This window comes from Adiantum capillus-veneris, chromosome 6 (assembly GCF_014529385.1).
Source record: "Adiantum capillus-veneris isolate H3 chromosome 6, ASM1452938v2, whole genome shotgun sequence".
NCBI lineage: Eukaryota > Viridiplantae > Streptophyta > Polypodiopsida > Polypodiales > Pteridaceae > Adiantum > Adiantum capillus-veneris.
Window position 1 is genome coordinate 116,999,504 of NC_140936.1, and position 72,089 is coordinate 117,071,592.

Genomic DNA, 72,089 nt, shown 5'->3' on the forward strand with positions numbered 1-72,089 from the left:
CCTACATCAAGACGTAGAGATCCATTAGAGATCCATTACAGTTCCAGGCGGCCACCTTTAATTTAGTCCCATAGGTCCCGCACTGTCATTTGGGGCGTCGCTCCATTATCACGACCCTCCCGTCTCTATAAAAAGCAGTCTTCTCTTTTTTCCCTTGCCACTCTAATCTCTGGCATTACCTCCTTCACATAAGCAATCTGCGAGAGTGTGAGATCGTCCCCAAGAAAAATACCCGTCTTCTTAAGAGTTGGTCTTTCCTTCAAAAAGTCCTTTGCTTCCATAGAGGGGAAGCGGAGGATAAGCGCTCTTTCCTTGGAAGTTCCCCCCTTGTTTTAACTTTTCTTGTTACCGACTCACCAAGCCTTTGTATGCGCTGGCGCAGTAACCTCCATCATAAACATGAGTTCATTGACCTCTTCTTCAACACTACCTTGGTCTTTGAGGCCGGTAATCTTCACATGTAAGAAAGGCACACGCCTCCTCTCCTAGTGTCAAGTTAATGATGGTAGGTGTGGGGGTGGGGGTTGATTCTTTGCCTTTGCCTTTTTTGATGACCTCAATCCATTTCTCGGCCTCATCCGCTTTCTTTTCAGTTCGTGTAATTACGTCCACCCAAAAAGTCGTCATTTCTTTATTTTGCTCCTCCCCTTCTTTGATGACCCGCACTTGCTCTTTTATAGTAGCTCTTCCATTACCGATGGTTAAAGTTCCCCTTCTTCGAGCGCACCTCGTCAAGGTCCTTCTTGAGTTGTGCAATCTCCTCATCCTGGGCCGTCAACCGTTCCTCAAGTGTGTGTATCGTGCCTAGGAGGTTGCCGTTGATTTTGTTGATGGTTGCTTGCATTTCCTCTTTGCACTTTTGGATGGTATCTTGGAGGGGTCATCCTTGTCATTTTGCTTCCTCATCGCAGCTTGTTCTATTTGTGCGGGCACTGGTGTTTGATACAGAGAGGGCGAGAGAGCACTCCTCGAACCCCTCAATCAGGCTCTCGGAGCCCTACAAATAACCAATCCAGTAGAGCGGCGATGCTCGTCTGAAAGACCAGGGCAGCCCTGAAATCCAATGGATAATCCGCAGCCTGCCACAGGCGCAACTACTCTCAACAAATGAAGACGAGGGGCTGTGGTTCAGGACATTACCATTGGGGGATTGTGCAAGGTTATTTCCGCACAGAGGTTTATGCGCAGCAGGTTATTTCGGTTTTTCGGCAAGCAGGCTGAGTGCACTTGGGCAGCGAGCGGCGTTACAGATCAGCACAAAAGAACAAGGGACCTTCGCCCTGCTGATCAAAACCTGTTCCTCGAAACTGTCTGCGGATGAAAGGTTCGCGGCCCCCTGTGTGGGGGTTTAAAGCAGCCCTCGACGGGGCGACCTGAATCCCAGGGCGCTAACCAGGGGCGTTGAGACCTGCACTCTCTGCGCACTACTCTCTGATTCCCTGCTAGTGCGAATCCTATAGTAGTAGCCTGGCTGCAAACCCTAGCCGCCTACACCAGCGCGCAGCTCTGTGCGTCACCTACAGCTGCAGAACTGCCTCCTGTCATCAATTTCTGCTCAGAGAGCGAGAGAGAGAGAGAGAGAGAGAGAGAAATAAAATGAAATGAAAATGTTATATTAACGTCTTCAAAAGGCCAAAGTGACCTATGAGACCTAAAAAAGTTACAATGTGGTGGATCTGATACAAAGTAACAAAAGTAACAAAATGAAATGAAAATGACAATATGACAAAATAACTAAATGACTACTATGGAATCCTAAACTCCAAGGTGTGAACTAATCAGCTAGCTGGGATAGCTAAAATCACAAGAGATCCAGCATCGGTCGCTGGCGGATCTCATCGATCTCCTCCATGGTCAGTAGTCTGACCGGGCGTCGTGCATGTCGGGCCAAAGTGATCAGAATCCTCTGATGCAGCCTCCGTCGGTGCTGTGTAGTCCTCCGTAGTCGCGGGCGTCTTGATCTCCCTAGCTCAATCGCCCGGTCGATCAGTGTGCCTTTGGCGTGAGGCGGCAAGCTCTGCTGTGGTAGTAACTCCTCCGGGTGTCCAATGTCTGTGATCTGTCTCTGAGACTGGGACTGGCTAGCCTCTCCTCTCATCAGGCTCTCTCTGTGTCTGTGCAGCTCGAGCAAAAACAAACCCAAGCATCTATGATCCTTGTACCGCATGACTCTGGAGAGTGGTCCAAAGCCCTCTCTGAACAAGCAGTGGAAGCGGCCTCGTATCTCGTAGTAGACGTGGCATGTGTAGTGCAACTCTGTCTCAGGCTCTGTCACATAGGGGGCATGTCCTGGCCTATGCTGGTAATCCGCTGTATCTCCCAGTCTCGATCCGCAGCTGGTGTGAAGATGTCTGTATCTGGCCAATAGCACATCGTACCCCATGAGACAAGTGGGTGTCCATGTACCCGGGCCTCGTCACAAAACCGTCCTCCGTAAGCTGGAGAAGATGCTCTCTGTAGAAAGCCATCTTCATGCCCAACTCATGTGTTAGCTGTATCCATGTCCACCTGGTGTCTAGCTGAGTCAGGTCCTGGCGGATGAGCCTGGTGATCTCGGACTGTGTAAGAGTCAGAGAGGGTGCATCCAGTGAGTACTGGAAAGGAGGCAATCTATCTATGCTGAACCCATGTGCCTGAAACCATGATGTCATCTCCCCATACCAGCATGTTGTATCTCCCTGCATGGCTAACTCTCAAGAGGACTCAAGTGCAAGGCGGGCATATCTGTCTCTAGGAAGTTCCAACATGCAGTGTATGAAGGAGACAGATCTGGTAAACGCCTCAACCACTAGTGGGGGGGGGGGGGGGCAGCTAGCTCTGCTCGGACAATGGCACGTGGTACTGAAGCCTTGGCTCTAATGAGCCGCGAGATCATAGAGACCAAAAGCTTCTCCATGTCCCCCCATCCATCAGTGCGGCCTGTCCTCCCGTGATGATCCAATGAAGGTCCCCAAATCTCAGCTCCATAAGGCAATGCACAAGCCACCAAAGTGTCAAAGAGCCAGAGCTTCGTCCGTGGCTCCTGAAACTGAACCTGTGAACACATCCTTTCCAATCTACCCATTGCTGCCTGGGCTCTGGTCAATCTAGTCTCTGCTGCCCTCCTCACTGAAAATGCTGGCCCACTAAAAACCACTCCAAGGTAAGTATAAGCATCTGTATACTCCACTGTCTCCTGCCGTATGTGAATGCGGGCGCTGACCTCCTGATCCACTGTGGGGTGGTATTAAATACCATGACCCTGGTTTTACCAAGGTTGACGGACAAACCACTGTCCTGGGCAAACCTATACAAAGCATCCAAGTGACGTTGCATCCCCTCCGGAGAGTCGGAGATCAACACAATATCATCAGCATATAACAATAGTGGAATCCATGTCCCTGCCAGTTCTGCACCTCTATCACCATCTCTCTCAATGTAGTCAGAAACCTCATCCACATACATACCAAATAGAGTAGGAGAGAGCGGGCAACCGTGCTTCACCCCAATAGTGGAGTGAACCGGTGTGGATAGACCCTCTGAGGTGCGTACATGCCCCACTACTGACCTGTATAATGCCATGACCCCCCAAATGAGCTCTGTGGGTACTCCCATCTGCTCTAATCTACGCATCAATCTAGCTCTGGGTACTGTGTCAAATGCTTTGCGGAAATCCACAAAGCTACAATAGATCCGTCTCCCACCCGATCTGCCCTCCTCAATGATGGCTCTAAGTGTTAAGATATGGTCAAGAGTAGAAAAACCCCTCTTGAACCCTGCCTGCCCGGCTACGCGTATCCCCTCCCTCTCTGCCCATCTACTCAACTGCTGCTCAAGAATAGACACGTACAACCGTGCCAATGTGTGTCCAATCATGATAGTGCGATAATTCCCAGGCTCCATAGGGTCTCCCGACTTGAAGATAGGTACAATAGTAGATAGGCTCCAAGTATCAGGCAAGCCCTCACACATGGCACAGTTAAACATAACTGCTAGAAGCTTTGCTAGTAGATCTCTGGCATGCGTGAAATGCTCAACCACTAAGCCATCATGATCATAAGCTCTCACAGTCCTCATCCTGTCAATGGCCTTCCTCACTATCTCCGCGGTGAAAAAAGCACATGTGTGTGGGCATGGATCGGGGGGGTCGGGAAGGGAGGGCTACTCAGGAACTGTGTATAGAGATGATGCGTATTGGCCCCAGGACTCTGTGGAAGTAATGGCAGAGGGGGGGAGAGTGCTCATGAAAGAGCCGCCATGCCTCACTCGAGTCCTGACTCAAGAATAGCTGGTATAGATCCTGCTCTAGGCGAGCCAAAAATGCCCTCTTCTTCCGCCGCACTAGGCGTCGGAAGTTAATCTGTGACTGTCTGTGAGTGATGTCCCCCAAAAGTACCTCCCTCTGAAGTCTGGCTCTAGTGTCCCGGCATTCCTCATCATACCACCTGTTCAGGAGCATGCTCCCCGAACGGCGTCTCTGCTCAGGCTAGGTATGTGGGTATGCCTCTGTTGCCGCACCATGTAGTGTCTGTGTCAATATAGTGGTAAGCTCCTCCAGAGGTCGCCCTGGCTCCCCTGTGCACAGGCGTCTGTCGATCCCATCTATGTATACAGAGTCTGTCTCCCGCGTGAAGGTGTAGCGAGTAGGGGCTACTGCTCGTGGCATGTGTGCTACACTAAACTGAAAAGAGATGGTAAACGACACAAGAGCATGATCTACTGCCACACCCACAGGTCTGGGTCCAACCGTGAGATCCTAGATATGAGAGATGAGTCTCGGCTATGCCATGATATAATCCACTGTGCAGGCTCCATGTTTGTGTGGAAAGCATGTAAAACCCCCCGCAGCGGGAAATCTCTGTAGGCCATTCAAGATGGCCAATCCGTGTGCAGTCCCCATGTCTATCAAGTGTCGTCCATACTCAGTGTGTTCCCCATCCTGTGATAGTCTGGATAGGCCCGTCTCTGCAACATCCAGCTCTCTCAACATCTCCTCTGAAGTATCATAAAATACTGTCTGATGATCGGCAGTCCTAGCATTGAAGTCCCCTAGAATGATGATGTCACCATCTCTAGAGAACTCCCAAATGTCATCATCCAAAATAAAGAAGGGGGACTGTCCTCTGGGTGGTGCATAGAGTGACGTGTTCGAGGGAAAGTAGCAAATAGCAATGTAAAGACATATGCCTGTCTCTTCTCTCAATCTCACCCACATGTGCCTAGCTTGCTCATCCCTGCGAGCTATATGTATCAATGGTTGCAACTCCTCCCTAAATAACACTGCCACTCCTCCTGAGCCCCGCCCTCTGTGCCTTGATCGTGTCTCCTGTCTACAGGCCCTACTCCCATCTATATCCACTAATGTGAGACATAGACTGCCCAAGGGCCCGATGTGTCTCAAAGTAGAAGACGATGTCTCTTCCCATAAAACTATCTTCAAAAGCACCCACATCAAGGCGCATAGATCCATTACAATTCCAAGTGGCAACTTTGAGTGTGGTCCCATAGGTCTCGCACCGTCATGTGGAGCGCCGCTCTACAATCACCACCCGACCATCTCTGTAGAAGGCCGTCTTTCCCTTCTCTCTCACCGCTTGAATCTCTGGCATTACCTCTCTCATATGCATAAGTTGTGTGAGAGTGAGGTCATCTCCAAGGAATATGCCCGTTTTCTTAAGTGTAGGACGCCTCTTCAAGAAGTCCTTTGCCTCCATGGATGGAAAACGCATGATTAAAGCTCTCTCCTTGGAAGTCTCCCCATTTCCTTGTGTCTTCTTCCCTACCCCCCATGCCTCTGTATGAGTAGCCTCACTCCCCATCATGCGGAGAAGTTCTTCGACTTCCCTCGCTACATCATCTCGGTCTTTTAGACCGGTTACTCGTATATGCAAAGCTCTAGTTTTCCTTCGCTGCTCTTCTTCTAGAGTCGTGTTGATGATTGTAGGAGTGGGGACAGATGTGGTTTCTTTCCCTTTCCCTTTCTTAGCGACTTCTATCGATTTCTCGGCCTCATCCGCCTTCTTTTGTGTCTTCGTGATCACATCCAACCACGAAGACGTCTTTGCCACATTCTGTTTCTCCTCCTCTTTGATCATCCGCACCTGCTCCCTGATGACCTTGATTTCCTCTATCACTGAGGGCTAGAATTCCCCTTCCTCTATTCCATTGCTTGCTCTATCAGCAAGCTCTCGCTTGAGGGCTGAGACCTCTTCTTTGAGTGCTTGTGAATCCGCCTTAAGTCCTTGTAGCTCTGCGTGCAAGTCCTCTTTCTCCTTCTTCTATTGTGCGCCTTCGTTGAGAAACATTTGTTGTAAGCACACAGGTTGCCTTCGTATGGGGCTTGCACACTGGCGAAGTGCTCATGACCTCCATCAAATCAAATCCAGTCTCCGCTTCTGCACACAAGTTTTCCCGCACTATGCATACATTTCCTCCCGCATCAGGCATACATGTCCATACATCTTGCTACATAATGCAGTATGCGATTTTTGAATAAATTCTGAAACTCTGAAAAACGGATTTGAATCTTGCAATTTCTGAAAATTTTTCTGATGTAACTCTGAGTCGTTTTTTGTTTTCTGCAGAAACTCAGAAAATCTGAAATTCTGAAGCAATTCTAAAATTCTAAAAAATAATTTACTTCCCTGCCGGAATTCAGAAAATCACAGAAACTGATTTGTTTTGCTTTTCTGCACTTGCAAGGGGGGACCTGCACCTGCTGGGGAGTGGGGGAGGGAGTGTGTTTTGCTGTGGGGCGGGCAGCAATCCCCAGGCAGGCAGTAGCGAGCGCAGCAACAGCTCAGCCACGCGCAGGGGGGGGGGGGGGGGGGGGGGGGGGGGGGGGGGGGGGTATTCAGCCACACGAGAGAGAGAGGCAGTCCACGCATTGCTGGACCTGTTCCACGCGAGAAATGAAATGAAATGAAATGTGTTATTAACGTCTTCAAAAGGCCAAAGTGACCTATGAGACCAGAAAGTTACAATGTGGTGGATCTGATACAAAGTCATAGTCAAAGTAACAAGATGACAACAATGACAAATGTCACAATAAAATTGGAATCCTAAACTACTAGGTGTGAACTAAGCAGCTAGCTGGGATAGCTAGATCACAAGAGATCCAGCATCGGTTGCTGGCGGATCTCATCAATCTCCTCCATGGTCAATAGTCTGATCGGGCGTCGTGCATGTCGAGCCAAAGTGATCCGAATCCTCTGATGCAGCCTCCGCCGATACTGTGTAGTCCTCCGCAGTCGTGGGCGTCTAGATCTTCCCAACTCAGTCGCTCGATCGCTCAGTGTGCCTCTGGTGTGAGACGATGAGCTGTTGTGGTAGTAACTCCTCCAGGTGTCCAGTGGCAGCTCTAAAGAAATCTGTGATCTGTCTTTGGGACTGGCTAGCCTCTCCTCTCATGAGGCTCTCTCTGTGTCTGCGTAGCTCGAGCCAAAACAAACCCAAGCATCTCTGATCCTCGTACTGCATGACTCTGGAGAATGGTCCAAAGCCCTCTCTGAACAAGCAATGGCAGCGGCCTCGTATCTCGTAGTAGACGGGGCAGTGGCATGTGTAGTGCAACTCTGTCTCAGGCTCGATGTCACACAGGGGGCATGTCTTGGCCTCTGCTGGTACTCCGTTGTATCTACTACTATCTCCCAGTCTCGATCCACAGCTGGTGTGAGGATGTACGTATCTGGCCGATAGCGCATCGTATCCCATGAGACAGGTGGGTGTCCATGTATCTGGACCTCGTCACAAAACCATCAACCGCAAGCTGGAGGAGATGCTCTCTGTAGAAAGCCATCTTCGTGCCCAGCTCCTGTGCTGGCTGTATCCATGTCCTCCTGGCGTCTAGCTGAGTCAAGTCCTGGCGGATGAGCCTGGTGATCTCGGACTGTGTAAGAGTCAGAGAGGATGCATCCAGTGAGTACTGGAAGGGAGGCAATCTGTCTATGCTGAACCCATGCGCTTGAAACCATGATGTCATCTCCCCATACCAGCATCCTGTATCTCCCTGCATGGCTAACTGTCGAGAGGACTCAAGTGCAAGGCGGGCATATCTGTCTCTGGGAAGTTCCCACATGAGTGTATGAAGGAGACCGATCTGGTGAGCGCCTCAACCACTAGTGGGGGGGCAGCTAGCTCTGCTCGAACAATAGCACCTGGTACGGAGGCCTTGGCTCTAATGAGCCGCGAGATCATAGAGACCAAAGGCTTCTCCATGTCCACCCATCCATCACTCAGCCTGTCCTCCCGTGATGATCTAATGAAGGTCCCCAAATCTCAGCTCCATAAAGCAATGCAGAAGCCACGAGAGTGTCAAAGAGCCAGAGCTTCGTCCGAGGCTCCTGAAACTGAACCTGTGAACACATCCTTTCCAATCTACCCAATGCTGCATGGGCTCTGGTCAATCTAGTCTCTGCTGCCCTCCTCAATGAAAATGTTGGCCCACTAAAAACCACTCTGAGGTAAGTGTACGCCTCTGTATATTCCACAATCTCCTGGCCGTATGTGAATGCTGGTGCTGACCTCCTGATCCACTGTGGGGTGGTATTAAATACCATGACCTTGGTTTTACCAAGGTTGACGGACAAACCACTTTCCTGAGCAAACCTATTCAAAGCATCCAAGTGACGTTGCATCCCCTCCGGAGAGTCGGAGATCAACACAATATCATCAACATATAACAGTAATGGAATCCATGTCCCTGCTAGCTGTGCACCTCTATCACCATCTCTCTCAATGTAGTCAGAAACCTCATCCACATACATACCAAATAGAGTAGGAGAGAGCGGGCAACCCTGCTTCACCCCAATAGTGGAGTGAATCGGTGTGGATAGACCCTCTGAGGTGCGTACCTGCCCCACTACTAACCTGTATAATGCCATGACCCCCCAAATGAGTTGTGTGGGTACTCCCATCTGCACATCAATCTAGCTCTAGGCACTGTGTCAAATGTTTTGCGGAAATCCACAAAGCTACAATAGATCCGTCTCCCACACGATCTACCCTCCTCAATGATGGCTTTGAGTGTCAAGATATGGTCAAGAGTAGAAAAACCCCTCCTGAACCCTGCCTGTTGGCTGCGCGTATCCCCTCCCTCTCTGCCCATCTACTCAGCTGCTGCTCAAGAATAGATGCGTACAACCGTGCCAATGTGTGTCCAATCATGATAGTGCGATAATTCCCAGGCTCCATAGGGTCTCCCGACTTGAAGATAGGTACAATAGTAGATAGGCTCCAAGTATCAGGCAAGCCCTCACACATGGCACAGTTAAACATCACTGCTAGAAGCTCTGCTAGTAGATCTCTGGCATGCATGAAATGCTCAGCCACTAAACCATCATGATCGTATGCTCTCCCAGTTCGCATCCTGTCAATGGCCTTCCTCACCATCTCCGCGGTGAAAAAAGCACGTGTGTGGGCATGGATCGGGAGGGGCAGGAAGGGGGGGCTGCTCAGGAACTGTGTACAGAGAGGATGCGTATTGGCCCCAATCCTCTGTAGAAGTGATGGCAGGGGGGGGAGAGTGCTCCTGAAAGAGCCGCCATGCCTCACGTGAGTCCTGACTCAAGAACAATTGATATAGATCCTGCTCTAGCCGAGCCAAAAATGCCCTCTTCTTCTGCCGCACTAGGCGTCGGAAGTCAATCTGTGATTGTCTGTGAGTGATGTCCCCCAAAAGCACCTCCCTTTGAAGTCTAGCTCTAGTGTCCCGGCATTCCTCATCATATCAACTGTTCTGGGGCATGCTCCCCGAACGGCGTCTCTGCTCAGGCTTGGTATGTGGGTATGCCTCTGCTGCTGCATCATGTAGTGTCTGTGTCAATATAGTAGTAAGCTCCTCCAGAGGTCGCCCTGGCTCCTCTGTGCATAGGCGTCTGTAGATCCCATCTATGTATACAGAATCTGTCTCCTGCATGAAGGTGTAGCGAGTAGGGGCTTAGCCTGTGTGCTACACTAAACTGAAAAGAGATGGTCATTGACACAAGAGCATGATCCACTGCCACACCAACAGGTCTGGGTCCAACCATGAGATCCTGGATACTAGAGATGAGGCTCGGCTGTGCCATGACATAATCTACTGTGCTGGCTCCATGTCTGTGTGGAAAGCATGTAAAACCCCCTGAAGTGGGAAATCTCTGTAGGCCATTCAAGATGGCCAATCCATGTGCAGTCCCCGTGTCTATCAAGTGTCGTCCATACTCAGTGTGTTCTCCATCTTGTGATAGTCTGGATAGGCCTGTCTCTGCAGCATCCAGCTCTCTCAGCATCTCCTCTGAAGTATCATAAAATATTGTCTGACGATGGGCAGTCCTAGCATTGAAATCCCCTAGGATGATGATGTCACCATCTCTAGAGAACTCCCATATGTCATCATCCAAAATAGAGAAAGGGGATTGCGGGGTGGTGCATACACTGACGTGCTCGGGGGAAAGTAGCAAATAGCGATGTAAAGATATTTGTCTGTCTCTGCTCTCAGTCTCACCCACATGTACCTAGCTTGCTCATCTTTGCGGGTTATATGTATCAATGACTGCAACTCCTCCCTGAATAACACTGCCACTCCTCTTGATCCTCGCCCTCTGCGCTCTGATCGTGTCTCCGGTCTATAGGCAGTCTGCCATCTATTTCCACTAATGTGAGGCATAGACTGCCCAGGGGCTTGATGTGTCTCAGAGTAGAAGACGATGTCTCTTCCCATAAAACAGTAAACTATCCTCAAAGGCGCCCACATCAAGGCGCATAGATCCATTACAATTCCACATGGCAACTTTGAGAGTGGTCCCATGGGTCTCGCACCATCATGTGGAGCGCCGCTCTACAATCACAACCCAGACATCTCTGTAGAAGGCCGTCTTTCCATTCTCCCTTGCCGCTTGAATCTCTAGCATTACCGCTCTCATATGCGCAAGTTGTGTGAGAGTGAGGTCATCTCCAAGGAATATGCCCGTTTTCTTTAGTGTAGGACGCTTCTTCAAGAAGTCCTTCTCTGCCTCCATGGATGGGAAACGGATGATTAGAGCTCTCCCTTTTGAAGTCTCCCCATTGCCTTGTGTCTTCTTCCCCATCCTCCATGCTTTTGTATGAGTAGCCTCACTACCCATCATACGGAGAAGTTCTTCAACTTCCCCTTCCACCTCATCTCGGTCTTTTAGACCGGTTACTCTTATATGAAAAGCTCTAGTTTTCCTTCGTTGTTCTTCTTCTAGAGTCATGTTGATGATTGTAGGAGTGGGGACAAATGTGGTTTCTTTCCCTTTGCCTTTCTTAGCGACTCCTATCCACTTCTCGGCCTCATCCGCCTTCTTTTGCGTCTTCGTGATCACATCCATCCACGAAGACGTCTTTACCATCTTTTGTTTCTCCTCCTCTTTGATCATCCGTACCTGCTCTTTGATGACCTTGATTTCCTCTACTACCGAAGGCTGGAATTCCCCCTCCTCTAGTCCACTACTCGCTCTATCAGCAAGTTCTCGCTTGAGAGCTAAGACCTCTTCTTTAAGTGCTTTGGAGTCCGCCTTAAGTGCTTGTAGCTCTGCGTGCAGGTCCTGTTTCTCTTTCTTCCACTGCGCGCCTTTGTTGAGAAACATTTGAAGAAGGTTGGCCTTTTCTTTCCACCATCCCTCCATATCTGCTTTCCAGTCTTTCATCTACCTCTCCATTTGTGTAATCCGCTTGTTTGTAAGCACAAAGGTTGCCTTCGGATGGGGCTTACATACCGGCAAAGCAGTCATGACCTCCATCAAAAAATACAATCTGCACTTCTGCCAAGTCAACCCACTATGTCCACATCACACATACATCCTTGTCCCGCATAATGCATACATGTGTGTTCCCCATATCAATCATACATTTTTTGAGATTTTCCTTTTCTGCAAATTTCTGTCAATGCTGAAATTCTGAAATTTCCCTGCAGGTCTGCAACTCGTGAAAAATGTAAATGTAAATTCTGTATTTTCTAAATCTGCAGGTCTGAATAAATTTTGCAGGTCCGGAAAATTTCAGGTGTGACTGTGCTCTTCTACACTGTAATGCACCTGCGGGCTTTGGGTGGGGGGGGGGGGGGGGGGGGGGCAGTCCAGCCACGAGTAGGGGGGCGGCGTACTGTCACAACAGGCGTACTGCGGGCTTGTTGGGGGGGGGGGGGGGGAGGCGCAGTCCAGCTGATTACGCGTTGCTGTGAGAGAGTAAACACGTTGCTGTCCAGCTGAGAGAGAGCGTGTGGGGCTGAGTGGGCTGCGTGGGCAGCGCGCAACAGAGCAGTAGGTGGCGTGAGGGCTGCAGTAGGTGAGGGGCGTGAGGGGCTGCAGCAGTAGGTGGCGAGAGAGAGAGAGAGAGAGAGAGAGAGAGAAATGAAATGAAATGAAATGTTATATTAACGTCTTCAAAAGGCCAAAATGACCTATGAGACCAATCAGGTACAAAATAGTGAATCTAATACCATGTCTGGGTACAAAAGAACTAGAAAAGAACTAGAAGTGGAACAAAATACTACTACTACTACTACAATCTAAAACTACGTGGGTGTAGCAGCTGATACAATAGGTACCCGGTAAACTGGATGTAACAGTGTGAGAAACAAAGATGGAAGAAATGGTGAGGATCCATCCTCATCTGCACTCTGGATGTCGAGAGAGTATGGCTCGAATCTTCTGTTGTAGTCTCCGTCGATGCTGTGTAGCTCCTCTCCTCAGTCGCGGTCGTCTGTATCTCTGTAGCTCCAATGCTCGGTCTGTGGCGAGAGAGAGAGAGAGAGAGAGAGAGAGAGAGAAGCAAAAAATTAAATAATTCACTTCATGCTCTCAATGCTAAAATCTGTTCTTGTAGAGAGAGGCTGAGACAGTCCACGCTCCTGGGCCTGTTCCACGAGAGAGAGAGAGAGAGAGAGAGAGATGAAATAAAATGGCCAAGATGACTTATGAGACCAATCTGTTACAAAATGGTGAATCTAATACCATGTCTGGGTACAAAAGAACTAGAACAAAGATACTACTACTAGAATCCATCCTCATCTGCAAACCCTAAAAGCGACACGAACCCTGATTTGGCTGAACCCTAATCTTCCTGCAAAAACAATGCGCGAACCAGTCAGCAAGCACCTGCGCGCAGCGCGAGTAGAAGGCAGGAGAAGTTCACGCCATCGTTTTCTGCTGAGAGAGAAAGAGAGAGTCCCTTCCCACCCCACTTGCTAATTGTTGTGAGAAACCTCAGAACTTCATGTTATTGACAAATGTATTTCACCGCAAGAGCAAGAACAATATCCAGGCCTTCATGTTAGCCTAGACTATTTTCCAGGTTCCTAAAACACAAGGTTCACATATTTGTGCATTCCATAATAGAAATTAGATCCCCTTCATTGCTTCAAAAAAGTTTCTGCTGGTCCAAAGCAATTTGCACCAGTCCTCAGGCTTGAATTTATTCTAGAGAGGGTCTAGATAGGCATCCTCACTAATTCATATTAGTATAGAGTTCCCTAGAGCATATTCCCTACAATAAAAGAATCAAAACAAGATTGAACGCTACCCAAGTTGATTGGGGTTGCCACACGATGGCCCCGTAATCAAGTGGCTACCACATGCCTTTTTCTTTAAGTGGGTTACACCATACCTCAAAACATGGGTAAGATCATAAACACTCAACAGACAATACAATACACAGGAGTCATTTAATTTGTGGAATAACCTGCCTAGTATCACTTCATCTTACCGGTCCTTGGGAGACCATCTCACCACTGTCAGAGTGTATAATTACAACAGTGCAACTTCAAATAAGACCAAAACAGCCCTTGCAACAATCCACCTGTCAGCTCATAGCTTCTGTTCAAGTTCACTATGATCATCCACTTGTCTGGGAGCTCCTCCCCCACCATGGTAGCTTGTCTGGGTTTGCCAATTATGTGCAGCTGCCAACTCCAGTGCGAGATCGTATGTGAGCTGCTATTGCCAATACTCAAATGGCACACGATCAATATGCTCAATCCATGAGCACAGACACAGCATGCACACCTTGGACACCACACCTCACATGTATGAAGATGTATATGGGCATACAAGCAAAGATACATACATGCCCATGCAATCATACACTCACACAGCGCTAATTACAAAGGAACTTAAAAGGATATGCTAAGTGGACAAACCTCCTTCTCAGTTTTGGCGTAGAAACCTGAGGCGAGCAACCATTGAGGCTTGTGCGCAAACCAAAGAAGGTGAGGATGTCAGAAGATCACAATGTCAAACGCTACCAGGCAGGGAGGAGGCTGTAGCATAAATCCACCCATTGTGCCGCATTGAGGAAGATCAAATTTCAGAGATAAATCCATTATGGTACCAGAAATTCCTACAAGTGGATAGGTATCTCCACTTTCTCAACTGATACAAGAACAACATCAAAGACAATGGAAAGCCAAACACACAAATATGACAATTAAAACATTTCCTTTCTTGATATTTGAACCTATTACAGACTCAGTTAAGCTTGCTGTGCAAGGGTCCGAATCTTGCTGCGGAGGCTAAAGATCATGGATCTATCGGAACGTGGGCCAATCAATTAAAATTTAGGCATCTGCAACATGCTAAAAGTTACTGCAATGCTCAAAAGCATGCTAGTGTTAGCATCAAATAAAATTGTGTGTCCAATTTATCCACCAAAAAATTCAGAAAGATTTACTATGTTTATCTGTCTCAAGCAGCATCTGCACTTTGGCTGCGGCTGCGACTGTAACTGCGGCTGCAGCTGTTATTGACAGCAGCTGGTGGACTGGGACTATGACCATGACTGCCGCTGCGCTCTGGTTTTGGGATGATTGGGCTTCGACTGCGGCTGTGGCTAGGGCTGGCCCGTTGTGTCTTGATGGTTGGGCTACGACTGCGGCTTCGGCTTTGCCCCTTGATTGTTGGACTCCTGTGATTGTGAATCAACTAAGTAAACAGTAGCAAGCCTTATGTTTGGAGGCCTTGAGGAAAACACAAGAATACATACCCATTGGCAGCTGGCGAGGCTTCTCTTGCACGCCTGGGTGGAGGAGATCGGCTGGGATCTCTCCTTCCAGGAGGGGTCAAGCTACGACGCCGACGAGGAGACAAACTTCTGTGAATGCCTTCCAATGTAAGTACAGATACAGTAGATACTTCATACTGTGCTTGAAACATAAAACTTTCATAACCATGCCATAAAGACACTGCAAATCTGTATGTTGCCTACCTTCGACGGTAGCCAGGGCTGTTGCGCTGCCGTGGACTACGGCTTCGACTGCGGGCACGCCTTCCAGAACCAATCCTCGAACGGCACTCCCGAGCAAAGTGACCTACTTCATTGCATTCATAGCACTTCTTCTCCTCTCCACCCCTACCACGCCCACCACCACCACCACCACCACCACCAGAACCACGTGACATTTCAACACGCCATCCACCTTTACCTGTCCAAGTGCGATAATAAATATGAGAGCAAAACAAGTTGAGCAAATAATGCTCCTGCTTTGACAATCATTCTTAGAAATATACAGGTAAATCCTAAAATCGCTATATTTTAGGCTTGCCCTCAGAAGCATCTACAAGTGCAATATGACATATCTAAGACGTCCATTTACTCTTTGGCAAGATCGAAGTTAAGCAAACAAACATCTAGAATTTCCAGCTCTACTAGCTTGCACATTCACTCAACATCAAAATTGCGTACCATTCAAAGATTTGATAGCATCCATGGCATCTCGTCTGTCATCAAAATCAATAAAAGCATATCCAGGAGGTCTACGAGCAACCCAAACACTGCCAAATTGATAAAAGCATAACATGAATTTCAGGCATTAATCTATACAAATTGATATGCTTGAAGTGCAGAATATGAAATAACATTACGTTGATTTAACATTCTTTTCTATTAACCAAGGAACTTTCAACTAACAGTGGAAAAGATCCAGAATTATTCAATAAAAATCACGCTCACCATCACCAATAAACATCCTCAGTACTACCTTCAGTTTTGGTACTCAAGCCTTGTGATGTGGCAATATGTTTACTTCTACAAAATAGCACTTAACACTAGTAAACTACCTGCTGGCTTCTGTATGTCCACAATATTGCTAATGTGTCCACCAAATGTGTTAAATATTACAGAGAATCAAGCCTAAAGTAAAAATGCACAATGTTTACTTCTACAAAATAGCACTTAACACTAGTAAACTACCTGCTGGCTTCTGTATGTCCACAATATTGCTAAATGTGTCCACCAAGTGTGTTAAATATTACAGAGAATCAAGCCCAAAGTAAAAATGCACGCTCATACAACATACAAGGACACAATCCTGTTGCAAATCTAATCAGATCAATAGCGTATAGCATCGCTGACAAGAGATCCACAAAATTAGCATGTTGAAGCGAACAGAGGGCTTTATGTCTTCTGCCAAGCACTTCCTCGCGGAAACCAGCTGGAAGACATGCTACTTGGACTTCAGAGCCAAGGATGTTGAGATTTTGTACTGTAGTTTGTGGTTGATGGCCAAACACATTATCGCCTGGCACAAGTCTGGATTGTATATTACTTAGACAAAAGAAAAAAATGAAGAAGTGTGAGACCTGCACGTTGAATTCTACTACAGAAAAAACTGTGTGTGTGTGTGTGTGTGTGTGTGTGTGTGTGCGCGCGCGCGTGCCCGCGCTGGTGTGTGCATGCACACGTCTGCCCGTGTGTGTAGCTTTGTTCTACGTCTTCTCCACACTTCTACACTCCACAAAGTTGTACTCAAAGACCAGTTAGTGAGCAACAATCAACAGAAGTCTCATGCACAGCTTTCAAAACCAGCAGAAAAATTGAAAATTTGCTCTATTATCCTCGTATAAAATGAGGATACAGCAGACAAGAGATTATTTGCATGTGTGCTTGTTTGTCTATTGCTACAAAATCATTTACAATGATAAACAACTTTTGGAGAGTACATAATAGTGTGTATATGCATGGACATGTGTACAAATAAATGTACATTCATGTATTTGGAAGCTTTGTCAATGTGATATTGGGTCATGATGGACCATGTACACATTGTAAATAGTCTTGTTTGCGTGTCGGCACTGATGCACATCTACATACCTGGATAGGGTGTCGGTGCCTTGGATATGATGCCAAGTGGATTTTCTTGGCTCTAGGGTATGTTTTTGAGCTTTCTAGAATGTAAATAATGCAAGTGGGAAGTATGGGTATGTTCATTTAGCCCTGGAAGTTTGACAAGTGTGGTAATTGTCTATTTGCAACACTCGATATGCACTGATGCATGAAGGGGTCAAAAATAGAATTTTGGTATGTGGCTTTCACCTTTACAAGGACCTCAATTACAACAATTACAAGAAATAAAAAAACCGTTACAGTTAATTGCTCTTAAACCATTCTAATAAACCTTGATTATACTAGAGATCAGGGTCTATCTGAGTTGTCTCCTTCTCAACGCAGCTTATGTCTAGCCTTGAACTCGTGGCTATGCTCCCACCTGTATCGCCCCTGCTGTTTCTTGTTGCTGTCAGACATTAACAATGACATGAATTGCTGCCTCTGAAGGGCTTGCTAGAAAAAGTACTCAGGACCAAGGTTCCCCTCTCTCTTAGACATGACGGATCACTACTAACGCTACAGTTAGATTGTTGATAATATTCTAAGAGTGGCTTTCTTCTCCTCCAGTTTCAATACAATTCACATGTGAGACCACAAGATTCTACATTCAAGCTATGGAAGACCAAGGGATGTGCTTCGATGCAAACACAATGCAAATGTGTCAAGCCTTTGTCATGTTTATGCAACAGCAACAAGTTGCTAAAAGGATGGAACTTTCTTCAACCAAATCCCTTCAATCAGTGGTGAAGAAATGGATCGATTTAATGGTAAAAATGTATATAAATACTTGAGGAATTATCCTAAAGAAATGGAGTTCAACAAGGTGCCTGCAGTTGACATGGCGACAAGTTTTGAGCTTGTAGTCGTTCTTGAGCTTCCAACACGTGTAAGGGAGATAAGAGGTGTGCATGGCCAACATTGGGAAGCTTTTAAAAAAGCTCCTAAGTAAGAATATTTCATGGAGGACTCCAAATGAGTAACAAAGAGCACTTTCTTGGAATGGGTTGCTCTCAAAAGGGAAGAACTATCTCCTATGGATCTGTTAAGGGAGTCCGAGCGACGATATGCACAGCTGTCAACAACAAAGCAGGTTACCTTGGATGTTGAGAAGGTTAAATTGTTTCTACAAGCTACAGGTACAGAATCCAAGAGAAATTAGAGCTACTTTTAGAAGACAAGAATATTGAACATGGCTTGAAGATAGAATGGAGGATGTTGAAGACGCAGCTTCAGTCCTTGCAAAGAGGCAACGTAGACGGGATTAAATGGCGATAAACAATGTCAATCCTACTTGTACTAGTCCAGAGAATATAGCCAAGCCACCTACTATGAATCAAAGGATTGATGAGGCTTCCATGCTAGATGAACTTGTCAAAGGTATGCATGAGATGAAACTCAAACTTGCAAGATTGGAAGATAAAGGACAACCATCAGGACAAAAGTTTCAAGGTAAAAAAGGTTTTGTGCACAGGTGTATATGGTGTGATAGCACTGATCATGGTAGAACGGATTGTGATACCTTCAATGATGCTTTGGGACGACCTTGTCTTTTTTTTTACTGGTAAAATTCACTTGAAGGAAACAGATTTGCCATTGGAAACAATTTTGGAAAAGGAGGTATGCGCAAGCTAATGGAGGATATGGCAACCACTCATGCCATCTTTGTAGTAAAAGCAGCTACCTATGGGGTACCAATTGAATATACCACAGAGAAAGGGTTAAAACATGTTAGTTGAAGATGTTTGTGAAGAGTATGATGGTCTTTGGCCATATGCAGTTTCATTGGCTAATGAAGAGAAAGTGACTAAAGAAGTGCTTCATTAAACAAGCAATAGTATACGTCAAGCAGCAAGATGGGATGATCCAGTGGACTCATTATCAATGCATGCTTATATTGCCAAAAGTCAAAAATAATCAAGCAATTGTAGGAGAAAAGCGCAGGCGTGATAATGGGGATAAAGGACCTCCAAAGTGGACAACAGAAGTGGAGGAAGAAAGGAATCAATGCCTTCTCAAGAGGCTTCAACGTCACAAGTGCCTCCTCCGTCTGAAGTGCCTACGGAGGAAGCATCGACAAAAAAGGAGGAGGAGTAAGCAAAACCTAAAGCAAAGGGCCTTGCTTACAAATTACAATCCAACATAGAAGCTGCTACAAACTTGAAGGTATTGGAAGAAAGGATCTTGTACAGATTGAGTTTACATTGGTTAAAGTAAAGTCTCCCGAAGATTAGTCTGTGACCTTCCTTGAACAAAGAGCGGAAATCCTTGGATGGTCAAGACTCGTAGCGGTATGAAGACCTCCACCAATCAAGAAGGCAAGCAAGTTCCACATATGGATCCTCCCATTAGCCCTCCCCCTACCCCTCCTCTTTGCCACCAAATGCCATGGATGGTTTAATGCGCGTGATGATGGAGGAGATGATACAGCAAGACAAAACTCGACGACAAGAGTGTATGGAAGCGGAGAAGGCACATCGATTAGAGCGTGCGAAAGCAGCAGTGCGATTGGCGGCCAAAGCCGAGGCTTGTAGGCTAGAAAGGGCAGCCATGTGTGATCTTTTCACATGTCTGGCGATCCGATCCGATCCGATACCCCACCTTCATAGATGGATTATGAGAAGCTTGCCAAGACCATCACGAAGGCAACCAATGCTACACGTATGGCCCATGAACCAATACCCGAGAAGATTACGTTCAGTAAGCATGACGGTAGGATGGATGCTATTGTCATGTATTCTTAGTTACATCAATTTGTATCCTATTTTGCGGTTGTTTAAAAGTACAAAGTTCTCTTGGCTTCCATGCATCTCACTGGTGATGCCATCACCTGGGAGGATGAGTGGATGGAGAAGGAGGACGACGCCCACAAGGCGGCTCATTCCAAGTCTCTTCTCGTTCCCCCTCTCGAGCTTAGTTAAAAATAGTTCGAGGAGGATATAAAGACTCTCTTCTTACCTCCACAGTACCTGAAGCAAATGAAGGAGGATTTTCGGGCTTTGTCTCAACAACGTAAACCTATGATGTCGTATGCTAAAGTGTGTCTCAATTAGGGACATTGTCTCCGATTTCTTCTTTAGGAGGCTTCGCCCTCCCAAGGTACAGTCATTTGGGTTACCAGTTCTCTTTGTTCATAAGAAACCAAACTCATTTCAGTTTTGTGTGGATTTTAGGGCACTCGAGACAAGGATGGTCAAATTCAGGAAGCCGAGACCTCACATGGCCTTTCCTTTGGAGCGTCTACAAGGAGCACACCGAGTTTCCAAAGTAAACCTGACGAGTTGCCACTGTCACCAACTGCTAACGTGTTAAGCCACTGAAGAACGGTGCCAACCTGCACATCCCGGCCGAGGAGCCTAAACCCTAAGAAGCAGTAGAAGAAGCACAAGCAGCAAAAGAAGTTTTACCAACTTGCAAAGTATTGCGAAGTGACCTATTTTTAAAGAGGAGTTCCCACCAACTTATGGGATCCCGTCCGATGTAGCCCAAGTGACATTAAAGTAAAGCGGAACCCACAAACACACACTATTTCCCCTACGTAAATTGCTAATGACGTGGCAGCTGTACGGCCATCCCAACATTTGCGCTGACCTGCTACGTGGCAACCCGTACGGAATTCCGCGTTTCACGTTGGTGAGTGAAGACGTGGCAGCCTGTACGGAATTTCCCTCAATTTGCCCTTATGCTTTTAGGGGCCAGATGCTTTTAGAACTTGAAGCCTTTCATGTAACTGCTTTTCATGGCCAAGGGCCTTTAAATATGAGCCATGTCACAAACTGGTGACATGGATGGATTGCTAGCTGCCTGTGTGTACACACACACACCTACATGGACCTCGAGAGGCAGACAAGTCGGGAATGCTGACGTGGCTGCTATACGGCAGTTTCTGTAAATCACGAAAATGCTGCCACGTGGCTAGGCTGTACGGATTCCGCCTTTTACAATGTGAATTGCGCCAGCTTTTTATCATTGTTTTGTCTACGCAATGCAGCCAGAGAAGAGAAAGCCTCTTTGCTTTATTTTCATTAAAGCATAAAGAGAGAGAGAGAGAGAGAGAGAGAGAGAGAGAGAGAGAGAGAGAGAGAGAGAGAGAGAACCTTTTGCTTTATTTTCAAAGCTCTTAAATTTTCAGCTTTTGAAGCTTTTGGGGCTCTGCTTTTTAGCATCCCATGTAAATTCTTTAAATTGGCCTATGGGCTCCCACTCTGGAGAGCATCTGGTCGCAGAGTCTGAGAGTGAGACCCAAAGGCCCCCTTGTACTTTGAGTTGCAGATTAATATAAAAAGAAATACCGAAACAGGCGCCAGTCTTAAAGGTCAATATCTCTAGGCACGGAACTCTGCCAGGCAAGTGTCGAATAAATTGTGAACTGTGAACTGTTTTGAAGTGGTTATTTGGTGCTGTCGCGGTAGATTCTTGACTTGGAGTGTCCAAGTCTGTTACAGTGGTATCAGAGCACGGCCGATTTCTCTTCTACGGAAAATCCGATCTCAATTTTTTTTCACGGGCACCAGTGGCTTCAGGCAAAGATCAATCGACTCCCTCTACATCCGGAGATGCGGGAAGGGATCACAACAAAGATTCTGGCAAGGAGTATGGCCCGCCTCGGCCTACTCAGGCGGAGCGTCGAGAGATGGAGCGACGTCAATTGATCAGCGATGCAACAAAGATGATGCTCAATTTTGCGAAGGACCCAAAATTTGCAAAATATATGAGCGAGACTTCTTTTCAAGAGGTGCATGCGCAGTGGCAGAAAACCACACGACCACCCCCAAAACCCGCTCTCAAGAAACCTTCTGCTCACAAGAAATATACAGAGAAGGAATTAGAAGAGGTGGTTGATGCACGAATTGCTCAGCTTTTTGACATGCAAAACAAAGCTAAAAAGCACGGCCAAAAGCAAAAGAAAGGTACTGACTTCCCGGGCTATTTGGGTCGTCAATAGACATTTGAAAAGGCAAAGAAACAAAAGAAGCGTGTTCAATTTGAAGGAGTACCCAGTTCTTCTTCTTCTTCTTCTTCTTCTTCATCTGACAATTCTTCTAGCTCATCTGACTCCCGCGAAGAAGACCGGAAAAGCAAAAAGCAACCCTTCGGAAAGGGCAAGAAAAAGGCAAAGAAGTCTAAATCTCGCCCCATGAGTGACAGTTCTACAGAGGACCTGTCTACAAACAGTTCAGACTCTAATGACAACAACTTTTATGCAAAGAAGAAGAATTTTTATAAAGCCAACCAGTATGACTTTCTGGAAGACAAAAGCAAGAAAGTCCGAGAGTTTAGGGAAGGTGGACAGTCAATTAAATTTGACACGTTTTCTGGTTATAGAGATGCTTCGAAGGCTTTGTCTTTTGTACAGCAGTTTGACATCGTTTTCGCGGGAGGGCGTTACTCAGAGCACTCTAAGATTCGAAGAGCTGCCTCTTACTTTAAGGGGAATGCTCGAACTTGGTGGTCCACGCTTCTATTAAGCAAGACTGCGCCAGTTAAATGGCTGAAATTCAAGAGGCTTTTTATTTCTTCTTGGTTGACTCGAGAGTATGAACGCGATATACGAACTGCTTGGAACCATCTTCGGATGACCAAGAAAGATACAGAGGAGGCTTATTGCAAGAAATTTTGGAGCTCTTTTCTACCCGCCTCTTCATTTAAGAAGATCTCGTTCAAGGAACAGATTGAGCGGTTTACCTTGGGTCTACCTACAGAGATCCGAGATCACTGCTTGGAACAGAAGTTAGCTTCTATTCAGGAGTTGATGAGTCATGCGACACGGGGTTTTGCCATTCACTCTGGCAGTCTGACCTACCCCACCGATGAGATCATGACACAAAGAGCCGAACAGACTTCAACAAATGAAAGTAGAAAGAGAAAGAGCAACCCAGAAAAGAAAGATGCACGACCCAAGCTTGCTCCTCAGGAGAGAGCTCTCTTCATCAGGGAGGGGAAGTGCTCTGGATGCGGGGAACTGGACAAATCTCCGCGAAGTGCCCTAAAAAGGCACAGAAAGAACAGAATGACAAGGACGACGAAAGGCCTGAGAGTTCAAGAGCAGCTGAGGAACATGGAAGAAAAGACAAAATGAAAACAGGACTGATTCCAAATTGCGTGGGTACCGATCCCAGCACGTTGGACGAGAGTACAGAACTTTGTCGAGCTTGGGGCAAAGTGAAAGACCAAGAGGCCCTGATCTTCTTTAATGGAGGAGCCAAGGCCAACTTCATTTCACCGGAATTGGCGGCGCGGCTCGAGATCACTCCCGATCGGATAGGACCACTTGCGGAGGCACTTCTAGCGGCACCCAACAAGGACATAGCCATTACACCTGTCATTAGCAAACTTCGGTTGCATTGTCAAGGGTATTTGGGGCATGAGGCCTTTTACATAATGCCTTTGGAAGGTTGTGATGTTCTCTTGGGAATTCCCTGGTACCACAAGAACAACGCCGTGGTCGACTATCGGGCAAGGAAAGCGACATTGACTACAGAGAAGGGCAGAACCATTGTACTCAATATAAAACTTAAGGGCGAGTCTGTCCCTATTGTATCGGCCTCGGCCATTTCTAAATTAATGAAATCCAGTTTGTTTGTTTACTCGATCTTTATGAAAGAGTTGAGTGATGAGGATAGGACAAATATGTCTAAACTTGATAAAGAACGCCAAGATTTGCTCCACTCTCATGACGATTGCTTCTCTGAGGGCCTGCCAGGCCAGTTACCACCCGCTCGTCCTGAAGATCATACCATTGATCTGATTCCTGGAAGTACACCACCGAACCGGCCACCTTATCGTGTGAGCCGAGCACAGAACAGAGAGATTATGAACCAAGTGAAAGACCTTTTGGAAAAGGGTCTTGTCCAGCCTAGTACTTCACCTATAAGGTGCAGCGGAAGTGAATGTTGAACTTTGCTCAAGATGAGTGCTCCGGACTGTGCTCAAGGGTTCCTTTTACTTACGGGAGGGAGAGCCTTCCGTTCCTTTAGTGGGCGAGTGCGATGGACACAAACAAAGTGAATGGACACGGTGAATAGAAGTGCATGAGACTGAGAGATAGAGAGAGAAGAGAATACGACACCAAAGACGTCGTAAAACCCTCCTCCAAGGGCCCCACTCTCGATGGCTAGTGGTCTACTATTGATTGCACAATCTGGTATAAGATGCTGATGCAAATCTAATGGGGCTATGTCAAGGCCGACAGTGGTGCCGACGATGACGAGACCGTGGCTGAAAACTGAATGCTGCTATGACGACGGCGACGATGACGACGACGCTATCTGCTACTGTGCCTTCATGTGCAACAAACGCTGTTTTTCTTATGGCTGAAAATGTTGGACTGTTGTCATACAAATTGCTGCTCTGCTGCCGTCCAGAATTGCTGCTCTTGCTAGGTTTCAAGTGCTGAATTTGCAGGTGCAAAAACGTTCTGGTATGGTGCTGGAGTGCTGGTGCAAAATGCTGATGAAGGCTGCCAGAAACACTGAGGTTGTTGTCCCAAAAACGCTGGCTGAGGCTGTCCAAAAACGCTGAAGTTTCTGGTCTTTGGAACCGCTGATTTGACCTGCTTGAAAACGCTGGTACAGGAGCTGCAATGGCGTTGTCCAAGGCTGAAAACGCTGATGCACCAATGCTGAAAAACGCTGGTACAAGGGGACTGAAAACGCTGGCCTGATGTGAGGGAAAAACGCCAGGCTGAGGGTTCTTGTTCTTGCTTGAGAATTGGCCTCTGAGCAATGCTCCTGCTGCCTCTTCTGCCAGAAAGTGCTAACTCTGGTTTGCTTATATATTATCTTAGCAAAATTGCCCTACCTAGTTCCCAACAAAAGTCACTTAATAAATAAGTGAAAAATGTCAAAAATAGGTCTAATGCACTGAAAAATTCCCCTGATGGATTCTAATGGGAATACTGATGATCATGTTGTGTGCAACCGGAGGATATGCATCTACTCTACGTGACTGGTCATGCACGGTCTGCGAACAAACTCACAAAAGTGCCGGATCACTTCCTATTCTAGACTGACTTGACTGAACTGAACCCTGGTCATGCTGTAGCTTGTCCACGGACACATAGGGTTGGATGTGTCACGTGACATCACCGTATTTCTCTCCAGTGTTGTTGGTTCTGAAGAAAGACGAATCTTGGAGAATGTGCATCGATTATAGAGCTCTCAACAAAATCACCATCAAGAACAGATTTCCGATTCCTAGGATCGATGATATACTCGACAGATTATAGAGATCCTCGTGTTTTAGCAAGATTGATCTGAGAGTGGATATCATCAGATCCGAATCGCACCGGGAGATTCTACAAAACAGCCTTTCGGACAACTATTGGGTTATTTGAGTTTTTGGTGATGCCTTTTGGCTTAACCAATGCTCCTGCGACATTTAACCGGATGATGGACAAGATTTTTCGAGAGTACAAGCTATTTGTTGGCACTTTCTTTGACGATATCATTGTTTTCTCCAAGAATGAGGCAGAACATAGAGATCATCTGCTTCAAGTCTTTCAGGCATTACGAGATCACAAGTTAGTGATTAATGCAAAGAAAAGTGAATTTTTCCTCCCAGGGATGCACTTTTTGGGACACATTGTGTCATCAGCAGGAGTGCAAATGGATCCGGCCAAGATAGAGACTATCTGTGATTGGCACGATTTGAAGAATGTCCATGAAATTAGAAGCTTCTTGGGACTGTGTTCGTACTACAGGCGGTTCATTCGAAAGTTTGCAGAGGTTGCTTCCCCTTTGCATATCTTGACACAGAAAGGAGTCCCTTTCTCGTGGCGACCCACAAAGGTGACTGCCTTTCAAACTTCGAAAGAGAAATTGTCTACGGGACCAATTTTGACTTTGCCGGACTTGCAGAAGTCATTTGAAGTATATTGTGATGCTTGTGGTCGTAGTCTAGGTGCGGTCTTAATGTAAGAAGGCCATGTCATTGCTTACGAGAGCCGATTGTTCTCAAGGCCGGAATTGACAGCATAGATTTATGAGAAAGAGCTTTTGGCGGTTATCCATGCTCTAACTCAGTGGCGGCATTACCTACTCGGAGCGGATTTTACTGTCTTTACAGACCATCAGAGTTTACACTACTTCTTGTCACAGAAGCAACTATCGAAAAGGCAGATGCGGTGGGCGAACATCTTGTCACAGTTTCACTCCCAGATTGTCCATGTTCAGGGACAGAAGAATTTGGTGGTAGATGCTTTGTCTCGAAAGCCATTGGTTCTAGCTATTTCCGCAATACATCATAGGAGCCAAAAAGGATATGGTCAACCAATATGCCACAGATGCAAATTTTGCAGACGTTTTCACACGGATACGGGATGGGGAGACAGTAGCGGGATATTCCATTCGGGATGGCTACTTGATGAGGAAAACCATGTTGTGCGTTACACAACCGTTGAGGGAAAAGGTTATGACTGAATGCCACTCTCCACCTTTTACGGGTTACCGCGGCATTGCTATCACCATGAAAGGGGTAGGGAGATACTTCTTTTGGCCGAGACTCAAGAAGGATGTGGAAGAGTTTGTGCACAGTTGCTTGGTATGCGAGAAGGTCAAGTTTGACAGGCATAAAGCACAGGGATTGTTACCTTTGCCCATACCCACCTGCCCCTGTGAAAGTATTGCAATGGATTTCATTTTTGATCTCCCGAGAACACAGAGTGGTCACGATGGTATCTGGACTGTTATTGACAGATTTAGCAAGCGGGCTCATTTCATTCCAGTGAAGAAAACAACCAAGCCGGATCACTTTGCGAGACTATTTGTGGCCCAGATTTTCAAATTACATGGCATGCCTAATAGTCTCCAACAGGGACCCCAGATTTACAAGTTTGTTTCGGAAGGCAATTTGGGAGAACATCGGCATGCGGTTGCAGTTCTCGTCATCTTTCCACCTGTAGACTAACGGGCAATCTGAGATTGCCAATTCAGTGGTTTTAGATTTAATGAGTCTTATATCTTGGATCAAAAGACTCGATGGGAAAAGTATCTACCTCTGGTGGAATTTGCCTACAATAACACAAAACACTCTTCGAAGGGGAAGGCACCATTTGAGATTGTTGAAGGTGCTGCGAAGGTTTCACCCTTCCTAAGCACAAAAGATAAAGTTTTTGAAGCTGATGAGTATACGCGCGACTTAGACACGGCTTTTACCGAGGTCCGCAAGGCTTTGCAGAAATCTCAAGAACGACGAAAAAAAGGCAGCGGATCGCCATCGTCGCAATTTGAAATTGAAGGAGGATGATTGGGTGCTCTTAGTTTTGAGAAGGCACGCCTGAGAAAGAAAAAGGGAAAGGAGAGGCTTTTTCCAAAGCTTAGTATGCGATACTACGGACCTTTCAAGATCTCCAAAAAGATCAATGATGTCTCCTTCCGACTGAAACTGCCTGACACTTGGAGGATTCACAATGCATTTCATGTGAGTCTCTTGAAACCTTTTAAAGGTGATGTGCCTCATCGTTGACGATGGGGAGCCCGATGAGCAACCCTAAGTGGAGGAAAACGAGGAGATCCTTGTTCCTAAACAGATTTTGGCACATAAGGACACAAAGAATAAGGGTAAAGTAAGAAGGCAGTTCTTGGTTAAATTCAAGAACTATCCTGATTGGATGCGAAGTGGATGGAGGAGGACCTAGCAGATACTCCTCAGATTGTGAAACTTTACCTCGAAGCTTTTGGTTTAGCATAGTCTATTCCAGATGGAAAACAGAATTCAGCTTGGCCGCAGATCTGGTGCAGTGGGATGCACAAGAGGGGAGTTACTCCGCTCCTTTGTCAACAGATGCCTTGATTTTTAGAATACTAGAGTCATTGATGTCTCTTTGAGCTTCAGAGATACTGAGAGCTGACAGTATTCTGCTATATGACTTTATGAAATGGAATTCCTGAATATGAAACTGATTTGTTCTTGACTTGTTCTAAGTGCAGAAACTGATAGACGCAATGACTGCAGTAGTTTGGTATAATTGATCTCGAATAGACATGGTTGCAATAGGGGTTAGTCAATCGAACATCGATAAGGTTCCGACTGATCTAGATGCGATTGCTAACTACATTGCCGATAAATCATGGTCTAAGATTCGAATGAATGTTGAATGCCATGTGATGTCTAGTGATGTCCTGTGATGTGACTGTCGATTGGTACATGTGCTAGATGTGTGTTCCTAGTGCGTAGGTACTAACAGTCAGTGTCTGCTAAGGCAGTTTATGGCTTCTGTCTGTTTTGCTGGCGTAATCGAGGGTGATTACAATGCTTTCAAGAGAGGGGTATGTCACAAACTGGTGATGTGGATGGACTACTGGCTGCCTGTGCGCACACACACACCTGCATGGACCCCGGGGAAGCAGACAAGTTGGGAATGCTAGACGTGGCAGTTGTACGACAGTTTCCGCAAATCACAGAAATGATGCCACGTGGCCAAGCTTTACGGATTCCACGATTTACGGCGTGAATTGCGCCAGCTTTTGATCATTGCTTTTTCTACACAATGCAATTAGAGAAGAGAAAGCCTCTTTGCTTTATTTTCATTAAAGCATAGAGAGAGAGAGAGAGAGAGAACCTTTTGCTTTATTTTCAAAGCTTTTAAATTTTCAGCTTTTGGGGCTCTGCTTTTTAGCATCCCATGTAAATTCTTTAAATTGGCCTGTGGACTCCCACTCTGGAGAGCATCTGGAGACTGGACCAGAGTCTGAGAGTGAGACCCAAAGGCCCACTTGAACTTTGAATTGCAGATTAATATAAAAAGAAATACCGAAAGGGGAGCCAGTCTTTGGGGCCAATATCTCTAGGCACGGAACTCTGTCGGGCCAATGTCGAATAAATTGTGAACTGTGAACTGTTTTGAAGTGGTTATTTGGTGCTGTCGCGGTAGATTCTTGACTTGGAGTGTCCAAGTCTGTTACAAGCCAAGGGCTCATTCTCTGGCACGCTCCCATGTAAAGGTGCATGGAATGGAGTAACGACCTTGTATTGAGTTGAAACAATATAAAGAAATACCGCAAGGGGCACCAACGTTTGGGGCCAGTGCTTTCTTAGGGTGGAACTCCGCCACTCCCCATCTCGTGTGTTGCACATTCTCTCTCTCTCTTTCAGTTCAGTTGTTATTTGAAGAGCTTAACTTGTTCAATCTGTTCTTTTCCGTTGGCACATGGTGCCTTGCCCATGACAGCCACCACAAGAATGGACTTCCAAGGAGCAATCCAAAAGAAGAGCCACCCGAGCTCATTGTTCCTGTCAAAGTCATCAAGCCGAAGTGTCCTCAATTGCTGCAATTGCAATTTGGCAATAAAAAGGAAGCAAAGCAATATTTCTTGAAGTTCAAGGATCAAGGGACACATGAAGCGGCTTGGGTTAATAGTGGTATTTTTCATCAACTATCCAGATTTACTAGCCTCATACAAGGAGGCCATGCAGCTCGCCTCCATGAACTAGCCCCCTTGTCCAATTTATTACTAAATCATTTTATAATTTATTTTGTTGGGTTTGGTGGACGGTTTGCCCTACATAGCCCTTAGTGGATTTATAACCTATAAGCGTCACCTATAAAGGGAGCAGCCAGTCAAGTATTTGATCATCATCAACAAGCGCTCAAGTCAGATCAGCCAGAGTCAGCAATTCTCAGCCCTAGCGTTTTGGGGTCAGCAAGAGCCAACATTTTTGCAACAAATTCAGCCAGCATTTTGCTTTTCCCAGCCAGCTCTTGCAGTTGCACATTCAGCTGTAGCGATTTGCCTCCAAGACAACAGATCGGCCCGCAACCAGTGGATCCAGCAGATAAGCCTTAGCGTTTTCAGTTTTTAGCCCTTTCCATCACCGGAAAGTGGCTTGGATATGTGTTCGTAGTTTTCCCCGTTGCGGTCCGGCACTTCGGCAGCCCATCGAGCCTCCCCTCGGCCATTTTCTCGCCAGCATCGAGTGCTTCATTTCTGTCCATCATTGGCATCGTCGAGATCTGCGATTTCAGGCAGGCCCTCCTCTCACATTAGGAGCGCAAATCAGCCCCAGATCTACACCGTGGTGGCCATCCACAATCCCACATCAAGAAGGATCCAAAGGTGCATCAAATCAGCCCCGAAGGTGCCTCGTCTTGAGGAGCTACCGCAGCGACAATCATCATTCAAGTCAGTAGAGTCTACACTTGAGGCATTGCATGTGTGTACATTCCATTTGCGCAATCAACAGCAAATACCACATCGGCAACGGTGTGTGGGGCCCTTGAGAGGGTTGGTTGGGACCATCAGGTCTCTCTCTCTCTCTCTCTCTCTCTCTCTCTCTCTCTCTCTCTCTCTCTCTGGAGAAGTAAAAAGAACCATCATAAATGCTAAAAGGAATCACTAAGACAAGGGAAAGAAGTAAAGGATTTGTGGAAGTGTGAAACCTAGATCTTCACAAGTTCAATTTCGTTGCACCTTACAAGGGAGGTACCATTGTAAAGCAAGATTGCGATGGTACAAGAGAAAGGTTCTCGCTTGATACAAAAGGGCAAGAAGCTCTCTCTATAGATTTTTAGGGCTCTCAAAGCATGGATCAATGTGTTTTACAAAGATTGAGGACATCATCAATAGTGAACGGCAACATGTACATAATGTACAAAGAAGTTTGAAGGCGAATGGTTTTCTAGAAGATAATGAGTGTATTTCAGGTATCTTTGAGCAGGTTTCTTTTGTAGATATTATGGACAAGCTTAGGAGTATAATGGATTCTAGTGAATCCTGTTGTCACAAATTGGTGACGTGGCTGCCCAATGGCTACCCTGTACAGATACATGGCTGCCCAGTACTCATACACAGACACCCTCCCTTGTGGGAACTCCCGGAATTGCACGCGTTACAGCGTACGAAACCCCGTAAAATGCGACGCAGAATGCAGAAAAGCGGCCACGTGGCAGCATGCTGTACGGATGCCAGCTTTTTGCGTGGACAGATTTTTACAGCATTTTGTCTATTGCTTTTGGCTACGCAATTTGCAAGGGAAAGAGTTAGAGAGCCTTTGCTTTATTTTGCTCAAGAGAGCTTGTGAGAGAGAGAGAACATGCTGTTGATTTTGAAGCTTTTGGGCTCTGCTTTTGGCATCCCTTGTAAACCCTTTAAATAAGTGGGCAAGCTTCCCACTTCTCAAAGCATTTGGACGCAGAGTCTGAGAGTGAGAGCCTCCCACTCACTTGTACGTTTGCAACAGATTAATACAAAAAGAAATACCGAAAGGGGCGCCAGTCTTTGGGGCCAATATCTCTAGGCACGGAACTCCATCAGGCCAGTGTCGAATCAATTGTGAACTGTGAACTATTTTGAAGTGAATTCTTGTGGTGTTGCAGTAGATTCTCGACTTGGAGTGTCCAAGTCTATTACAGTGGTATCAGAGCACGGCCGATTTCTCTTCTACGGGAAATCCGATCCTTTCTACGCGGCACTTATGGCTTCAGACAAAGCTCAGTCGACTTCCTCTGCATTCGGAGATGCGGTCACGCGAATACGGCCCGCCTCGGCCTACTCAGGCGGAGCTCGAAGAGATGGAGCGTCGACGATTGATCAGCGATGCAACGAAGATGATGCTACATTTTGCAAAGGACCCGAAATTTACAAAATTTATGAGCCAAACCTCCTTTGACGAGGTGCACTCACACTAGCGGCAGACCACAGAACCACCCCTCAAACCGGCCCTAAAGAAACCTCCTACTCCAAGGATGTATACAGAGCAAGAATTAGAAGAGGTGGTTGATGCACGAATTGCTCAGCTTTTTGACGCACAGAACGAAGCAGAGAAGCACGACAAAAAGCAGAAGAAAGGCGTTGGCTTCCCGGGTTATTTGGGTCGTCATTCTACATTTGCGGCAAGAAAACAGAAGAAGCGTGTTTGATTTGAAGGAGTACCCAGTTCTTCTTCTTCTGACAGTACTTCTAGCTCTTCTGACTCGAGCGAAGAAGACAGAAAAGGCAAAAAGCGAAACAAAAAGCAAAGCTTCAGAAAGGGCAAGAAAAAGACAAAGAAGCCTAAATCTCGCCCAGTGATTCACAGTTCTACAGAGGACTCGTCTTCGGATAGTTCAGACTCTAACGACAGTAGCTTTTATGCAAAGAAGAAGAATTTTTATAAAGCCAACCAGTATGACTTTCTGAAAGAAAGTCCGAGAGTTTTAAGGAAGGTGTACAGTCAATTAAATTTGACATGTTTTATGGTTATAGAGATGCTTCGAAGGCTTTGTCTTTCATACAGCAGTTTGACATAGCTTTCTCTGGAGGGCATTACTCAAAGCACTCCAAGATTCGACGAGCTGCTCGAACTTGGTGGTCCACGCTTCTATTAAACAAGACAACGCCAGTTAAATGGCTGAAATTAAAAAGGCTTTTTACTTCTTCTTGGCTAACTCGAGAGTACGAACGCGACATACGAACTGCTTGAAACCATCTTTAGATGACCAAGAAGGATACAGTGGACGCTTATTGCGAGAGATTCTGGAGCTCTTTTCTACCCGCCTCTTCATTTAAGAAGATCTTGTTCAAAGAACAGATTGAGCGGTTTACCTTGGGTCTTCCTACAGAGATCCGAGATCACTGCTTAGAACAAAAGTCAGCTTCCATTCAGGAACTGATGAGTCATGCGAAACGGAGTTTTGCCATTCATTTAGGCAGTTTGACCTACCCCACAGATGAAATCGTGATGCAAAGGACCAAACAAACTTCGAAAAATGAAATCTGCCACGTCATCAGGTTTTTTGTGTGAGTGCGGGTCCTGCTTTATTTTAATCCTTTATGTCACTTGGGGCACCATCGAACAGGGTCCCCATAAGTTGGTAGGACTTTTTCTGTTACTTGTTCTTCTTAGGGTTTAGGCCCCTAGGCCAACATCTGCAAGTTGGCTCCCTTCTTTTAGGCTTTGACACGTCAGCAGTTTGTTACATCCCCCACCGCCGCCGCCGCCTGGGTACAATGGCTAGAGCCTGTATGGGCGGCATCCTTAGTAGAATCTTCCGATGTTGCAAAGTTTTCAATCATCCCTGAACACATGTTGCCCCCTCCTCGGGCACTAGAAAGTACAAGAGCTTCCAACCGACAACCCTCTCAGCCTTCTGTTCCTATTGGGGGAGTCTTTAGGAACATGGTGCAATCTTCTGACCCTGATCCAGTGCAACCGCCTCTACCACCACCGCCACCTAGGTACAATGGCTAGAGCGTGTACGGATATCAGCGTTGTGGGAAATGAAAATGAAAACGGAAACAGAAACAAAAACGCCACAATTTTCAAAGGTTGAAACGGGGAAACACCATGTTAGCAATCATTAATCTAGAAAAATCATACAATTGTGGACCACATACAAAACAATTATTCAACACAATATCAAAGGACCAAAGTTGGATTATAATTTTCATCGTTCAAATGCATTATAACAACCTTACTAGGCTAAGCAACCCAAAACCGTTCTGAAACGCCTTGTGGTAGACTTTTCGGAAAATCTTAGACATTTTGGAATGGGAAACGTGTTTCAGGAGGTTAATATGGTGTTTCGGTGTTCCCCACATCCCAAGGGGGCGTTTCGAGGTGTTTCTCGCAACCATGATGAATATCCCTAATATCCACATCCGCGGTTTGCGCCTAATCAACCAAAGGATTTCAAGGGTGGCGGCACGACAATCAAATTTCTCACTTTTTCCGAAGTGAAAGATTGGAAGAAAACCTTGCAGTTCCTACAACAATTAGACAATAATTATGTTTTGAGGAACTACAATGTCACGTGACACATCCAACCCAATGTGTCCGTGGACAAGCTACAGCATAGCAAGGGTTCAGTCAGTCCAATCAGTCTAGATCAGGAGTGATCTAGCACTTTTGTGAGTCTATTCATAGACCATGCATGCCCAGTCACTTAGCATAGATGCATATCCTCTGGTTGCACACAGCATGATCATCAGAATTCCCATCAGAATCCATCACATTCAGTTAGGGGAATTTTCCAGAGCATTTAGCCTATTTTCCCTATTTTTGGTATTTTCACTTATTACTTTTAAGTGACTTTCCAACAAAAGTAGGTAGGGCAATTTTGCTAAGTTAATATATAAGCAAACCCAAGTTAGCACTAAATGGCAGAAGAGGCAGCAGGAGCTCCCCGCTCAACAGGCGTCTTTCCAACAGAACCCATCAAGAACCATCATTCCCCTTGGCCTTTTTGGATTTCCCATCCTCGCCTACACTCAGACCTGGCGTTTTCAGCATTGCCTTGATCGCCATCACCCCCAGCATCCCAGCATTCGCAGATTCCCCATGATCGCCATCAAGTCCCAGTTTTGCTAGCGTTTTCCATTTCAGCCCATCAGCGTTTTTGGACTCCCTCAAGCCTAGCGTTTTTGCTAAGGACCTAAGTCAGCCAGCGTTAGTGGTTTTCAGCCATTGCCGCGTAAGAGAGGCAGTGTTTTCAGCCCTATGGAACAGCAGTAGAATCGGCCCAAGTTGGTTGCAGAAGAACCTCCATTTTCAGCAATGAAAACGCAGCCAAAACAGTCATTTTCAACCACCGAAACAGTCCCGAAATTCAGCAAATAGAAGACCACAGATTTCAGCCCTAAAGTCGTCGTCGTCGTCATCGGCATAGTCCCAAGTTGCATCAGTCCATTGCATACGCATTGTACCACTTTGTGCAATCAAAAGTAGACAACTCTCGCCGACGAGAGTGGGACCTTCGGGGGAGGGTTTTACAACGTCTCTAGTGTCGTATCTCTCTTCTCTCTTTCTCTCAGTCTCATACACTTGCACGCACAGTGTCCATTCACTTTGTTTGTGAGCATAGCACTTTCCATTAAGAACGGAAGGCTCTCCCTTCCATAAGAACTAAAAGGAACCTTGAGCAGAGTTCGGAGCACTCATCTTGAGCAAAGCACAAACAATCATTCCGCTGCACCTAACATTGGTATCAAAGCTTTGGCAGTGTTCTGTATCACTCAAGGAAAGAACCACAAGAATTTTTTTGCTTGTTGAGGTCGCACGAACCCAAGTTTACTTGGGCATGTCGATTCCTCATCGTGTTTTGTTGAAGAGTGACAGGAATCCCAAGAAAGAAGGGCTTGTCCAACCTCCCTTGTGTCTCTTTTCACTCATTAAGAGCGGACCGTGCACTTAGCGGCCGGCCAATCGACGTGAGGTGGGAAAAAGCAACTTTGGTGTGAGCACAAGGCCGCCAAGGGGTGCATCCGCAGAAAGGAGTAGAACTCGGGTGAAGAGAAGATCCTTCTCAAACGCGGTTTGCAAGCGAAAGAAAACCTCAAGAACTCAAGACCCACAAGAACCCAAGTTCCTCGTGAACTTAAGAACCCAAGGGCCAAGACCCCCAAGAACCACAAGAACCCACGATTGCAAAATGGTCATCACTCGAAGCGGAATGGATACTTCGCTTGGAGGTGATGAGCATGAGAGAGGCGAAGAAGAATTTTCCCCACCATGAGGTTTTTCCGACCCTCCCCCTTTTCCATCTATGACAAGGTTTGCACTAACTCCTATGGAGGCTTTCGACAAGAGGATGATGGACAAGAAGTTAGAACACAAAGCAAGAGATGTCGAACGAGAAGCAGAAAGAAAAGCCTACGAAGAAGACATGGCAGCCATAGAGCGCCAGTACCAAGAAAGAATGGCAGCCATAGCGCGTAAGAGCGAGCAAGCACGCTTGGAAGCCAAAGCAAGACAAGTAGAATACGACCGCAAGACCACAGCAAGAATGCAAGCGATGTTTCGACTCTTTTCTCAAATGCAGGCATAGATTCAACAAGATCGGGAAAAGGAGACTCTCTCAGTCTCTTCTTCTCCAAAGCATGATACACAGGATTTGCATGATTGTGTGAAGCATGATGATGATTTGATTGACAATGACTTACATGATGTTTTGAACGACAACGATAAGCACAATGATTTGCATGATGATAAGCATGATGATTTGATTGGCAATGATTTGCATGACGAATTGGATGACAAAGACAAGCATGATGATTTGCATGATCAAGATGTGATTTCTCACAAGCATGATGAGTTGCATGAAGATGATGTGATTGTTCACAAAGATGAGGTGCTAGTGGATGCTTTTTCTAGCGAAGCTAACCTCGTGCCAGATTCAATCAATCACGAAAAAGCGATCTTGGCTCTCGAGCCTTTGTCCAAAGAACCCTCACAGGAAGTATTATGTGTTCGCATGATTGATAGGCACGCATTGTTCAAGTATCTCATTCGTGATCGTTTCCTGTATTTTAGTCACCATCTTTATGTGATCCCTTTTTCTAGGCATGACATATTGTATGTTGAGCACGTTTCTCTCATGGATGAGCACGAATGTATGCGGATTGTTCATGAAAAGCTGAAAGTTTGTATGTAAGGAAGTCACATTCCATGTCTCTTCCTTGGCATGACAGTTTCCGAACGAGCACATGAAAGTATGAGCACCAAGCATGGGCATTTCCGTTGTGAATTGCCACAGTTGATTGCTCTAGATCCAAAGAATGATAAGATTCGATCTCATTGTTTGCATGTGTTTGATGAACAGGTTGTCACTCCGCCCCTATGTTCATCTACATTGCATACATAGTCTTTAGCGAAGACAAGATTTTTTCCACTCACTTTACACGGAATGGGTATGTTCATGGTTTTGTGTTGGAAATGGTTTCAGGAATTTTCAGCCATGGAAATTCTTGAAGAAGAAAGAAGCATGACTATCGACGAAGTAAAAGCATTGAAGGAGCCACAAAAGACTTTGTGTCGCTTTCGGCGCGGCCCAAAGAAGCAAGCGTTGCAGACCTTTATGAAGTTCAAGTACCGCACGACCCACACACCAGAGTGGGCCGGCGAAGCGTCCCTTCCAGGATTCCGGATGCTATTGGCGATCTCCCTCGACGCCATACAGTTTGGTACCAATACCTCACTTTGAAAAGGAGGGGATGTCACGTGACACATCCAACCCTATGTGTCCGGGGACAAGCTACAGCATAGCAAGGGTTCAATCAGTCCAGTCAGTCTAAATTAGAAGTGATCTGGCACTTTTGTGAGTCTATTCGTAGACCATGCATGCCCAATCACTTAGCATAGATGCATATCCTCTAGTTGCACACAGCATGATCAAGTTAGGGGAATTTTCCAGTGCATTTAGCCTATTTTCCCTATTTTTGGTATTTTCACTTATTATTTTTAAGTGACTTTCCAACAAAAGTAGGTAGGGCAATTTTGCTAAGTTAATATATAAGCAAACCCAAGTTAGCACTAAATGGCAGAAGAGGCAGCAGGAGCTCCTCGCTCAACAGGAGTCTTCTCAGCAGAACCCATCAAGAACCATCATTCCCCTTGGCCTTTTTGGATTTCCCATCCTCGCCTACACTCATACCTGGCGTTTTCATCATTGCCTTGATCGCCATCACCCCCAGCATCCCAACGTTTGCAAATTCCCCATGATCGCCATCAAGTCCCAGTTTTGCTAGCGTTTTCCATTTCAGCCCATCAGTGTTTCTGGACTCCCTCAAGCCTAGCGTTTTTGCTAAGGACCTAAGTCAGCCAGCGTTAGTGGTTTTCAGCCATTGCCACGTTAGAGAGGCAGCGTTTTCAGCCCTATGGAACAGCAGTAGAATCAGCCCAAGTTGGTCGCAGAGAACCTCCATTTTCAGCCATGAAAACGCAACCAAAACAGTCATTTTCAGCCACCGAAACAGTCCCGAAATTCAGCAAATAGAAGACCACAGATTTCAGCCCTAAAGTCGTCGTCATCATCACCGTCGTCGTCATCGGCATAGTCCCAAGTTGCATCAGTCCATTGCATACGCATTGTACCACTTTGTGCAATCAAAAGTAGACCACTCTTGCCGACAAGAGTGGGGCCTTCGGAGGAGGGTTTTACAACGTCTCTAGTGTCGTATCGCTCTTCTCTCTTTCTCTCAGTCTCATACACTTGCACGCACAGTGTCCATTCACTTTGTTTGTGATCATAGCACTTTCCATTAAGAACGGAAGGCTCTCCCTTCCATAAGAACTAAAAGGAACCTTGAGCACAGTTCGGAGCACTCATCTTGAGCAAAGCGCAAACAATCATTCTGCTGCACCTAACATACACCGGAGAATCAAAGGTTTCTCGAACTGCAGGATTTCTCAAAGATAATGCTATGCAATGGTGGAGTCCAATCGCTACACAATCCCATGCTCCAAGGACTTGGCAAGCTTTCAAGACTATTTTTGCTCACAGTTATACGAGCTCCCTGTTTGAAGTCCAAATTTTGTCAAAATGGGGAAACTTGAAAATGCTTGCCACAAAGACTATGGAAGACTACAACCAAAGGTTTCTCGACGTCTACCTTGCGGTGTCTTTCTTCAAGTTGATTCCCTTGTAGGACCAATGCGAGCAATATACCACTAGATTGCCCTTACCTTTGCAAGAATACTATTTCTCTTAACAAGTATCGACAATGCAAGAGCTTATGGACCATGCTACGGTCAGCTACAAGCTTATGAAAGGGAAGCTAGAGTTTCATACAGACGAACTCCAGCAACCAATCAGAACTCTAGGCAACAACGAACAATCAGAACTCTAGGCAACAACGAACAATCAGAACTCTAGGCAACAACGAACAAACCCCCGGGAATCCCGTGAAAGTCAACCTCAAAGGCCTCATTTGACACAACGTCAACGAGAAACCCTGTTACAAGAAGGCCGATGCTTTGAATGTTTTGAGACAAGGCATACTTACAATTCTTAACCTCACAAAGCCAAGACATCCTTAGAGCAACCTCCAGCTCCAAGATTAGATAGACCCAAAGGACCACCTCCGGCTAAGAGAGCTAGACCTACTATTGGACTTGTACCTAATATTTATGGCATTAATGTTGAAAGTTTGAATGAATTGTGCAGAGCTTATGAAAAATTCAACGGCTTGAAAGCCCTGATCTTCATTGAGCTACCGATAATTTCATCCATCTTGACTTCCTCAAGCAGATGGACTTTGATTACGATTCCCAAGGTGGAGAACTTGAAGCCGAGCTAGCCACAGGCCAAACTCAGAAAGTGGTACCTCTCATTGGTGCTCTTCCAGTAACCATCCAAGGATACCATGGAAAAGCAGATTTCCACATCGTGAAGTTGGGCAATTGCGACACTCTTGGGCATGCCTTGGCACGACAAGAATGATGCATCACTCCAGATTTGAAACCGTACGATCGCTTTGATACAAAAGGACAAGCTAGTCGTCCTCAAAGTTCGACTTTCCGAGCAAAACCCTGAATGAATTTTTCTACCTGCTTTGTATTTAGATACCTTTTGAACTTTGTTTGAAAAAGTATTGTTTGAAATTTGTTTGAAATGGATTGTATTTGTTTTAACCTATCTTGGTGCCCATTTAAGAATTGCTTGACTCTGATTTTAATACTGATTTGTGACTTACTCTTGAGAGGAGTACTGAAGAGAAGAATTGAAGTTTGATCATGTCTAAAACCTCAGAACGATGCAGACCAGGTGTCTGGAGACCATTTCGTTGTATGTTGGAAAACCTCTGAACGATGCACACCGGGTGTCTGGGGAGCCTTTAGTTGTATATTCGAAACCTCCAAGCAACACAGGATGCGGTCTTGAGAGCGTTTGGTTGTATCAGCCCTCTAAGCTCATGGCCCGAACCTTTTTAGGTTATTTGCGAGGAGAGTGAGGAGGTAGTCGTTGAGTAGCTTCATGCCTAAGACCATCTATCTTGGAAGGAGTGCTCAACGGCAGTGTTTGTTGTGTCTTATCGCATGCATATGTGAGCATTTGTGTTGCATTGTGATGTGTCAACCACTGAATATTCCTAATTGGGTGAGATTGCCTAGGTAAGGGATTCTAATGCATAGACACGTTACAAATCAGCGTGGTCTAGGTGTGATGGCTAATTTTGCTACGCCAGAATATCAAGAGCTCCGGTATGGAATGAGAAAACCCAATGAAACTTGGATATTTTGACCTAACTTGATACTCTTCTTTCAAGAAGGGCGGATGTCACAAACTGTTGATGTGTCAAGCCATTGAAGGCCCGACCGGGTTAGGACTCCCCGGGCCTAATCATAGCCAACCTGAATACTATGCTCCACCACCAAAAGATAGTTACTCGCAAGTGCAGCAACCGGGGAGTGGGTTTGGAATGGCTCGGGCAATTTCCTGGTGCAGCAGATGTGATAGGTGGAAAAGGCCGTATGCAGATGCTGAAGGCAACAGGTAGCAAGCAGCAGCTGGTGCATAAACACTGCAGGGAAGCAGCTGGCACGCAAACTCTGCAGGGCAGCAACTGGTGCGCAAATTCACAGCACGCAGCCGGCGGACAGCACACAGTAGGCCTGAAGCAGGTAGCTGGTGGCAACGTGCATCAGCGGGTAGCAGTTACAGGCAGCACATGCAATTTTGGCAACCAAAGTTACCCATGGCAAACAGGTTGGCCTACGGCAGGCTCTCTCTCTCTCTCTCTCTCTCTCTCTCTCTCTCTCTCTCTCTCTCTCTCTCTCTCTCTCTCTCTCTCTCTCTCTCTCTCTCTCTCTCTCTCACAGCAAGCATACTAGTTATACTACCATTCATTTCCAGTGACAGAGGCAATGGCAGCAGGCTATCGGGTCTAGAGATTTTCAATGAGCTTTTAGCCAATCAACCAAGGTTCAAAACAACATGCCTGTGCGTGTCACTAAAGAATTTCACGATAGATGAGCTACAGCTCACTCGTAGCCTTCAGAAAAGCCAACTATAGAAGGCAAAAACGCACTGAGAAACCCTAAATGCACAGAGAAAACAGAGGTCACCTGCGAAGGGCACCAAATACTCGAAACTCGTCCTCTAGCTCGCGCTCGGTAGTTCGAGGATCAATGCTGCCAACGTAGACGCGCGCCATTGCTGTTCTTCCTTCCCGGTCGAATACAAAATGAAGCCTCGACAAATTCAAAGAGCTTGGCCACTTATAAAAGCTCTCTCATGTTGACGTCGTTGGAACAAGTCTATCCGACAAGTCGTGAACTTACAGTTTGGAAAGTAATCTAATAGGAGGGCTCCACCATAGGCAATCCGAAAGCACTATTGGAGGGCCTTCGTTTTGATAACTAGTACGGCCGGCCGTCTTCAGCGGCCTCTCTCTCTCCCCACTGTCTCCCTCTTTATTGCGTGCAAAGGGGTTTTTTTTAGTTTTGAACTTTAGCTTTCAGGTCGCAGATTGCGACATGTGTAAAAGGCTCCCCCTTATATTATGTTAGTAGATAAGGGGTGCCCCATAAACCTCAAGATTTTGCATTTTCAATTAATTGCAATATGTCTAGTCAATGTTGAAAAAAGTACTTTTTAAATGGCATCTCATATATATTCTCTCACTCTTTGTGCGTAGTTTCATTTGGGTGGGTCTAGGACAGTGGCAACGGATTCCAGAGGATTCTCTTTGTCGCTCTCTCGCGAAGAACAATAGGGGTGGTGTCGTGTGCATTGTTGCTCTCTCGAGCTTGGGCGGTCTAACCGACCTCTCTCTCTCTCTTATACCTTCGACGCACTATGTGATGGGTGTGAGTAGGGAATGCAGGAGAGGGCGAAGGGCAGGTAGGGGACACAAGGCCAAGGCAACAGTTCGTCCTCTCTCTCTCTCTCTCTCTACTCTCTCTCTCTCTCTCTCTCTCTCTCTCTCTCTCTCTCTCTCTCTCTTTGTGTGTGTGCGCGCGCGTGTCTGGGACGAGTAGTCAATGCTGAAGGAGGGAATGCTGAAGGAGGGAGCCGGGTAGGTGGAGGGGGAGGCAGGTGAAGCACACGCAAAACTCTCTCTTTGTGTCTTTCGTGAGGGTCCGATGTCACAATCTGATGTGGAAAGGAGGGAGGGGGCACGGGGGGGAGGGGTTAATATTCAAGAGTATCTAGCTAAAAATTTGATTATCGGCCTTCATCGCTACTTTTGTGATGGGGAATGCCTCAACCACCCCCTACATTCTAGATGCACAATTAGCACCCGCTCTTGCAGTGAATTATTTGTTTTGTCAAAATTAGGAAGGTGCCCGTGTTTATGTGTTCGTTGTTGCCTACTCCCTCATCCATTGCATCATTAGAAAACAAAAGCATATGATTGCTCTACGAGGATGAATCAATGTCAGATCTCCTATCGTTGACGATTGTACTACTGAACAGCGATGAATTCGCTATCGATGACAGTTGCGCTACTGACGATTGCGGTGTTTAATAGCAGTGGATCTCCTACCTGGCATATCTACCATCATCATACTATTGTTGTAGTTGCAGTCGGTCAAATTCATAGATCTTATGAGCTGCAAACAAATGGTATGTAGACACTATAAGCTGGAGACGGACAGAGGTAACAAGTTTGTAGCAGTTATTCCTAAAGGGGCCCTACGATTGAAGAAGGGCCCTTCAACCTCAGAGGCCTTTAGAGGGAGCCCTATGAGGGTCTCTTGTAATGAGCACATGCACCAAAAAGCTACCCCCGTCGGTGGAGATTCTACGTTGGTCCAACATTTTTTTAAGGTTTCAACATAACTTCTATCGAAAAGTGGGCAAGCCGATTGCACCGATGGAGACATGGCAGTGTTCTCACTTTAGACTTCTTTGCACTTGAAGGCTGCAGCATCCCACTCTCAGCACATGCCCGAGGCGGTCACGTTTCAAAATCTGTATCATATCACGTGAGCTAACCAAAGAGAATTATTAATAGTCTAAACTGTGTACTTTTATGTATACATTAGAGGGGGTGGGTTTTCTAAATAGGCCCTTAGTGTAACTACAACATGTATATTGAGTTATCATTGATAATCTCTTGAATGCATGTTATATAGGGATAATTTAATGAGTGATCCCCTCGCGCGCGCGCACGTAGGTCTCTCAAACACACACAAGAAGTAGTGCTCTCTCAAATGATCAACAATACTCGTGCAACCAGGAGGTGCATGTAAGCAAGGAGGTCTTCTTGAGGCAATGGAGATTCACTACCATTAGGAGACTTGGACTCACTTTTGGGCCATGTAAGAAGTTCCACGTCAGCTTAGAGAGAGAAAATGAAAATCTTAAATAGTACATTTTATGTGATACTTTTTTTGCGCCAACAAAATGCCAAATGACATTCTTTGTTAGGTAGCTGCCGTCTTTATCATTCTTATCCTTCGTTCTCTTGTCAGGAATCCAGCTAATTGTATGACTAATGATTTGAAATGCCTACTTACAAGTGTTCCCTCCAAAAACTCAAGCTACACGAACAAGCACCAATTTGAAATTGCAATCCTCAACCCCTTCATCTTCAACACTTTCCCAAAGAAAGAACACACATCATCTTCACGTTGATATATTGCAAGAGTACCCACCATTGTAGAAACATAGGAGGACGTCTTTCTTATCTCAACAGGAGAAAGAACTTAAAAGGACATACAAAGAACATCATTTGGATTTGTGGACCAATGGGTCTATTTACCTAAAGGATCCTACAACAAATGCACCGCCTCCCTTTTTTAATATCACTAACCTTTTACATTTCACAGGCGATGGCAAGGATGGGCTATTGGGCCACATTGAACATCTGGAAATACGATGATTGAATGCAAAAAAGCAAAGAGACTTCCTAGCAATGGAAAACATGCAACTCAAGAAACATAACGAGGCATGCACTCATTTTATCAAACAAAGAGACAATCCAAAGCCTTGAGAAGAAGATCTCAAGTTTGCGTGAGAAAGACACCATGCTTGGGAGTTGGAAAAGAAAACGAGATCTTTGCAATATAAAGAATGTGAAGATTGGTAGTGGTGGCTTGAAAAAACGAATACGAGCTTTAAAGTAACTCAAAGTTTGTTTCTGCTATTGTATCTTATATATGCTTTACTCTTTCTTATTATTGATCATGACGCATGGTGCTATCTTTGCAGGTCTTTGTTGCATCCAAACTCGAATGGGGTAGGTTCCAATGCTGGAGTACATTACAGTCGTCTAGTTCCAAAATAAGCAGTTGAAGAGATGATAGGTCAGAAAAAATTTCAGAAATTAAAAGGGAGGCGCATTACCTCCTTCATGAAGGAGAACCAACTAGAATCGATGGAAGTCCAAGCAATACTTGATGAGAGTGGCATCTCACGATTGGGATACATGGCGCTCTTCAAAGCACTAGCTAAAAAGTCTCAAAATAAAATACAAAGAGGATCATTACTGCCAAAGACATCACATGTAAAGGTTGCACGTTGGCACGTAAACAATGAGGTGGTTGATAAACTTGGATCACTATTCCATATTGAAGCAATATTCTTAGGCAAGGGCGGTAGAGAGGTTAAGTATAACAAGCATAACAATCTTTTTTTGATCTTGAAGCATTGCAAAGGTATGCAGTTCACTTTTTTGATATAAGTCGAGAGGAGTGCAATGGGGTTCTCAAGTTTGCTTTGAAGCTCGACGAGTGTGAGAACCTGAAGAACAGGAAGCTAGAGAGAGTCACCATTACCCTCATGAATAGAGATTTGAATCCATCAATAACAAAAGAAGACCCACGATACTTCAGCATGCAATCCGAAAATAATATTTTGACACTAGGATCATTTGAGGTATACTTAGTTCAAACTATAATAGCAAAAATATTACATGTATGGTTCTTGGTTTTACATTCCTATTTTTAAATACAGGTTGATAAGGAAGATTTTGAAATCCTCTATTGGTTTTTTTTATCAAACACAGATCCCTTCAATCATCAATGAACAAAGAAATGGAGGTGTGCTTTCAGTGGAACGATTTGGTGACTATACAGTCGAAGGGCACATGGCAAGGGACTTAAAGACTCTTAAGTGCATGTACAACATAACACACAATGCATCTGTGGAAAATCCATGCTTATACTGTATGGCTGATACACAATCTCTTGAGAGTGTGCAATGGAGTAGAGCTCCCCAATATACATCTTTAAGATAAATCTTTTTGTCCAGTTCTTGATATTCCTCCAAGTAGAGTTCACGTTTGTACACTCCATGCACTCTGCAAAATTATTGAAAAGGTGGTTCATTTGTACATATATTTTGCATGGACCTTAAATCCAAAGAGTGAGTCAAAAAGAATCATCAAAGCATTAGAGGGAGTGCTCTTTGACATTGGTTTTCATGGAAGCAATGTCAAAATCGAAGAGGACCCTAAGATGTCTCAAGGTCGTTACAAGGTACCTAGGCGGTGTGAAGGCTAGAAGGTTTCTTGGGTTTAGCCTCAAAGACTCTAATAGGGAAGAGAAAAGAAACATGTTTAACAAATGGAAACAGCTACACAAAGTGGTTAAAGACAATGCTGATGGTGGAGCAATCCAAAATCACAAGGCAAACGTGTGGAAATCGCTGGATAAAATCTTCCACTACATTGAGCAGCATTCATGGGACCAAAATAAGGTCACATCATTTCAAGAAGCCTTGCTGGATTGGAAGAAGGAATACTTGGCAGGGTGGGGTGGACAACATATCACTCATTACATGGTGAGTTAGCATGCTCCATATGCAAACCACATATAAAACTATACTCGACTCACCATTTTGTTTTATTCCAATACAACCATTAGGGGAATTTTGAGGTCACTTTTGTGCCCTATAAGAATATGTAGAGAGAGAATATATACTTTATTTAAAAAATAGTGAAATGTTTGTAAAAAGGTGAGTTTGCGTCCTTTTTACCTCCGCGGAAACATGTCATTGTCAAATCTTTCTAGGATCTTTAGTATTCTAAAAAATACTCCCTCCAAAACTAACGAAAACGTCAGTTCTGGCCCAAAATTCAAAATTTCACTTGCTGAAACAAACCTTTTCTGTGTCGTCTTCTTCCTCGTATCTGCAGAGCTTTTCTCTATAGTACTATCTCTAACAAATACTGTTAATAGACTTCCATGGAGAAGAGAAGCTTATACCATCTACACATTGAGCTAAATGAAGAATATTGTCCAGTGCGCAAGAGAAACAAATGTGCAGAGGTGTCCTCGTCCATATTTGAAGCAATGCGGCAAGATTAAAAAAAACACATTGATCTCTGGACTGATGGAAGATTGTATCCAGTGGACCCAATGACAAAGAGCACTCCCCCATTATCAAATTGTTCATCTTTGATAAAATTTGTGGGTGATGGTCAAAGAGGGTTGCTGGGTTATACACAGAGTCTTGCGGTAGAGAGAGATATTCTTAAGTTAGAAGATCATTTGGCCAAACAAATGATAAATACTCTTAAACAACAGCTTGAGGAATGTAAAGAGAGCAACGAAAAGCTACAAACTCAGCTCAAACAAGCTAGAAGAAAGAATACAATGTTAGGAAACAGACAAAGAGAAAAGAAGTCAAAGAACATTGAAGCCTTGAGACGTGGTGGAGGAGGTTGCAGCAGGAGAATTAGAGCAGCAAGGTATATATGCTTATTTTATATTGTTAAGTTGCTACTATTCTTTGTTAATATGCTTAGGTTACTTTTCTTTGTTAATATGCGTAGGTTACTTTTCTTTGTTAGGTTGTTAATCTTTTTGTTAGGTTGTTATTAAGACCCTATTGCAGCTGTTCTTTATTAAATGATTTAATTTAGTTGATCACTGTTTGTTTATTTTGTTGGTGTCATTTGGACAAGATCAATAATCAGTTAATTTTGTACCTTTTGATTTAGGACTTTGCTACAACCAAACTCTGCATCAAACATGGAAATGGCAGCTAAACATTATTGTGATGTTTTACCTCCCAAGGTTGCCAAAAAGATTTTCACAGAGAAGAAGTTTAACAAGGCAAAGGAGCAGTGCATTGAGGGATTTTTGTAGAGCTCTTGCTTGGACAAGGAGGATGTGCAATATACTATGGATAAGGTAGGCATTAGCAGAGATGGTTATAGCAAGCTGTTTAGAAATGTGAACTCAAGGTTAAAGCAATGTAAAGTCAGGTCCTCTTTGCTTCCAAAGCCATCCATTGTGCAGCAGGCACGGAAAAAGATCAATGAGAGGATAATGGATATGCTGGGTGAGCCTCACCACATTCATGGTACCTATCATGGAAAAAAGAGGGATCTTCAATTTGACGAGTTCAATAATATTTTCCTTGACTTGAAGACACTTCAGAAGGAAATGATCAGATTCTATGAGCTGGAGCATACAGAAGCAAATGGTGTTGTCAGTTTTGTGATAAAGCTTGATGAATGCGAAATTGTTAAGAACAGAAAAATTGAGAGGATTTCCATAAATTTAATGAACAAAGCATTGAAACCGAAGGATACCAAGTACTTCAGCATGCAATCGGAGAAGAATGTCTGGTGGCTAGGTGCTTTTGAAGTAGAGAGTGAAGACTTTGATGTTCTGGATTGGGTTTTCCATCAAACAACAATACCCGAAGTCTCTTTGTTGAGCTTCCCAATAAAGTGTCCCAAGCTCTGGTTCCTTCCTAAATTTAATGGTCTGGAACCCTTCCCCCTGCCAAGGAATTTGTCTGTGTCCAGTATTTCAATCTGCAAAAATATGTCTTGGTTAATTGTTTGGCACATTAATTAGACAAAGCAAAATGGTCATAAACATACCTTAGGAGACTCATCCTCCTCAAAAAAGGCAGGTTCCCATATATCAATGGATCTAGTTGCCCTTACTTCATAATCTCTGGTCTTTTCCTCTCCCATATGTTCTATTTTAAGCCTTTTTTGGATCTCATTGAACTCCTCTTCAAAACGTACACCCTGTTGCTCATATCTCAGAACAATGTCCTGCACAAGCTTTCTAACACTTGAGCTGTCAATAAAATTTTATGCCTCTGTGTCCAAGACTGCTAAGGGGCAAGAAGAGTAATCAATGAATCCTATGTCATTACATCCCCACTCAGCCAAAACTTCCCTTAGATCAAAAAGATGCTGAATGTCATTCAGCAAAACATATTCCTTTTTGTTAACTTTGTATGTGGAAAATGTTGTTGTGCAATGCAAAGGATCAACATCTTCATCCTCAATGTCAACATTCTCCACTTTAGTGATGTTTTCTGCTTTAAATTTTGCAATGTCCAGCATCTCAATGCTTTGTAGTTTCTCTTCCTCTTCATGGGACTCCATCTCCCTCCTCTTCCTCCTCTTCCTCCTGGTCCTCCTCAGCCTGAGAAATCTGCTTTGGAATATGTTTGCCCTCTGGTGTTGGGAGTACACTGAAGAAAATGATAAGTCCAAGGTCATACTCTACCAACTGGCAATGCATATTACCATGAAATTTGCAAGGCTTTATGATCTTTTTCCAGTCTGGATGAAGGCTTGAACACTTCTTTGCAATACCTGTCCTTGCCAAGCTACCTGCTTTGCATATATCAAGAAAATGAACAAGATTATCAAGCCTGTGATCTTTGGTCAATGCTGTATATATCTCTATCAATTCACTAATTTGTGTGGAGAAGCTATCCACAAGTAGTTGAAGCTCAAAGGCATCATTAAAAATCTCTTTGACACTTTGAAATCTTGCAAGTTCATTAACTTTGTAAAGAAAAGACATCAGCCTCTCATCAGCGGTCTCTTGCATATCCTCTGTATCCATTATGACAATCCACAAATGTCTGAGAAAGAGAAAAGAGAAGTCCATCAAGACATTAAGAAGTAGACATGACATTAAGAAATATATTTCTTCTATGACTAAAATATATCAATAAACTACCCTTCCTTAATAATGCAAAAAACTAATAATGGTTTACAAACAAGTATGCAAGTTGTAAATCTAAGCAAGCAAGAAAGAATTACAACAAATTGTGTCACTTGCTATGCGAGCTGTGAGGGTGAGGAGAGAGTTGGCACTCAATAAATTCGCTTACGGCGTGTCACTGGGTAAGCGGTCGACACTTTCAAAATTCGCGCACGGGGTGTCGCGGGGTGTCGCTTGGAGGCTTTATTTCTAGCCTTGTGAAGGACAATGAGCGGAAAAGTGGGTTGGGTAGGTTGTTTATATGGCCAAAAATGCCGCCTCGGGGGGTATGCCAAGCGGTTTCTGCCTCTAAGTTTGTGCCCAATGGCTAGTATGCGCCTAGGGAGTTGTGCACCTAGGGAGTTGCGCATAGTGCCCTATACAAGCCCGAGAAGCACTCAAATCGAGCACATTCTTGCCCAATTTTTCCCGATTCTTGCTGCGCTATTATCCGATTCTTGCGGCGCTTTCACAACCCAATTTTACCCGCACTTGGAACAATTGTCACCCCGTCACCCCGCGCGCGATCTTTGTATGTGTGAACTTTTTCCTCGCTTTGCTATTTCGCCTACGGGGTGTCACTCGGTCGCGAGCCGCTTGGAAGGTGAAAACTTCCAATGCTATGGTTATCCCGCACGGGGTGTCATAATAGGAAAAAAATGTTTGTTGTTTGTTACTAATGTTTGTTGTTTGTTGTGCAGCAATCATTCCTATTCCTTTTGAAGATGGCAAGGACCAAGAAGAACAATCGTCACCCCGTCACCCCGTCACCCCGTGCGCGATCTTTGTATGTGTGAACTTTTTCCTCGCTTTGCTATTTCGCCTACGGGGTGTCACTCGGTCGCGAGCCGCTTGGAAGGTGGAAACTTCCAATGCTATGGTTATCCCGCACGGGGTGTCATAATAGGAAAAAAATGTTTGTTGTTTGTTACTAATGTTTGTTGTTTGTTGTGCAACAATCATTCCTATTCCTTTTGAAGATGGCAAGGACCAAGAAGACTGCAAGGAAAGTTGATGAGCCTCTATCCAAAGATGAAGAAGAGATTCCTAAGCCTAGCAAAGCTTCAGCTAGTACTTTACCAAACCAACCATCCACTTCTAAAGATCCTGGCAAACCAACCTCTGCTGGCACAAAGAAGACCAAATCTCAGAGGAAAGATTCTTCTCTACCCGACCCTAAAACAAGCAAAAGGAAAGATACACATCAGAGGAAAGCTTCCAAGCCTGTGCAGCTTAAGCCTCTCCTTACAAAGAGAAAGTTCAAGCAGGGGGTCAAATGTCTAAGAGAGATAAGGAAGGCCATCAATCTTGCAATTCCCAAACTGCCCTTCCAGAGACTGTGTAGACAAGTTGTAGAGGAGTATAAGATTTCCATGAGGTGGACTAGTACTGCATTGGCATGTATCCAGGAGGCTTCTGAGGACTTTATGATTGAGATTTTCCAAGATGCCTATATTTGTGCAGCTCATGCCCATAGGGTTACTCTGATGGACAAAGACATGATCACTCTTAGGAGGCTGACATACAGGTTTTCAAAAATTTTGGAGCCTGTCCCTATGCATGATATAAAGGCATTCAATATTCTCAACATTCTTCCATGGAGGAAGCCCAAGGAGCCTGAAGTAGGAGTTTTTGATATTACTGAAGAAGAGGAAAAGGAAAGGAAAAAGAGAGCCAAGTAAGACAAGGAAATTGCAGAGAGAAAGGAGCTTGACCTGTTGGAACCTCAGCCAGTGCCCCTCTTGAGGAGTGTCAATCCTACTGGTTTTGTTGTCACTCTATTCAGTGGGGAGGATCCTAGGGAGGATTACAATTCACTTGACTCTGAGACCTTGGAAATTCTCAAGGATTGGACCAAGGAGATGAATTCTCCACTCCTTATCACATGCCTTAGGTTGTTTTTGTTTTCCTCTGTATTTTTGTTTATAGCAAGAACTCTTTATATAACAAGAACTCTTTGCCAGGTTAATGATGCATTCATATGAGCCAAACCTTCAACAAAAGGTGGAGATTTTAGACCCTGCTATCTCCCAATTTCTCAGGACAGAGACAAACATTAGAGAGCTCACAAAGTGGTTGACTCATGTGGACTTGGAAATCTGTGAATTTTTCTTGATTCCTTATCATGAGAGGTAAGTTTTCTACCTACACCTTGTGAAGAGAATTTGCTAATTCACGTTAGAAGGCTAACCGAGGCTTGTTTTTATAGCTCACATTGGAGTTTAATTGCAATTGATATTGTGAAAAGAAAATGCTACTTTGTCAATTCTCTTGCTGGAGTACATGGTCAAGCAAAATTGTAAGTATAGCAGCAGACACATTTTGTAAACCATAAGCACATACTTTTAGTAAAGCAGAACCTCATTTATAAAGAATTTTGGATAGTGCTACTATAAGATTTATAGATGCTGAATGACATCCATTTTGTAGTGGTGAAGGTTGGAATTCTTTATGCTTTGTTCACTTCAATGGATTATCCTCAAAGATTTTTTCCCAAAAATACATGTAATGAATTGCAGGTTCCAATCCAGCCTGAAAGCCATTCATGTGGATGGAGGGTATTGACAAATGCCAAGCTCCTCTTGGACTTCATATACTGCAATGACAATCAGGATATAGAAGTATAGCATATTTCATATTTGCCAGCTGTATTTTTTCTCATTTTATTGTTCCTAAAACTTGCTTTCTATTGCCTTGTATAGATCAACAAATGCCAAGCTCCTCTTGGACTTCATATACTGCAATGACAATCAGGATATAGAAGTATAGCATATTTCATATTTGCCAGCTGTATTTTTTCTCATTTTATTGTTCCTAAAACTTGCTTTCTATTGCCTTGTATAGATCAACAGAGAGTGCTATGATTGACAAGAGCAAGGATTATCAAGTATATGATTGAAGCAAATGGAGAACTACAAGAGGTATTTGAAGATGATGATGTTGAAGAGAAGGGGAAAGCAAAGCTGGAAGATGAAGAAGAGAGTGGTGAGCAGGAAAAGGCAAGTGAAGAGATGGATGATAAGAGAAAGAGGAAGCAGCCTTCAAGCCCTCCAGTCAAGCCCACTTCAAAAAGAAAATCTCCCAGGACAAAAGAGCCCACTTCAAAAAGAAAATCTCCTGCAAAAGCACCAACCCCATTAAGGAAGTCCCCTAGGGACAGGAAAACTCCTGCCAAAAACTATTCTAGCTTATTGTAGCCCACTTGTATCAAGCTTCTCAGTTCTCTATTGTATCCAATTGTCTATTCTATAGCCCACTTGTAACCAATTGGCCCTTGTATGGACCCTTGTATGTAAGTGCAAATATTTGAAATTGAATACTTGTTTTAAGACTCTCTTACAAAATCAAATCATTGGATGTTTGAAAAAGTTGCATTTCAATAACAAAATAAAGATCCTTTTAAATCATGTGATACAAAATAAGATCCTTGTAGGTCATGTGATACAAAATAAGATCCTCGCAGGGCATGTGTTACAAAATTTCCTTGAAGGATGTTTAAGGCACCAAATGTACAATGCTATCCAAACTGTAGCCTGTTTTCATTCCTTTTTGATACCTACAAAAACAGTCAAAAGTTAAATAAAGAACCAATAAGAGAACAAGAGACTTTTAGGCATAATAGTTACCTTTCTACCATTTACTTGAAAGCAGAATGTTGTGGGCAGTTCAATTTCATCATTTTGCAGGTCCAATCTCAATTGTTGTAAGCTACACATGCCTCTTATCTTTACAATTGACAGATGCTCATTGTTTACCCATATATCAATGTCTTCTATTGGGCCGTCAATGAAGTCCTCCATGTCTTGATCAAGTGGAGTTAGCTGACCGCCAACATAGTGCCATCTTCAGTAATAAAATGACATAATGAAGTTTTGTGTCCCTATCATGTATTTGCAAGCAATTGAGCCAGCTTGCACATAACAAGTGATTCCATTCACTGTTTTGGTGTTCCAACCCTCATCCACAAATTCAAGTACATTTGCTGAGTCTAAAGTCTTCACTGAAAACATTGTTCTAGATTTTCTGACTTTAGCATTAGAGAACAAGTCTATAGAAACTACAATGGGCATGAATATAGAAATTCTACTCTGTCCATTTTGATCAATCGTGTTGTAAGTGATAATGGCTTCAATGGAAGTTCTTGGTCGTTTTGATCGTGATGAAGATTCCATGGTGAAAAAAGAAATGAGCAGAGAAGTCTAGTCCGAGTTCAAGAGAAGAATAAGCAGAATGTGCAAAAAACGGTTCAAAACTGGAAAAGATCATGAGATATAATCCAAACGTTGTTTTATGATGGCAACGTGCAAAATGAAAACAATATAATATGAGAAGTACGTCTTTCTAAAAGTGACAGCTATTAAATGCCTTTGCACTTTTACTTGTTTACATTGCTATTTACCAGCTCAAAGTTGCGGTAAAGATAGACTATTTGCTTTTTTTGTGAGTTTTCAAAAATAGAGGTTCCGTAACGGAAGCTCTTCAACCATTGGTTGAGACCACTCTCTCTCTACACGCTAAAAGGCACAAAAATGACCTCAAAATTCCCCTAATGACATAATGTTTAACCATGGTCCATATTTTGCCAAGACATACGGCTCATTGTCAATATGGTCCACACAAGGCATGGAAAAGACCCACTACATGGCAAGAACACGTTACTTTAAGCACACCAAACATGGGGGAAGAAAGGATAGCTCACAAATTACACGTTCTTTACAACACATCCACAAAGAAAACAAACAAAGGGTTTGGAGAAACTCAAATGCTAAGCAGCACCATGCGACGTTGTCGTGCTGTGACATGTACATAGTGGGAACACATGCTACAAGAGTTATCTTGTAACTTTTTAGATACATAATTATATTTCCTATAATGTACATATGCATATGTAAGTATAAAAATAAGCTTTCTATCTCATCTTATTATTTATCTCAAGGGTAATGTATTCTTACTTTACCATCAAAAAATACTATGGGAAAAGTGTCAATAGCTCCACCTCTTTAACTTGGGAAAAAAAAATCATTGATTCTTTCTTTCTACCATCTCATTATTATCTCACACCCTATCTAGATCCTATATCTAGAGTAATTTCCAATCTATATATATTCTATGTATTTTTCATATTTTTCTTATATTTCTTTTTAAATAGCTACTAGGAGGGAATCAAATCCTAGTGGGACACTAGGTGGCATGATTTCAAAGATACACTTATTTTAATGCATGATTGCAAGCATGATTACAAAACTTTGTCAAGGAGCAATGTCATGCTTTCATATGGCATGCGGTGTCCTTTGGAATCAAATGAAAGTCTAAGCTAAGGGGACCACATGAAGACTTTTGCTGCCAGAAATGGACCCTATTTTGATGAATTTTTTACACAAGGTTCCAATCCAAATTGGAAAATGATTTTAAAATGAAAATCGTAGCTAATGAACAATTCGTAGCCTATTTGGTCAGCCAAGATTGAATGCCATTAACTCATCCATTAACCCTTTCATATTACCCATGATACGATATGACCATAGACTTGATGTTTTCATCTTCGTATTGTTTTGACATTCTCTTTTGCGTTCTTTCTTTGTGTGTGTGTGAGTGCAAGAGAGAAAGAGTGAGTCTTCTTTGATTGCATTTCTTTCCAAACCCTAGTCTTCATGGCATCTATGGTTTAACTCCTTCATATAGTTTTTGTTGAGTTCTCTCACAAACTCTCACAGCCATAAGCCCAGTGCTTTCCTGGCAAGACCGCAAATTTCTCGACAACGTGGAAACAATCAAAGTCCAGAGCAGGAGAAAATAGACCTGATCTCGTCGTTTTTATCCGCTTCATTGCACCTTGTTCTTCCTCACTATGTATGTTATGGAATTGATATCTTATTATTTATTGCAGCTGTGACAGGTGGAAAAGGATTGACCGAGCTAGGCTATTGCAAAAGGATATCATATTTTATGTACATTTTATTATTCAAGTGCTCTTTATGAGCTTTGGCCATTTATGACCGGCCGGCCAGTTTGTACTCACTTTGACTATTCAAGAATCTATAAATTAAATACGTGCAAGAGGGAAATGGTCACTCTTGCACGGGGGGAGATTGTGCCCAGTGCTTGTGTCTTGTTCTCTCCTTTCCTCTCTTCTCTCTCGCCGTGCCAACGTAGCACTTAGCTCTAAGAGGTGCGCTTGCACGTGTTCTTTCGCTCTCTCCCGCTCTCTATCTCTCTCTGTTCGTGTACGACTTGATCATATACTCACAGGCTTTGTCAAGTATGCGTATTTGTGGTGTTTTGTTGTTTCCATCATGCTATTCGAGGTATTTTGCAGGGGCGCTACTCTCCCATCTGTAGCAGTGGTATCAGAGCTCTGGATATGCTCTTGGATGCACAATAATCATAACTGTGGAGATGATTGATATTAGAGATGAGTCATGCTTACCATAAACTTAATTCTTTACTATTTGAAGTTATATGTAGGTGATTATCTTCAGCTTCCTAAGATTGTAAATGTGCTTGGATTGTTTAGTAATTTTGGATTATCATGGTTGTATTAAAGTTTTTTTTTATAAAAAAATTCCTTAGCAAGTACAATGGATTTTATGGCTAGTACAATTAAGAGTGTAATTATGGTCAATTTTAGTATAGCAATCAAGCAAAGCAATGCATGCAATTAATCTTATGGATGGAAAGAGAGATTAAGGCTAGCTATCGTATTTGCCTATATTAGTGGGATTTAGCGTACATCTAGAAGAATAAGGAGAAGAGGTAGAGCGGCCGTTGTTTTTCCGAAGAACGCTAAGTAGATGGAGAAAAATTATCTTCTTGTCTATCTCTACGTAGAAAATTACCCCGAAAGGACACCTGTAGCAAAGAGAGCATGAGTGTTGACATATCATTTCATTGTAGGAAAAGATTTCAAGGTAGCTCAATACTACAACGCAGATCGTGACCATCCGCCAAATGGTGATTACCACCCGGACGGTCGACATAACCAGTCCATTCTTTTCCTGTCTCTCTCTCTCTCTTCCCCCATCTTCAATCATGTCTTGGAGAAAGACACTTCAGCCCCTGTCGGGATTGAACACCCCAAGGTGGCGTGTGGTCCGATGCTCTTGGGATTGAATAGCCCAAGGTGACGTGTGCATTGTGGCCGTTAACACAATTGGGATGGCCCGATTCTGTTAGGATGGCCCGACTCTGACATCGACTGCTATTTCTTCAATATAATGGAGAGTCGAGACTATAGGGGAAGGGGGCTCCTAAAATGGCTTATAAACGAGCTTCCCAGGCTGTCTCCTTCATCAACAAGCAGCTGCCACCACAAACACACACAGTGGTCGCCGCTACTCTCTCCGGCTCTACTCTCTCTCTCTCTCTCTCTCTCTCTCTCTCTCTCTCTCTCTCTCTCTCTCTCTCTCTCTCTCTATTCAGTTGGTGGCTGCTAGGCGTACTAGGCTGCGCACCACCCAGCCGGCATGCAAACTCTCTGTCTCTCTCTCTCTCTCACAGGTAACCGCCACTGCCATCTCGAGGCTCATAACGGGTGCCCACCATACCTCTCTCACGCCTCGTGGCACCCACACCATCCACTCTCCCCCTGCCAACCACCGGCGTCGCCATCAGCTCGAGTTGCCAACCGACTTACTTCTCTCTTCTCTCGCTCTCTCAGCAACATGCAGTCCATCAATCGTTGTCGATACCCTAACCTCTTTTTGCGTAACCATGCAGCAGTCCTCAGCCACTCACCGAAGACTGCCACTCATCTTCCAACCACCCGCCACCCTCGATCTCTCTCTATCTCTCCTTTGCAGACGCCAGTCCCACTGCATGTCTCTCTCTTACTCGGGCCACCAACCACTCCATGTGTTCTCCATGCAAGCTGGTCGAGACCACTTCCAGGTTCACCGGGCTTCACCCACTCCTCGCCATGCTTTCTCTGCATCCGAGTAGTTACCTCTCTCTTTCAGTGGCGCCCACCTTGCAAGTATCAACCACCTGCAATTTTTTTTTATGTGGCCACCACTCCAGTAAAGTTTGCGGTGTAGTTTTTTTTTAAAAAAAACTACTCACGACCACACCAGTTTCATGTCATGGAGTCTCTCTCTCTCTCTCATGTGTTCGCATGGAGCCATCCATCTTTCTCCCTCTCATCTTCAACCATCCCTCGCCCCACTTCTCATCACTCGGTGGGCCGCATGCAGTCTCCAACCACTCCATTGCGGCTATGATCGTCTGCCAACCCACCCTTATTGTCCCGCTTCTCTCCCTCACATGATGCAACCACTCTCTCTCTGAACGAGTCAGCCAGATCCACACGAGCTCTCTACTCTCTTTTGTTGGCAACAAGGAATGGGCAGCACCACCTTTGCTAGTTCCTGCCATCGAAAAACAGACGAACTCCTTACAATATTGTTATCACTGTGGCAGCAAGCCTTCCATGGCGCGTTGATCAGTTATAAGATCGAGGCTGCTTAAGTACGTGTGACCACCAGAGACGTAGCACCAAGCCAGGGCACCTCAGATTCGCACGCCTCGTCCACTAGCAGCTAGTGCTCATTCGACAGCTCCGATAGTAAAACCATGGCCTGGACCACTCTCTATTACTGCAAAATGCATGGCTTGGTGCTCCAAGGGTTTCTTGTACATGCAGCAAGTAGTGTGCGCTCCGAAGCTCGATCTAATTTTTTCTTTGAGAAGCCCTTTGTTGCTCTCGAAGAACTTTTACAAGTTGCCAAAATTTCTGAATCCTTGTGGGTTCCTCAACCTTCCTATTCCACCACAGGTGCTCCTCTCGAATGTATTGAATATGATGTTTATGTCCAGCGGTTTCCTTGCAGCAATTGGCCCTACGCCTACGGGGCTACACTTCGAGAGTACTTGCCACACTCGCCTTGTCATCATGAATTCTCCCTCCCTTGTTGAGACCCTATGGATGTGGAATGCTGGGCAGAAATGTTCCCTTCCATTATCTCTCAAGTTCACCATGTTGAGATCCTTTCTACTTATGGTGCCCTTCAGCTGATGTACTCAGAGTTTTAGCTGCCTACCCAATTGGTCACTCGGGAAAACTAATTCTTGAGATATTCGAATCGCGTAGGCTGTCGATGGGTTGTTGTAGATGTCTCGATCGATAGTCTACGTAGTCTCTTAGCAAATAATGTACCAACTGGAGGTATGAATGGACATACACTAGTTATAACTGCTTCACTTATTTCAGAATGTGTTCATTGACTAACAATCGAGGTATTTCTATAAGCAATCTCAAACCTATTACTAACAATTTCGTGCAACTACTTCGTGCGTAATCAAAACAATACCGCTCACAAAAGCAAAATCTCATTCTATCAACAGTATTGGTCAGTGTTTTATTTACATTGAATGATTTTTGAAACTGGCTAAGCAAAACCAAGGGTGTTTGATGTTGACGCTTCTGCATTTTCCTACGATGTCCCATCTTTTCCCCTATTCTCTAAATTTACACCGTGTCTCACAAAATATTGAACGACATTATTGGTTTGTCCAAGCTAATATATATTCTTTGTAAAATCATCTACAAATGCACCCACATTCACTACTCTATTCACTCCAAGTCCTTACAGGGACACGATACTTCATAAGAAGCTAATAATTAGCATGCTATCATGTTTGCAAGACTTTTATAGATATGTAGGTCAGTTGTTGTCACTCTTCCTGTTGTAATTTTTCAACGGTTGTATAAGGCTCGCAACGCTAACAATTGACAGCTAGGTATTCTCATTTAGGATCCTCATTATTCACCCTTTTGTAGTTAAACTCTCCCACTTTCAATCCTAACTTTGCATCCGTTTTACCATTATCAACTTTGACAATATGAATGTGCGGTTTACTTATTTTTGGCACCTTGTCTTTTAGTAATACTTTTGCAGATAACGTAAGACTACATTGCTACAATTAGAGAACCTCACGGGATGAATTATGACTACATCCCTCTAGATAAATTCTCCCTGATAAGTAAGCTCCCTCCCTATATAACTTTCATTTGAATGCAATATTACCTAATTCCCCACCCCAGTCCTTATTCCACGTACTTTCTTATTCAGGCATTAAAAAAATAATAATAATAAATAAAAATAAAAATAATAATCATAATAAATAATAAATAAATAAATCACCTTTTCCTACATCTCCTTATCTAACAATCCTCCAGTATAATTTAGATTGAACAAAATTAATACTTTTTCAAGTTAATGTCTTTTGAGGGATCACTTTTACAGATATTCTCATACCCACCCACCTTTACAACAAGTAACTTGGGTATCATCAGACAATTTTCGACAACAGAGCCCTTCACTTATTTCAATTCTATTACAAGTTGTCAATGTACTTATATTCATTGAAACGTCATATATTGACATAACTGATCAGACAGCTACTTAAATCGGTCTTGTTGTTTTGGAATATTGTTTTCATTTGGTTTAAACAATACAGTCTACTCCAATTTGATATCAAGCAGGTAATTTATGATGCTGTTTTTTTTATGCTTGGTCTAGTCCATTGGTCACGTGCACACAGATCCGCCGATTTAGGCAGTGTGAAAATGCTCATCCTGGTGCAGATTCGCCGATCTAGGCAGCACAACAACAAAAAACTACAGATTTACACCTTTTAAGCAATACCAAATGCAGATTCGCCGATTTAGGCAGCATTAGTGCAAATTCGCCGATTTAGGCAGCACGTCCTATTGGTGTAGATTCACCGATTTAGGCAACACCAATCACAAAATCATACTGCAGTGGCTGGCCACCACTGAAACTGGTATGATTTTGTTACCCGGGTACATAATGAAAGTGATTTGGATTTGGACTTACATTGTGGAATTGGAATTGGATTGGGATTTGGTATCTGGTGATTATTACGATAGTGTTTATGTGATGAGACTTGACATTATGAGATTGATAATGAGTGTGACCAATCATATCCTGATTTATCAGGGTATGACACATACTGCTTATTCTAGTGGTATGGGACACTAGAATCGGTAGTATGTGGATGACGGCAGGCATAAGCTAATGTTGTTTAGTTTCATAAATTTTTCTTTATTACGTGATGCTTTTGACACAACATATTAATCACTGTTTTTGACAAGTATTGTTTGCAAATTTTTATCTTCGCAACTGAGGACAATTGCTTTTCAACGGAGAGGTATGTTATGGAATTGATATCTTATTATTTATTGCAGCTGTGACAGGTAGAAAAGGCTTGACCGAGCTAGGCTATCGCAAAAGGATATCATATTTTATGTACATTTTATTATTCAAGTGCTCTTTATGAGCTTTGGCCATTTATGACCGGCCGGCCAGTTTGTACTCACTTTGACCATTCAAGAATCTATAAATTAAATATGTGCAAGAGGAAAATGGTCACTCTTGCACGAGGGGAGATTGTACCCAGTGCTTGTGTCTTGTTCTCTCCTCTCCTCTCTTCTCTCTCGCCGTGCCGGCGTAGCACTTCACTCTAGGAGGTGCGCCTGCACGTGTTCTTTCGCTCTCTATCTCTCTCTGTTCGTGTACGACTTGATCATGTACTCACAGGCTTTGTCAGGTATGCGTATTTGCGGTGTTTTGTTGTTTCCATTGATAGCCGTTTTTCGGCTTTCCAAAATTGCCATAGTAAGCTACCTCACCCTATCAAATCACTCAAACATTTTGGTTATCCCTACCATTTCACTGTACATAGGCGTGTGTGAGTTAGGGAACTTTTCCCATATTTTTTTAAAAAACCCTCAATTAGCTAGTAACTGGGCTAGTTGAGCCAAATAAAAAATAAAAAAAGATAAAAATTATAAGTATATTATGGCCCATTTGTGTGTAAATATTTCATTGTATATAGGGCCTAAATAAAAGGATTTTTCATAATTATTTTGGTATTTATTTAAATATTTATACTTAGGTGTGTGTTATTTATGCTATGTACATTGATTCACCATTACCATATTTTTTCTTACCATTTTGCATACTCTTTATTCCATATAAAAACAATTTCATGCAAACTTCTCTTATTTTTGGTGTAACTCCATCCCAACAAAAATCCCAAAAAACTAGTTTTATTTATGTGTATATTTTTTCACTATTGTGATTTTTTCCTTCCTACATCTATTCTCTTTTACTCTCATAAATTAGAACACCAAAAATATTCATCTTTTTACGGTAGACTTATAATGAGAGAGATTTATTTTGACCCCTTTATATTTTTCCACCTATATTATTTATATTTGACATGTACATATTTTTTTAGACCCCTCAATATTTGATTTTCTTAGTTGTACTATTCACTTATATCATGATCTCAACAATATCTTCAATTATAGACCTACCAAATAAGGTCAAGGGTATGTGGAATACATGCATGCACCATGGGGAGCTCACTCTTGGAGGTATTCAAAAGAATCATATAAAGAAGGACCTCACAAGGACCTTGTGCAGTGGAAAAAACAGTCGGTTTTGCTGAATTTTTAAAGATCACATGCTCCCCGAATTTGAAAAGGTGATACAAGCAAAAGTTGTAGCTCATGAGCTGAACTTTCACCTCAAATTTTTTCATATTTTTTTGAGCTACGAGCTGTGAGCTATGATTTTATTGGTGGACCCCAGTTTGCCCATGCTATGCAGCCACACTCCCTCTTCCACTTTATCATTTTCCCTCCTCCCTCTCCTTCCCACTCCCAAACCTGCAACTCCCATGTCCTAACTCACCCTCTTCACCATTGCCACATCTCTCACACCTCCATAGCCTTCATCCTCCATTTCTACACCCTATGTGTCCCACTTTCTCTCTACATATATGTCCATATTACCATACTCTCTTCAGCTTTGTAAAGAACTTCAAAAAATCAGCAAAAATCCAAGGATAACCTCTGCAAATGAAGGCTTTTATCATGAATTTTCCAAGGTTTGAAGATAACATAGCTTCATCGACACGCGCTACTTCGCCATTCTTACTGCTTCTTCTTCCGGTGCAGTAAAGAGGTGAATGTCAACTTCTCCAAAGCTTCAACCTCTCTTTACAAGCTCATCCCTTCTCTAACTTTTCTCATCATATATCTCACCATTTGGTGAATGATTTTGTAAATATTCTTTAGCGATAATTACTAACCACTAACCTTATTGTAAAATGCACCCTCTACTAGAGTAGGCACTCCCAAATTATTCACTCAATCCTCTCTCCTTTCATCCTCAAAAATTCTCTTCCCTTGAGCCCACATCCATGTGACTCAAAGGACAAGAGAGACCCACCCTCATTAAAAATAAATAAAAATATGCATAATCTTTTATTCCTTCAAATAAACTTGATTAGGCATAATCTTAATCGGGGCTTCTAAAACCTATAAATAGAGCCCTTCTCTCCCTTGTAAATCATCACATGATCACACTACACCACACCATTCTCAACACATAACACACCACTCTTCAAGCCTAGTTGTGTAGAGTGTGTGCATTGTGAGTGCTCTATTCCATCACTACACATAGGTGCATGGAGAAGCTTGAAGTTAGTTATGCCATCTAGAGGAGTGGAGTGATACTATACTCTGCAATCACACTTGTAGCCTACTCTTGTCCATAAATAAGATTTATAGTTTTGGGGGCAATTGTATGCTGCAACTACGACTCTTCTCTCCAAATTGACTTGATAAGTTGGTTCATCAGGTGGTTGAAGGTATATTTTCCTTGAAGTTTGTCGTGCCATTTCATGCTTGGTGGTTTGAGGGCTTGTTGAATTGTTTGCCTAAAAGTTAAATTGTAAGAGGGTGCTCGGTGAGAGGGCTCCCGTGACCCTAAGACAATTTGTGTATTGGCAACAAGGTCAAGTTTTGTGTTGTCTCTCTATTTCTCATCAAGCTTTGTGTGCATCTAGTCTTTAAGGCTAAGACTGAGTTGCTCAAGTTGATTTGTGCTCTTTACCTCTCTCTGGCGTGGTGAATGTTTGTGTTTGGTGTGTGTGGCTATCTTGCATTCCCCTCTCTTTGTGCGTTTGAGTACAAGGAGATATCACGCGCGTCCTAGTTCGCGTCTACAACTAGGTGGTGCCCCTTTTCTTGTTTGGTTTCTGGCTGTGGGTTGTTGTTGTCTTTGATTGTGCTTGCCCCAGCCCCAATTGAGCAGCACGGGAGCCTCGAAGGGTGTTTAGAGGCCGCTCTTCTTGTTGTCCGCCCCGGACCGCCTCACCATCATGCTATTTGAGGTATTTTGCAGGGGCGCTACTCTCCCGTCTGTAGCAATGTACCTCTTTGATCTGCAAGCCCCTCAGACAAACTCTTTCCTCTGTTGACAACAGCATCCCTGTGGGCATCAAGCGTCCTCTTTCCCTCAAAAATAGCCTTTTGTTGTATGGATCTGAGCTCTACTGCTAGAGCATGAGCTGTATAGGACATAAAACAGGGGGCTCTGAGTGCTTGGCACCCATACCCGATGCCAAAGACGCGTAGAGCAAACTGTTTCTCTATCAAAATTAGCCTTTCTACATTCAGTGGCACGGGATACCCACCACACAATCTTGTAATAACTTTCATTGCAAATAGTGGGAACTTTGCATTGTCATCGAAATGGTAGATTATAATCTACAAAACAATATTACAACATCCATGGGTCATAAGTGGCTCTACGTACAATAGAGTCAACTACTTGAATTATTTCTACAAAGCTTTTTGTGGTTGAAATGCCTAATGTAGTGAGACAATGCTGCATCCTTGCCATGTACTCCAGTTACAATCCCTTGTCTTAAGCCTTCTGCTCTTCTAAGGAAACTATCATCATACACAAGCACCTGTCAACAAGCAGATTTATCTCAATATTGCATCATTGGACCATGTCCAACACCATCTGAATATCTAAAGAAAATTACCATCCATTTCCAGCATGGACCTTCCCCACAAATGAATAGAGTTACTATTCGTTACCATGGCTATAGGTGCCACAGGGACACCCATGTTTTCCAAGCCAGGTTGTCTTATGGTCGATTGAAAATGCTCCTCTGTTGGCAATTCTGCTTCTCTAGACTTTATTTCATTGAATGTATCTTTGATAAGTTGCCCCCCTGAAGTGAACTGTGTGGACAATTGTGTCAACAAGGAGATGTTGGTCCACGCCATCATCCTCCACAAATGCCATGTCTGCCTCACAAAAATTTGCAATTGCATCTAGGCAGTAGTCATCCCGTATATTCAACTCATGCATAATATCCGTGAGGAGAATGTAGTGAGTGTTTTCTGCCATAGAAAAGTTGCGAGCGCAATTCAAAGGCAAAGACCCATCCTCATTTGGGCTTTCTTGCCTGCTTTCTAGTGCTACATTCGCAAGAGAAGCAAGAGTTAAGCCCGCATCAAATGTTTCCTTTAATACCTCTACCCGCTCTTCTTTTGGGTCAAATTGTACCTCAACATCCTCTGTCTCTTCCTCTGGTGCCAATGGGAAACTCCCAAAATTTGATGACTGGGAAGTCTTTGACTCACCGTCCATCAACAAGTACAAGTAACAAACAAACCCATGATTAAATTCCACTAAGCAACACCTTTTGGAGTGCCTAAGACATCGACTTTCTTGCACAAGCAGTGCATTAGAGGAGCACTTTTCTAGACAACGATTGAATCTCCTTGCCGCACACTTCTCAGGGTCTAGGTCGGTTGGGTGCACATATTGAGTTCCATCAATTGTAAGAAATTGTCGCAAATGACTTATTCATACTCTTGCAATTGCATTTGTAGGTGCTCAATTGAGCAATCAATGATCCGCTAGGTAGAAAACTCTACATTAAACATTCCTGATAGCTCTGGTGCAAGGTGATGAGCACGGGTGTTGTACAAGAACATGTACAGTTTTTCTTCGCATGTATCCTCCCCTACATCGTCCATCTCCAGGACTATGTTTCGCATGTCTGAAAGGAATGCCAACCCAAAACCACCATTATATATTGAATGGTTTTTGGGGTCGGAACCGAGTGAATAGTGAGCCTGAAGAATTCCTTAGGGTCTCTATTCTCATGGTTTTGGGGTCAGAACCGAGTGAATAGTGAGCCTAGAGAATTCCTTAGGGTCTCTATTTGCATGGTTCTAGTCCCAATGTTCAGGACATAACCGGTCACGTGATGAGAGTCAGGACCAGGCGAACTAGGGCCTTAAAAATCCACCAGGAGGGTCAGAACCAAGCGAATAGTGAGCCTGGAGAATTCCTCGGGGTCTCTATATGCTTGGTTATGGTCCACTTGTTGATGACATAACCGGTCATGTGATGAGAGTCAAAACCAAGCGAACTAGGACCTTGTGAATCCACCAAGGCCCATACTCGCTTGGTTGTGACCCAAGTGATACTTCGAATACAAGTTCCTTTCGGCACAAAGGATCAAAACCAAGCGAATACTGAGCGTGGAGATCATTTAGGGTCTCTTTTTGCTTGGTTCTGGCTCGCTTATTGAGGACATAACTAGTCACGTGATGAGAGTCAAAATTAAGAAAATTAGGGCCTTAAGAATCTACCAAGGCCCATATTCGCTTGGTTATGACCCAAGTGAGCCTGAAGAACATAAACGATTTCCAGTGAACACTGATGCGAGGCTTAGGTAGGGCGTTCAACTATGCTTCTTTTTGCATGTGACCATTGCCTTGTCAGTAATACATATCGTTTGCACACTCACTCACTATGCCCAAACATTGCATTAAATGAACAACCATGGCCTTTCATGGTCACTCGAGGAGTCATTATTCCAACTATGCCTTGAACCGCACAACTATGCATGGAGAATCTCAAGCAATTGTTAGCATAGTTACGATTTGTAACTATGCAGATTTTGGCATCGTGTGACCACAACAGAGGTGAAACATAGGCATAGGAGATATTTTTTTTTTGGGTGGGGAGAGAGAGAGAGAGAGAGAGAGAGAGAGAGAGAGAGAGAGAGAGAGAGAGAACCTATCTTTGCAATATTCAATGGCACCGAGGTGGATGGCGATGCGGCAGGCAATATACTCAAAGATTTGGAGACCGTTGAGAGTAAAATCGTGAAAAGGCAAAGGCAAGGGTGATGCGGCAGGCAACAAACTCAAAGCTTTGAAGATCATTGAGAGCAAGATTGCGAAAGGGTGAAGGAAAGGGAGATGTCGATTTGGTAGTAACAGACTCAATGCTTTGGAGTTTGCTAAGAGCAGGATCGCGAGAGGTGGTTGAGAGCAAGATCGCAAAAAGGAAAAGGCAATGGAAACCTGCTTCGCCTATTTGAAGATGGAGATGGCGATTGCCTTGGCGGTCGAGTTCGTGACGCCAAACAGTAACTCAAAAAGGGCACGTGGGCTGTCCTCACAAGGATAACCAGTGTAAACGCAATGAGCGGACTCACATTCTCATGCAGTACAATCGACCAACCGCCATCAAGTTAAAAAGAGGCACATCCTCCAAAGTTTAATGTAGTGAGGAAATAGTGAAAGGACAAACAAGGACTCTCGCCTACAACGCTTGTTCTCCCAACCCTCTTTCCGCATCCTCTTCTTCCTCCACTACTCCGAAGGATCTTTTTGTATCCTCTTCTGCCTCTCCACAACTTCCAAAAGGATATTTTTGTATCCTCTTCTGCCTCTCCTTTGTAGTGCTCCCATACCTCCTTTCGTGTCCTCTTCTGCCACAATTTGTTGACGCAGATCTCTACACGGTGCACATGTATGCTCATATGCTTCCATGAAGTCAGTAGTACCAAGAAAATGGAGATGAGACTCATGTGTTTGGTGCTCTTATTCACCGCTTGGTACTGACCATCGTCCTTGCCGTTATGTTTGTCACGGAGAAGGGACATTTGCTTATCAAATGTGGTGTTGCTTGTAGAGATGGCTCATGGGAAGGGCATGCCTAGAAGGGTGACATGTGAGTCCTTGCATGCTCAAGCAAGAAGACGCAGATATGAGTGGCACAGATGCATCTTATAGGAGCTCCAAAGGATTGAAAGACACATGCAGCCGACCATCCAACGACTTCCATTTCAACGAGTAGTGCGAGAGATCTACAAACATTGGAGAGTGGGCATGTGATGGGCCACCTGCAAGAGATTGTAGAGGACTACCTCGTTGAGTTCTTCAGTGATGGATACATCTTGGTGGCCCATGCCCATCACGTCATTATAATGCTTAGGGATTTTGACACCCTCTGGAGGCTGCATTTCTGCTACGATGGGCTACTTTACTTAGTACTTATGCAAGATAGTAGAACAATGGATATCCTTAACATTCCCCCTCTTCATCCTCCTGCATGAGAAACATAGCCTTCAAGGGTTCAAAGCAAGAGAACCACCCATCGGGTCGAGAGGGAGGAACCTGAGCCCGTCACGTAGGAGCCAAATCCTCTAAGGGAGGAACCTGAAGCCCTACGGGAGGAGTCTGATCATATCAGGGAAGAGCCCACTCACATAGAGGCAGGGACAGCTCCTTAAGAAAAGCAAGAGCCAGTCTCTACCTCGCAAGTTCCAGCCTCTTCTTCGTAAGTGCTAGCCAACACAGAGCAGGCACCTCTGCCAGAACACTGGGATCTTGTAGAGAAAATCAACGAAATGAAGAGGAACTGCAAGTTCTTGCAAATTTAGCTCCACTATGTACATTGATTCATCTTCCTGGAAGGTCAGCAAAGGACTCGGTTTTTAATCTTGATCAACAAGACCTTCTCTGCCTACACAATTTTTCCAACACCAGCACAACAAATGCAATTGTCAACATTGCCCTCTGGTAGGTTTTCAGATCAGTACATCAAAGCGTTGAGGTAAGGACAAAGCGAATAGGGATCCTTGGACATCTCGGGGGTTTCACTGTCCAATACCCCCATATATAATGTGTTTGTGGAAAACCCCTCTTTTAACATGTTTGAATGAATAAAATGACCCCTGATTTTAGGATTTTTTCCAAAATTGAATTTAAAAACCCTTTATTTTAATGTGTCTCTGTTAAATTGCTTAAAAGTTTTGCATTTTAAAACCCCTTCTTTTGAACTCACATTATACATTAACATGATTACGTAGTGCACCCCCCGAGTTGGAAATTTTGAGGTCCCCTATTCGGTTTGTTCAAACTCGTGCCGTTGCACTATTGGAGTTCAGAACCAAGCAAATAGGGACCTTCAGTAGCTTTTGAAGAATTCACTTTGTTCTGACTCATGCCGTTGCTAATGGCTCTCATCTCTAGACCCCTATTTTCTTCTTTCTGACTTATGGTGTTGCGCTATTGAAGTTCAAAACCAAGCGAATAGGGACCCTTGGTATCTTTTGAAGGCCCATATTCGCTTCGTTCTGACTCATGTCGTTGCGCTATTGGGGTTTGGAACCAAGCGAATAGGGACACTTGATATCTTTTGAAGGCCACTATCCACTTTGTTATGTCCTATATATATCCAGTAACCAATCTAATTGCTATCAATTTTTTATGTTAGGCATGCTATCTTGCTTCTGCCTGTGAATGTGGTCGTGTTGTGACACGTACATAGTGGGAACGAATGCTACAAGATCTATCTTGCAACTTTTTAGATCTATTTTCTACGTAAGTATATTTATAATCTTTCTATCTCATCGTATTATTTATCTCAAGGGTAACATATTTTTACTTTATCGTAAAAAAGTACTATGGGAAAAGCATCAATAGCTCCGCCTCTTTAACTTGGGACAAAAAGTATTGGTTCTTTTTTTCTACTATCTCATTATTATCTCACACCCTAGCTAGTTCCTACATCTAGGGTAATTTTCACTATATATATATATATATATATATATATATATATATATATTCTATGTATTTTCATATATTTCTTTTTAATAGCTACTAGGAAGGAATCATATCCTAGTGGGACACTAGCTTGCATGATTTTCAAAGATGCACCTATTTTAATGCATTATTGCAAGCATGGTTACAAAATTTGTCAAGGAGCAATGGCAGGCTTTCATATTGCATGAGGTGTCCATTAGAATCAAATGAAAGTCTATGCTAAGAGGACCACAAGAAGACTTTTACTGCCAAAAAATACCCTATTTTGATGAATTTTTTACACAAGGTTCCAGTCCTAATTGAAAAAAGTATATAAAATGGGAATCATAGCTAATGAGCTGAATCTTCTTGCTCCTATTTTTATTTCTTTATTTGGAGCCACGGTTGAGGAGCTATGATCAAAATGGTGGACCCCAGTCTGCCCACATCATGAAAGGACAACCCATTTCAAACTTTTCCAGTTCATGTTCACACTGGCTCTTCTCTTTCTTGTGTAACCCTTGGGGGTTTCCTTCACCTATAAAGGGGACCTCTTCTTCCTTGTAAACCATTAATGAGATGAATTCATGAGGAAGTGAGAGTAGTAATACCTAATTGTACTTAGCCATAAACATAAGCTTAAGTCTACACTTGCTCTTAGAGGAAGACTAGCCATTCTTGTAAGCTATCCTTGGAAGATAAGTTCTAATCAAAGAAAGATTTAACTTGGTGCTTCAATCAAGACTTGAAGTCTTTCCTCTTCTTCTCTCTCCATCATAATGGTGAATAACTCCCGAAGGGTTTGTCAAGTAAGACGTGTTCTACTTTTATATTTTGTTGATTTCTTGTTGTTTCCTTTTTCATCTCTAATCCAATATATATCTCTAATTTCATCTCCCTCTCTAACCAAACCTATCCCTCTCACTCTTAGAAATCAATTCTCTCTACAAATTCTAGGTTCTCCTTGCTACAATTACATCTCTCCCCACAGTATCCTTATTGCCTACGGACAAGAATAGGGCTTGGGAGGGAAATTCTCTTTCCTTCACTTCTCTCATATCTACATTTTGTACATACTAGAGTTAACCTAGATGAATAATCCACATGATTGTGAATTTTTGTCGCTTCCAATCTATGCGATCTATTGCAATTAACGTATGGATTGGCTGTAAAATACACGTTCATAACGTATAGTGTTTCTCTTTAGCCCAGAAAGGTTCAATGAAATACTTCTTTCACCGGATCCCATTATACTACCCCTTATAGACTATACCTTTTCTTTTGACGTAAGTGTTATTATCTTGCTATGAACCAAGAGAATTTTTATCCATAATTAATCCCAATCACTAGACAAAACATATATATTATGGTAAGCACAAAACTACAATTCCAAAAAACAACTCGTAGCCTGTTTGGTCAGCAAAGATTGAATGCCAACTCATCTATTAAACCTTTCATATTACCCATGATACAATACGACCATAGCCTTGATGTTTTCATCTTTGTGTTGTTTTGATATTCTCTTGTGTGTTCTTTCTTTGTGTGTGTGAGTGCAAGAGAGAAAGAGTGGGGCTTCTTTGATTGCACTTCCTTCCAAACCCTAGACTTCATGGCATCTATGGTTTAACTCCTTCATATAGTTTTTGGAGTTTTCTCACAAACTCTCATAGCCAAAAGCCCGGTGCTTTCATGACAAGACCGTAAATTTCTCGCTATATTTTTGGTGAACCCGACACAAAACTGCCAGGGTGAGAATTTTTGGGTTGCCATGGGTGATCATGTTGAGCAACAGGTTATGAATTTTGACCCAACAACAATGCAATTGTTTCATGCATTTGCAATGTTCATGCAACAACAACATGCCACTGAAAGAAGGGGGATTTCAACAACCAAAGCCATACAAGAGGTCATCAACAAAATGGATCCATTCAATGGCAAAGATGTAACCAAGTACTTACGCGAGTATGTGAAGGAGATGGAGTTGCAACGCGTGTCAGAAGGTGAGATGATTCAAAGCTTTGAGCTAGTTGTTGCTCCAAAAATTAGGAACATGTTAGAGGAATTAAAGATGGACATGGAAGAAAAAGGGAAGAAATCAAAGTAGCTTCAAAGGAGGAACATTTCATGGAGGACTCTAAAAGAGTGACCAAAAGGACATTCTTAGAATGGGTAGTCAAGCCAAAGCAAGGACTATCAATCATAGAGCAACTTAGGGAATTTGAGCTGCGCTATGGACAACTCACAAGGATAGAAAAGGCCACACTAGATGCAGAGAAAATAGATCTTCTTTTACAAGCTGTAAGTAAACAGTTTCAAGAAAATTTGGAGCTTCTTCTTGAAGATAAAGATGCTGAGGAAGGACTAAAGACCGACTGGAATGAGGTTGATCAATTCCAGCTTGCAATAAAAAACAGAGACTTGAAAACCATGAGGACACGTTTGGGTTTGGTAAGGATGTGTACCTTGCCACCTTTGAGCAACCAACTGCTCGGTTGCACATATGATGAATGGGATGAATAAGGTCTTACGTGACTTTATCCTCAAATCACAATGGCTTTTATTGATGATTTGCCTATCAAAGGATGTGAAGAAAGTGACAAAGATGAAGATTTGGATCTCAGGGGATGTCGCAGTTTTGCCGTAAATCACATAAATGATTGTGATAAAATTCTATCTAGGTTGGAGGAAGTGAATCTTACTTTGTCAGGGAAAAAGTCTATGTTTGGTGTCAATGAAGTGCTCATTGTGGGGCACATGTGCGGGCCATATGGTAGGAAACCTTGTCCAACAAAGGTAGATGCCATCCAAAGAATGAAAGAAACATGCACTAGCATCACTAAGGTTAGAAGGTTTTTGGGAGCATGTGTCTTTTATGTAATTTGGATTCCACATTATGCACATGCAGCTGATCCTCTTTGTCAATTGCTTAGAAAGAATCAAAAGTTTAAATGGACACAAGCACATATAAAAGCCATGAAAAAGATAAAGGAGCTGCTCTAGTCAGCACCAACTTTGAGAAAGGTAGACTATGAGTGTCAAAGGCCAGTAATTGTGACAGTAGACACAAGTCCTACAGGGATTGGATGGGCAATACGGCAAGATGACGAATAAGTACACATGTATGTGGTGGTGAGATTTGGAGCAAAGGTACTAAGTGCTCGCCAAAGAAACTATCCACATATAAAGAGAGAGTTATGGGGTATGGTTACAACTTTGAAAAATGGGAAAGAGTACCTAATTGGTGCATGTGTGGTTGTAGAAATAGATTGTCTACCACTTCTTGTGATGATTATAAGCTACTCAATGCAAGACATTGCTATGTTGCGATGGATTACCTACATTAAGTCCTTAAATCCCGATTTCAACCGCATTGCACGTAAAGACAATACAGTGCTAGAATAACTATCAGAAGTTGGGTACTATTGGAGGAGGAGGAGGAAAATGAGGCAACGCAATGATTTTGTGGAGGCTTTCAAGGGACAAGTTAAAGAGTTTAAAGTGTGTGCATAAAGCAAGCAGGTGAAATAGGTCCTCATACAACATGCTTTCCAACATGGAGACTTAAGGTTGCAAACACCTCCTCCTAGTTTTCCACGGCATTGACCCAACTGTAGGTTACTTTGAGCATATATCTCATTTAATGTATGGTTATTTTTTAAGGTTTAGGGTTGATATCATGTTT

At 43.8% G+C, this 72,089-nt stretch overlaps 1 protein-coding gene across 1 annotated transcript; it reads right to left on the bottom strand.

The window, feature by feature from the left end:
- Positions 1–13,504: 13,504 nt before the first annotated feature.
- LOC147456135 (serine/arginine-rich splicing factor RSZ22A-like) lies at positions 13,505–41,087 on the bottom strand. The gene is made up of 7 exons (XM_086514686.1): positions 40,837–41,087; positions 15,658–15,746; positions 15,181–15,397; positions 14,959–15,066; positions 14,846–14,880; positions 14,117–14,142; positions 13,505–13,879 (listed from the first exon to the last, which is right to left on the bottom strand). The coding sequence occupies exons 1-7, from the start codon at positions 40,923–40,925 to the stop codon at positions 13,712–13,714; spliced, it is 732 nt and encodes a 243-aa protein (XP_086370812.1). The 5' UTR covers positions 40,926–41,087; the 3' UTR covers positions 13,505–13,711.
- Between the last annotated feature and the right edge of the window lie 31,002 nt (positions 41,088–72,089).

Coding starts and splice junctions, on each gene's coding strand:
- LOC147456135 (XM_086514686.1), bottom strand. CDS start 40,925: ATGGCGCGCGTCTACGTTGGCAGCATTGATCCTCGAACTACCGAGCGC. Junction 14,881..14,958: donor GCCTCGCCAGCTGCCAATGG/GTATGTATTCTT, acceptor TCACAATCACAG/GAGTCCAACAATCAAGGGGC. Junction 13,880..14,116: donor ACGCCAAAACTGAGAAGGAG/GTTTGTCCACTT, acceptor TGGAGTTGGCAG/CTGCACATAATTGGCAAACC.